The sequence below is a fragment of the Pyrus communis genome, chromosome 17 (assembly GCF_041283825.1).
Source record: "Pyrus communis isolate YQ-2024b chromosome 17, ASM4128382v1, whole genome shotgun sequence".
Lineage (NCBI taxonomy): Eukaryota > Viridiplantae > Streptophyta > Magnoliopsida > Rosales > Rosaceae > Pyrus > Pyrus communis.
Genome location: NC_142581.1, coordinates 27,470,669 through 27,541,368, shown reverse-complemented (window position 1 = coordinate 27,541,368; position 70,700 = coordinate 27,470,669). Strand labels below are relative to the sequence as shown.

General features: G+C 36.6%; 7 protein-coding genes and 2 long non-coding RNA genes across 16 annotated transcripts; 4 read left to right on the top strand and 5 right to left on the bottom strand.

Annotated features, from left to right (window-relative positions):
• The first annotated feature begins 16,324 nt into the window (after nt 1–16,324).
• LOC137749297 (glutamine synthetase cytosolic isozyme) lies at nt 16,325–20,341 on the top strand. Its single transcript, XM_068489395.2, has 9 exons — nt 16,325–17,288; nt 17,973–18,012; nt 18,335–18,438; nt 18,548–18,596; nt 18,726–18,920; nt 19,124–19,252; nt 19,356–19,430; nt 19,515–19,606; nt 19,716–20,341. The coding sequence occupies exons 1-9, from the start codon at nt 17,215–17,217 to the stop codon at nt 20,026–20,028; spliced, it is 1,071 nt and encodes a 356-aa protein (XP_068345496.2). The 5' UTR covers nt 16,325–17,214; the 3' UTR covers nt 20,029–20,341.
• A 1,108-nt stretch (nt 20,342–21,449) lies between these two features.
• Nucleotides 21,450–22,347, bottom strand: LOC137749299 (uncharacterized). The gene has a single exon (XM_068489397.2). The coding sequence runs from the start codon at nt 22,345–22,347 to the stop codon at nt 21,655–21,657; it is 693 nt and encodes a 230-aa protein (XP_068345498.2). The 3' UTR covers nt 21,450–21,654.
• Nucleotides 22,205–32,303, bottom strand: LOC137749300 (Tetratricopeptide repeat (TPR)-like superfamily protein). 8 transcript variants are annotated; one of them, XM_088689055.1, is made up of 19 exons: nt 32,082–32,303; nt 31,888–31,986; nt 30,926–31,110; nt 30,715–30,819; nt 30,391–30,491; nt 29,057–29,135; nt 28,722–28,733; nt 28,570–28,635; nt 28,050–28,118; nt 27,912–27,968; nt 27,363–27,440; nt 27,064–27,161; nt 26,938–26,983; nt 25,996–26,123; nt 25,170–25,263; nt 24,903–24,965; nt 24,729–24,797; nt 23,699–23,942; nt 22,205–22,341 (listed from the first exon to the last, which is right to left on the bottom strand). In XM_088689055.1, the coding sequence occupies exons 1-18, from the start codon at nt 32,188–32,190 to the stop codon at nt 23,742–23,744; spliced, it is 1,659 nt and encodes a 552-aa protein (XP_088545181.1). In that variant the 5' UTR covers nt 32,191–32,303; the 3' UTR covers nt 22,205–22,341; nt 23,699–23,741. The 8 variants fall into 8 exon arrangements, with proteins under 8 accessions (XP_088545181.1, XP_068345499.2, XP_088545184.1 ...); XM_068489398.2 differs by lacking the exon at nt 22,205–22,341 and adding an exon at nt 22,908–23,258; XM_088689058.1 differs by lacking the exon at nt 22,205–22,341 and adding an exon at nt 22,908–23,474 and having other exon boundaries at nt 24,729–24,794.
• A 65-nt stretch (nt 32,304–32,368) lies between these two features.
• Nucleotides 32,369–34,360, top strand: LOC148689751 (Pentatricopeptide repeat (PPR) superfamily protein). Its single transcript, XM_088689053.1, has one exon. The coding sequence runs from the start codon at nt 32,420–32,422 to the stop codon at nt 34,247–34,249; it is 1,830 nt and encodes a 609-aa protein (XP_088545179.1). The 5' UTR covers nt 32,369–32,419; the 3' UTR covers nt 34,250–34,360.
• Nucleotides 34,361–36,117: 1,757 nt separating this feature from the next.
• On the top strand, nt 36,118–37,297 carry LOC137749298 (increased DNA methylation 3). Its single transcript, XM_068489396.2, has 3 exons — nt 36,118–36,255; nt 36,502–36,678; nt 36,830–37,297. The coding sequence occupies exons 2-3, from the start codon at nt 36,510–36,512 to the stop codon at nt 37,078–37,080; spliced, it is 420 nt and encodes a 139-aa protein (XP_068345497.2). The 5' UTR covers nt 36,118–36,255; nt 36,502–36,509; the 3' UTR covers nt 37,081–37,297.
• Nucleotides 37,298–41,642: 4,345 nt separating this feature from the next.
• LOC137749301 (uncharacterized) lies at nt 41,643–42,721 on the top strand. The gene is made up of 2 exons (XR_011070198.2): nt 41,643–41,976; nt 42,330–42,721. It is a non-coding gene; the product is annotated as an uncharacterized LOC137749301 (long non-coding RNA).
• Nucleotides 42,722–46,239: 3,518 nt separating this feature from the next.
• Nucleotides 46,240–55,805, bottom strand: LOC137709454 (uncharacterized). The gene is made up of 4 exons (XM_068448542.2): nt 55,557–55,805; nt 54,294–54,398; nt 54,103–54,186; nt 46,240–46,574 (listed from the first exon to the last, which is right to left on the bottom strand). Exons 1-4 carry the CDS (start codon nt 55,599–55,601, stop codon nt 46,545–46,547), a joined length of 264 nt encoding a protein of 87 aa, XP_068304643.2. The 5' UTR covers nt 55,602–55,805; the 3' UTR covers nt 46,240–46,544.
• A 312-nt stretch (nt 55,806–56,117) lies between these two features.
• LOC148689750 (uncharacterized) lies at nt 56,118–59,149 on the bottom strand. The gene is made up of 3 exons (XR_015958161.1): nt 58,942–59,149; nt 58,189–58,789; nt 56,118–56,832 (listed from the first exon to the last, which is right to left on the bottom strand). It is a non-coding gene; the product is annotated as an uncharacterized LOC148689750 (long non-coding RNA).
• Nucleotides 59,150–65,859: 6,710 nt separating this feature from the next.
• Nucleotides 65,860–67,839, bottom strand: LOC137708047 (aspartic proteinase PCS1). The gene has a single exon (XM_068447023.2). It carries the CDS (start codon nt 67,621–67,623, stop codon nt 66,196–66,198), a length of 1,428 nt encoding a protein of 475 aa, XP_068303124.2. The 5' UTR covers nt 67,624–67,839; the 3' UTR covers nt 65,860–66,195.
• Nucleotides 67,840–70,700: the final 2,861 nt, after the last annotated feature.

Genomic DNA, 70,700 nt, shown 5'->3' with positions numbered 1-70,700 from the left:
GGTGACATCATTCAAAGCATACAGTTTCCCTTAACGTAAATTCGATCTTCTGAATACCAGTTCACAATACTCTTCTGTCTAACCAATGTTACCTGCAAAATCTTTCATACTATGTCTCAAATAGTGCCATACCTAAACCAAAAATACAAAACTGTCGTCGTAAACAATTCATATAGAGATCAGTGTAGATTCTAATCATGCTAAAATCACAAAACAAATGAACACAACATGTCCTCCAAGGTCTAGATAACTCGTTCAAACTGTCCAACAGTCTAAGAATGAAATGTAGTACCGGACAACAACTTAGTACCCAAGGGTTTCAAGAAAAACTTCAGTAGACTTAGAAGCGAAACGCACATCATGATGAGGTACAAAAATGACGGCATACCCTAAAACCAAACAATGTGATTCACAAAGCCTATGTGAGTTAATTCGTTGAGAAAATTTCTCTCGGATTCAGCAAAAGGCTAAGCCGAGAAGGCTAAAAGAACACTCAAGACTTTAAAGGTCAAAACAAGTCCATCAACTCTAAAGTACGAGATAACTGGAGTGAAGCTTAACTTTGATGCGAGAACACGTGCGAGTACAAAACTTAATTCGGTGGTAAGTCGAGATGGTTGAGTGCGGGCTCGACTCGATTGGTAATCAAAAGTAATCTGATAGGCGGAAACTCAAATTTTTCCCATTCTAATAATCACAACAACTTGTTACAACGATAACCTCAGAGGTATTCAATCTCCAGTGGTAATGATTCGCTCGATAGGGTGATAATGGGTGATTGAATGATTGATGGTCTCAACTAAAACTTTCAAACCGGAGTGGTCTTCCTGAACAGTCTATCTGCTTTAGAAACGATACGAAGTGTTGAAGGGTAAACACGAACCCAAAGTTGACTAGAATGCATTCCAGTGCCATGAGGTGAATCTAGGATTACGGTCGAAAACTGATGTTAATTGAGACACCAATCTAACGAAGTCTAGAATGAAGAATTCTGCCAAGCGGTCAAAAGTATAGTCCTCACAGACTGGTAGATAATATGTTGAGTGAGTTAATAAACAAATATCGAAACATCATCATAGTCTCCACGTGTACAAGGTGATTTTTACAGGAAATCTATGGTGACATTCATTCATTTCCATTCACGGCAAACTTTAATACCAAAAATCCGGGATGGGTCGTTACAGAAATGATGGGGGGCATCACGACAAACTTTAATACCAAAAATCTGATTATCCCATTCCTTTTTTTGCAATTAGAGCGGAAATTGTATAATGTTGATGTTTAAACAGTTGTAAGGTTTTGAGTAAACCATAAACTCAATTTAATATTATACAAGGTTTGAGACAAAATTTGAGTTTTATGTGATTGTAATCTAAAATGCATGACATTGTCATTCGAATGAACGAATTACCAGACAAGCGATGGAGCTAGCGACTGTTACTAGTACTCCTACTTAAGTAATAAATTCATCTTGTGATCAAAGAATACAGAGAAAAACGAGCTATCATCACTAAGGTATTGGCCCCACTTTGTTGGGTAAAACATACAATGGCACGAGGTGGGAACCCAGTTGCCCAAACATACATATCTTGAAGATTAGGATCATCCCAGTAAGTTGTACCTTTGTTTCTAAGATGTTTATCTTCGGAAAGGAAAATTTTGGTATATAGATTAAATGGATAGTAGTAGCACGTACATGACATTATTTGAGTTAGAATATGTTCCCATGCATGCATAGAATATTATTGCAGATTGATTGATTGATCGACAACTTGATGAGCCTTCTTGTAACTATCAACAACCCACCAATATTAGGAAGTATTATATAAGATACATAGAAAGCATATATATATACAAAATAAAGCCTGCCAAATTTCGCACCAGATGCCAATTCCCGGGGGCCGATAAAGAGAAACAAAACAACTAGGGAGGACAGCAGATGATGCTATGTATGTAAAATAGTGCAGTCTCCAAGTGACATTGTCCCTCAGCAATTTGGCCATCTGCCAAAAACTTTGTGTGGCTACCTGCCATTGCCACTGCTAGTGTACAACGAGGCCTACACCTAGGGCACAATGTGATTCCTCTATATTTTGGTGAGCTTTGTCACCCATCAACCACGCCAAAACGCACGATAAAATCCTTTTCAACTTAGGGCACAATGTGATTCCTTTATATTTTGGTGAAATATAAAAAGATTTGCATGAAAGCGAAACCTGAAATGGCATATATATGTAGATTTCGCAGTTACGGTGCCGTATTTAAAGAAAATAGAGACATGCAGCTGAAATATCATATTATTGAAAAAATTTATGCGTGTGTATCTAAGAAATTAAACTGTCATCCCTTAACGGATTGTTAATATCTACTGTGTTAATAGTATGCAACAAGAAATGATTGAGACAACTTATAATATCAAATCATATGGACTGATTTTTCCTCCCATATATTTGAGGCATTAAGGGGGTCGTACTTGTAACCTTAGCCAAAATTTGATACGTTATAGTTCACTATATGGTTGCCTTACAAATTTAAAGGGTGACAAGGGTAAGATTAACCTCTAATAAAACGAGTGGCAGAGAGTGGTCTTCTATCTGCGTTTGCAACGATAAAACCCTAATATGTAATTAACCCTAGCCCGCAAGTACTATTTTATTTTGGATAAGGCTAGCAAGATTAAATTTGCAAACCAAATAATGTGTCATGATTAAGAAATAAACACATTAATCGATACTTAATTAATAATCTAATCATTTACAACCACATCATTTAGTTTAAAAAATATATATATATATATATATATATATGTGGAACATTGAAATTAAACTGCCAAAATGCGATATCGTCACTATTACAAAGTTATAGTTGTTGCTTGAACGAATCCGGCGAAGAATTGCTTGCTTTGTAGGAGTGTTCATGTCTGATAACTAACGGAACGCTAGCTATATGCTTAACATAGTTTTCGTACCTACAACTGCAGTTAAGTGGAACAATGAAGAGATATGTCACTTCAATATCTGAACCGGATACACTGACCCTTAAATAAAGGGTTACACCTCTTTAAAGGGTTACAATCATTCAACAAGAGTTACAAGGTTCACCTATTGAATGGCACCCTTTGGTTGTCTATAAATAGTCAAACCTATTTCATATTCATTCCAATTCCAATTCATTTGCTCGAGAAAGTCTAAGAGAGAACCTATCTTCCTGTGTGATTCCCAGTTTAACCATAGCCATCAGTAGAGATCTGATTTCTTTCAGCAGAGAGGGGTCTTCAATATATGTTTGCAAGTTGCAACCATAAAACTCAACATATGTAATTAACTCCAGTCGGCAAGTCCTATTTCATATTTCATGGTCCCCTAGGAGATTTTTTATGGTACTCTAGAGTATCAAATGCTTCATATCTTTTACTTGTTGGATCTTTGATTAAAATTACAAAAAATAATTTAAACGGTTCAAAAAATCGAAATATCTTATACTTTGAAGTATCATAGAATATTTGGTCGACTTTCCATTGAATTTGAGTCTGGTCTACAGATTTGTCTAAAACGAGAGGTACGTAGCATTTAGTGAAGGATAAATTCGAAATATAAGTAGATTAACAATAATGGAGAGTCTTAATCAATAGGGTTACTCCAAGTAAAGAGACAGAAAAAGAGTGACAATAAGTTAAAATTAGTATAAGCTCAAAGGTCGATTTCCTCCAATGTGACAAACGAACCGAGAGAAGTCCTACGAACACCATTTATGAAATCATCAAGTGTGAGCAGCTAGGGGACACACGTATTATGTGATGCAACTAAGGGGACAATCAAACGTAATTTTGACCCTTAAAAATTGAGTAGGAACATGTCAATTATCTGCCCTTTCATGATAACTTAAGAACATCTCTTCACCTTTTATTGATCTCCATTACTATATATGCTTAAGATATGTATTAGATTAAAGAAAAGAGACTCTAAAATTGGGACTTTTTGTAGACTCTCCGTCACCTTACTGTCTAATATTAATTTTTGTGTCAATATTATAAAACATTGTACAAAAAACTTGAGGTGACAGAAAGTTCATAAAGAGTCTCACTTTGAGAAAGTCTCCTTAACAATTTTCTAAAGAAAAACCTTAAAAATATTGTCTCTAGTTTTGAACAAAATAATTATCATAATTATCACCAAAATAATAGTTTAGAACATGAGAAATGTCTCATACTCTCATCAAATACTAACCAATCGACTTGTATTTTATAGAGATTGTCAACGAACGCCTATTAAATTAGCAATAAACTAAACCAAATAATTTGAGTTAAACACATAAATTTTTGTAGTTTATGTGTATTAGATGCTGACTAACTAAATACAGATAATGGGATGCCACGATTAGACATTGCACACCTAGATTCTGTCAATCATTATTCGTGAAAGTTCATTTCTATATGTACTAGAAAAATATATAAATGTTTTTTTGGGTCATGATCACATCCTCATAGATTTGAATATATTTGATATCAAAAGTTGAGAATAAATGAATGTGATTTTAGTATTTGAATCTCAATTGTTGATATCAAATTCAAAGTTAGTAATTACACATCCTTAATCACCTGATGACTAAGAGAACGAGATTCATGAAAATGGAATTAACTTGGTTCCCATTGATTGAGGAGCAGTTCCTTTTGAATTCACTACGTGGTTAGTTTACAGAATTTCATATTCATGATCAAAACCGTTCATATATAAATCACTTTTTAAAGCTCACCTCGGTAAAAATCAATAAAATATGTGATCGTTAAGTCCTCGAATAGTATAAAAACAAATAGACATATTCGGTAAAAACATTAAAAACCGTCTATTTATTTATTTTTATTTTTTTAACAAACGATATCATCTGCATTAATAGACATATTCGGTAAAAGCATCAACTATTTATTTATTTTTATTTTTTTAACAAACGATATCATCTACATTAAGGGGGAGGGGGTGGGGGTGGGGGTGGGCTTAACTGCACAATGGGTTAGCAATAATGTGGTTCCAACTCGCCTTTGGTGAGAATCGAATCTAAGACCTCTCACTTACAAGTGAAGAGAAATACCATTAAACCGTAGTACTAAGTGGCAAAAAATAAAAATTAAAAAAAAAACCCAACTATTTATTTGTTACAATTGATTAACTAAACTAACCTTAGTTTTAATTATTTTTTACAAAAGTGTTTTTTTTTACAGAGTAATTTATAATATGAACGATTCTAATTATAAAAATGAAGTTCCATTAATCGATCACAAAGTATCTTAAAGTGAAGGTCCTCCTCAATCTTAAGGAGCCAAGCCTTTCTCTATGAAATAATCTGTTTGTGAATGAAATTCCACAAGGAATTTGACAGGACTAGTCATTTTAATAAGATTTATTAAAACTCTTACTGAGTTGAAAATTTAATACAGAACATATAGTATAACCAACTTCACCTTCTGAATTATTAATTATTTATATTAAGAAAAAAAAAAAAGCTGTCTAACAAACATTACATCTCACATCATAGATGAATCACCAATCTTAAAATTGAGGCATATCAAATCATATGGACTGATTTTTCCTCACATAAATTTGAGGCAGTAAGGGGGTCGTGCTTGTAATCTTAGCCAAAATTTGATAAGTTATAGTTGACTATATGGTTGCCTTACAAATTTAAAGGGTAAGGTTAACCTCTAATAGAACGAGTGGCAGAGAGGGGTTTTCGATATATGTTTGCAACCATAAACCCTAATATGTAATTAACTCTAGCCGGCAAGTAAAATTGTATTTTTCATGGTAGGTTTGTTTAAAAAGAGAGTATTTGGTGAAGGATAAATTCGAAATATAAAGATTAACAAAAAGGAGAACGGAGTCTTAAGATATTAGGGTAAGTTCAAGTGGAGAGCCGGAGAAAGAGCATAACAATATTGAGTTAAGATTAGTATAAGTTTAAAGTTCGATTTCCTTCAATGTGATAGACAAAAAGAGAAAGAAGTCTTAATCATATGGACTGATTTTTCCTCACATAAATTTGAGACAGTAAGGGGGTCGTGCTTGTAATAGTTGACTATATGGTTGCCTTACAAATTTGAAGGGTGACAAGGGTAAGGTTAACCTCTAATAAAACGAGTGGCAGAGAGGGGTTTTCGATATATGTTTGCAACTATAAACCCTAATACGTAATCAACTCTAGCCGGCAAGTAAAATTGTATTTTTCATGGTAGGTTTGTTTAAAAAGAGAGTATTTGGTGAAGGATAAATTCGAATTATAAAGATTAACAAAAAGGAGAACGGAAGTCTTAAGAAATTAGGGTAAGTTCAAGTGGAGAGCCGGAGAAAGAGCATAACAATATTGAGTAAAAATTAGTATAAGTTTAAAGTTCGATTTCCTTCAATGTGATAGACAAAAAGAGAAAGACGTCTTAAGTTCTGCATGCGCACCATTTATGAAATTATCAAGTGTAATGAAGCTAGGAGACTCTCAAGTACGTTGATTTTTTACCCTGAAAAAATGAGTAGGAACATTGAAAAAATGTATGTGTGTGGATATATATAAGTGGAAAATTGAAATTAAATTGCCAAAATACAATATCGCCGCTATTACAAAGTCATAGTAGTTGTTTGAACGAATCCAACGAAGAATTTCTTGCTTGATAGAGATGATCTTATTTGATAACAAACGGAACACTAACTATATGCTTAACGTCGTTATTGTACCTGCAACTGCAGTTAAGTGAAACATTGAAAACATGTATGCATAGATGTAAGTGGAACATTGATATGTCATATGGTTGTAATCTTATGATATATTATAGTTGACCATATGTATGTTGCCTTACAAATTTAAAGGGCGCAAGGGAAAGGTTAACCTCTCATAATTCGAAACATAAGTAGATTAACAATAATGGAGAATGAAAGTCTTAAGCAATAGGGTTAGTCCAAGTAAAGAGACAAAAGAAGAGTGTGACAATGTGTCAAAATTAGTATGCGTGAAAGTTCAATTTCTTTCCGAACGAAACGAGAGTGGAAGTCTTACGACACCATTTATGAAATCATCAAGTGTGATGCAGGTAGGGGACACTAAAACGTAATTTTGAACCTCAAAAACTGAGTAGGAACTTGTAAATTATCTGCCCTTTCATGTTAACTTAAGAACACCTCTTCGACCTTTTATTGATCTTTATTACTATATATGATTAAGACATTTATTAGATTAAAGAAAACCCTTAAAAATCTTGTCGCTAGTTTCTGAACAAAATAATCATCATAATTATCACCTAATTAATAGTTTAGAACATGAGAACTCTCTCATCAGATACTAACCAATTAACATGTATTTAAAAGAGATTGTCAACGAACGCCTATGAACTAACCCAAATAATGTGAGGTAAACTCATAAATTTTTATAGTTTATGTGTATCAGATGTTGACTAACCAAATACAGAGAAAGGGATGCTACAATTAGACATTGCACGCTTAAATTCTGTCAATTATTATTCATGAAAGGCCATTTCTTATAGAAATGTTTTCTTAGTCGAGAGGAATGTGTGGTCACTTACTCATGGATTTGAATAATTCGATATAAAAAATCGAGAATAAATGAATGTGATTTTAGTATTTGAATCTCAATCGCTGATATCAAATTTAATGGTGAGGTAACCACGCATTCTTTAATCATATGGTAACTAAGAGAATGAGGCTTCATGAAACTGGAATAACCTGGCTCCTCACTTGATGTGGAGGAGTTCCTCCTCAATTCATTTCATGGCCAATTTACGGAATTTCATGATTCATGATAACCGTTCATTTTGTAAAGATTATCTTGGTAAAAAATAAATAAAATATGAGATAGTTTAGTCATCGAACTGTATAAAAATAAATAGATGAATGTGGTAAAAACATTAAGAACCGTCTATTTATTGGCCACAATTGATTGACTAACAGTTTGTATGTGAATGAAGTTCCATAAGGAATCTGACAGCACTAGTGAGTTTATTAAGATTTGTTAAAACTCTAACTGAGTTGAAAATTTAATACAGAACATATAGTATAACCAACTTCACCTTCTGATTTATTAATTATTTTAAGAAAAAAAGCTTCTAACTAACTTTACATCTCATATCATACATAAATCACCAATCTTTAAAAAAAAAAAAAAAAAGTTTATCAAATTGAAAAAAATCAAATAAAATCAAAAATAAAAAATTAACAAAAACGTATAAAAAGTTAAAAAGAAAAAGCGTGCGAAAATACTTTTCGTAAAAATAAGAGTGGTCATGAAAACTACCACGAACAGCATGACATAATGAATCCGTAATAAAATGTTTTTCAAAGTTTTTATAGTAAGAACTAGCATTTGCTTACACATTTTGTGTATATGAACATATTTTTTTAGAAAATGAGAAGGAGAGAGAGAGAGAGAGAACATTGGGGGAGTGGGAGGCTTTTGGTTTTGGTTTGTTTTATTTTATTTTATTTATTTTTATTTAATATTGGAGGTATTTTAACATTACCTGTAGTCTGTAGGTGAGGTTTCAATAAAAAACAGTAAAATTTGGACCTATGAAATTACATTATTGTCCATCATTTTTTTTGTGTGATAGAAGATTAATTTGTCTTTTCATCATCTTTTGATTGACAAAAAAAGTTTTATTAATTAGCAGAGATTAGTCATGAAACAGCCCAACATTGTATGCTTACTTTATTTTCTTACATAAATTTATATTTATATAACAAGATTCATCATGGCTTGCGCAATATTAGGTAAACGATTACGTTGACAATCCTTGAGTTTTAATGCATGTCATCCTTGACACGAAATATAACGGTTTTATATATCTGTATAATCTTGTGATTCTTGATGAGAGTTTGATCTCTACTCATTGCTATGTGATCAATAATACTTTATTGTAATGTTTTTAAATCTATTTTGCAGGAACTCTTTGAGGGTCGAGTTATCCATAACATGTATTTATAATGTCCCTTTTTCAATGATTGAAATACTGCTTTAAAAATAAAAAAAATGTCATCTGTTAAGCTAGTATATAAACTTTATATATCTTGTTTGAGGTGTAATTGTAAAGCTAAAACAAGCCTTTGGCAAGTGGTAATGAGTAATTTTTCTTTTCAAAGCTAACGTTATTAAGTAATTTTCAGTATGGCGTACTCGAAACAATGCCGCATAATAGTATAATTATTACACTCACATAATAATATGTGTGTTATTTTTTTCATTATTTGGTATTGTTTTATAAGTTTGACATATCAACTTGGTTGTTCCCATTTTTTTTTTTTTTTTTTTTTTTTTGTCGAACATATCGACTTGGTTGTTCAACCATAGTATTATACATAAAATGAAAACACTACATTTCGCGTTTTTTCAATGCTTAGCAACATCACTCAAAGATTGTTAGTAAAGTTATTTAATAAAATAACATATTTACTCAGTAATATAGTTACACTAAGTAATAATTATTACTGAGTAAATTATTATCAAACTCGTTATTTATAAAATTTAAACATAAAAACTCTCATTTATCCATTGTAACGTGATACAATTGACAAACAATAAAAAAAATTATAATCATTTGGTATTATTATTTGTTGAAACTTCAAGCACAAACAAAACAACCAATTTGGTCCGCGTTATCACCTTCACGACTACAAGTTAGATAGGGACACGTGACCAACAACCAGACCAACGTAGATGACAAGTTCATAAACTGATGAGAGATGTGCTGGTAATACGGTCTAGTACACTAAGTTCAAAAATATAATTAGTTTAATTTTTTTTTTTAAATGTCTAATCATTTGTATATTATTCTTGTTGTATCGAACTGTGTTCTCAACATATTCAAAAATATGTCAATTGATGTATGGGGACGATCTACTTTGACAAATATGCCATTTTATTCTATTCAATTTTAACTTTAACTGAGAATTCCAATTTCCACCAGTGACCGCTGACCAAACGAAAGTAATGGGATAGCAAATTTCTGCAATTTTTCAGTCTTGAACTTGAGCCTCTTCTTCTGAAGCCAAAAATGTCAATTAAATCATACAACAAAGACAAACCACAAAGACCTAGACTTTTACAGGTTGGATGTTCAAGAGGATTTGGCAAACCTACTCCCTCAACCCATATCATGAAAAAGCATTTTTACCTATTTAGCAGGATTTATTTTTCCTTCCAATGAATGCAACATCACTAGAAGAAAGAAGAAAATGCAATATTTGAAATGTATTTTTCAACATAAACGGCAAAATTAAAAACAAAGACTTTCATTTCAAGAAAATTTCTCATGGTGTACTTTAATTTTTTTTAAATGAAGTATTTAAATTGTGTTAGAGAAATATGTTGGCTACGAATTTGTCATTCACGATATTTAAATTCAAGAGCTCTTACTTACAAGAAAGAAACATATAACTATATCGTTGTATTAAGTGACATACCAAACTTAAAATGTAGTGATTTTATTTCGTGCATTGATTTTGTATTGATTTATTCGGTCGTAAAGATGAAAGAAAACAAAAATAAGATGAAAAGAACGCAAAAATCAGTTTCAAAAATTAATTCCTTTGACAAAGTAAAATAAAAAAACAAAATCCTTGCAATCAATTCAAATTCATTAATGGGTCGATGGACAATGATGGGGGCGGCATGGGTGAAATTATTTTTTGGAAGGGTTGACCCGTCTTTTTCTTAGTATTTACAATGAGAGATTTGATTTTAGGACCTCTCGTAGTATTAAAAAACAGAATGACTTACACGGTACATGCATGTTGTTAGGATTATGTTTTATGTCAATAAAATAAAGATATGTGTAAATTTTTATTGAAATCTATATGTTTTATTGGCATGAGACGCTATGCGATCTTGTGCTCGTGCTATGCAAGTTTTTCTCTTTAAAAATAGAAGCATATCAATATCAAATTAGGTTGCTCATTTTATAATTCAGCTGAACTCCCTTCTTACTTTAGTGTAAAAACAAATCATTGTACTAAGGGAAAAAAAAAAAAAAAAAAAAAAAGGACAGAAGCATTACAATGTGAATCCATCATGTGGTTGGATTTGTAGAGCCAGTCAACAAGAAAGTGTCACATTTGTACCAATTGCATTGGATTAACCATAAAGTAAGGCAGTGTTTGTGTGATTTGAGAAAGTGTGGGGCACGGGGGAAAGAATATTTAAAGGGATGTTTTAACGAAAAGTCTGCGGTACTGTTCATTTTAACGAAAAATCATATTTTTACACTAAAAAGTTAATCCTGGTACTATTCACTTTACTCTTTATTTTGTCTTTATTATTAAAACTCAAAATTTTCAAACCATTTTCATTAGTTTTCCTATATTTAAACCCGTGACTTTGTTAGTCGAAAATTAAAATCGTAATCTACTAGATGAGGCTCTTTTAGATTAACTTCTTGCTCATTTCTCTGTCTCATTGTATCTACCACTTCACAATCTAGGTAAAAAACTGTGAAACAATAATAGCTTATGTTTAGTTAGTATCAAAATTCTAAAAAACGCTAGATGTTAATTGGGTTGTGGGTTAGGACTTAGCGTCTGAGCGGTTAGGCAGGTCCTAGGCGGACTAGGTGGGCGCCTAGGTGGATTAGGCAGATTTAATAAAATCTATTATATTTTGTGTAAATAAGTATCTGTTTATACTTAAAATATATATAATTTCATCATAAACTACAAAATAAGATGACATATATATTATGAAGTATTGGAACATAATGAAAACATGGGGAACAAACATATCATTTGTGTTCATTTAAGTGTTCAACAAGTCTCTTACAATTTATTAAAAAATAAAATTCAAAATGAAAGTTATCTATTTTTTGTCTAAGTGAGTTGCAACCTAGGTATGTGTCTAGGCGGGTTAGGCGGATGCCTAGGCGGTCTAGGCGAGCCGCCTAGTCATCCGCGCCTCAGAAGGCTTAGGCGTCATTTCTTAATTTTCAAACGTTTAGGCATTAATCAGGACAGTGACCAACTGCCTAGCGCCTAGGCAGGGCCTAGGCAACTCTAGCAGGGATTTTTAGAATAGTGGCTAGTATGCAAATTTCTCTCTCCCTGCTAAATCTAGCGAGCAAATGTTTACTATGTTATGTACTGAGCCATATAGCTAGCTTTATAGAATTGAAATTAAGTGAATTTCCCGTTAATATGGCCACATAACCTCCTTTAACAAGGTTGTTGGAGATGCTTTAATCCGATTGACGAAACTATTATCCAACAGTGCGCACGTATGTGTTAGGTTTGTAGAATACAGTGAATACTACTTACTACCTTAGCATAGAATCAATTAACAAATTAGACATTGACAATAATGATACATTATTATATGTATTTTTTTAACAAGTTTATTATATGTATTTTGGACTGTATTTTTTTAACAAGTTTATTATATGTATTTTGGACTTTCTCATCCAGAGAAAGTCAGATACAAAAACACATAGTATAAATAAAATACATAAATAAAATTTAGATGCACATGGTTTATAAATTATTTCTTTTTTGTGTTTTTTATTTTATTTTATTTTCAATTTTTTTATTTTGTGGAAGTTTGATTTTATACCAATGTCCCTTTCTTTTAACAATTGATTATCTAATCTACTAACACTATCGGCTACTCAAGTCTAGCAAATTTCTTGCATGAACCGTTAGCCCGTCACGAAATATTAAAAAAAAAAACAAGTTCCAGGTCAATTCATTAACGAGTGAGATTGTTATTGAGTTGCGCCGTTAAGAACCTGATAAGACATGAAATGACAAAGCCCATTAATGAATCATGTCGTTATCGGATCATTTGCTAAGAGCCCATTAAGATAATGAATTTGACACGACACGACCCGTTATGATAATGAGTATGACACAAAAATAACACGAACACGACAAACACGATCCGTATACCAATTCTACGATAACTCACAACTTTCCTTCACCCTTTCTATAAGATGTTTTAATCAAAGAAAATAAACTTGTTTTTTCTATCTTTAATTAAGAATTTAAAGAAAGTGCGGTGGGGCAAGGAAGGGGAGTTTAAACCTATGACCTTATGTGTTGAAATGTGATTTTGAACCTTATGAGTTGAAACATAAAGCCCTAATTAGCCAAGACTCTTTTAGATTCACTTTTCCGTTTCTCTGTTTTATCATATCTACCACCCTACAATCTAGGCAGAGAACTGCGTCACGATTATAGTTATATTTAGCTAGCCTACAAATTTCTCTCTCCTCCTCGCCAAATCTAGCGAGCGAATGTTCACAATGTTGAAGTAGCGAGTCATATACCTAGCTTGCTAGAATTGAAATTTTGTAAATTTTCCATTAACATGGACACATAACCTCCTTTAACGAGGTTGTTAGAAATGCTCTAATCACCAAGACTATCTATCCATCGCCTTGGAAAATACCTTTAGCTGTGTAGTTTTCTTATAGTTGAGGAGTGCGCACTTATGTGTTAGGTGTGTCGAATGCTACCTACTACCTTAGTATATAATCAATTAACAAATTAGACATTGACAATAATGATGCCTTATTATATGTATTTTGGGCTCCCTCAGGAAGATGAAGTCAGGTTACAAAAACATATGGTATAATAAATAAATAACATATGATATGTGCATCCAAATTTTATTTTATTTTATATTTTTTGTTTACAATTGTTTTCACCTTGGTGCACGTTTAATTTATATCGATTTTCTTTTCTCTTACCAGTTGATTATCTAACTTACTATGCTATTGGCTACTCAGGTCTGTCAAATTTTTTACAGGACATGTTAGCATGTCAAGAAATAACACAAAAATAACAAGTTTTGGGTAATCGATTAACGAATCGGGTCGTTATCATGTCATCCGTTAAGAACCTGATAATAACGGGTATTACACAAAAACGACACAGATAAAACTTGTTTGTCAGGTCTAAACATTAAGTATGACAATTTATTGCATGATCCGTTAACTCGACACGAACTAACAGGGTCTGTTAACGAATCAAATCACTTACACGACACGACCCGTTGCGATAATAACTATGACACAACACACAAACACATCAAATACAACCCATTTGCTAGTTCTACGACCACTCAAAACCTTCCTTCACCCCTTCTAATAGATATTGAATCAAAGAAAAGAAACTCGTTTATCTATATTTAATGGGTAATGCTAGGGAAATAAAATTTATAGGCTAATTTTTTTAACTAAGCCACTTAATACTATGATCTAGTGGTATTCATCTTTATTTGTAAGTGCGAGATCTTAAGTTCGATTTTGCCGCAGGTGAATGAACCATATTATTGTTAGCCCATTGTGCGGCTAAGTTCACTCTTTTTCTCTTAGTATAAATAATATCGTTTGTTAAAAAAATTAAAAATGAAAGTTAAAGGACATGTAAGTCGACGATTGATTTATTACTTAATGTTAATAAATATACTCATTTCTATTGATGACACATCATTTAGTTTGTAAATTTTATTTACAAATTTAATATCTTTAATATTATCCATATTTAATTAAGAATTTAAAGAAAAAAAAAGGAAGGAAAGAAAGTAGTAAAAGCCAAGCAGGCGCGTGAATTAATTAAGAAAATCTTATCATGAATCACAAAGTCACAAAGCACACGGATCTGATAGGGAGCTCCAGTGTGGACGTGGGCCCCAGCCCCCAGGCCCTGACAGTGAACCCAATTTGCGTCGTGGGCCACTTACAACATCAACGACACGTGTCGGTGACATTGCTGCTCTCTCTCGTCCTTTGCCGTACAAAAATCAATTTACATAAAGGCTCTTTATGCAATTTGGTAGGAAGGGAAGGAATTGGTTGGAAGGAGTAGATTATTATGCTTACGTCTTGTTTTAATAATACAATCTCGTGGAAAATAAATTTAATACAGAATATCACGTGATTGGATCAGAATGATACGGTAATGGTGTACTTTGCCATTTAAGTTACTCTATGGCAAGAGAATCTCTTCAAATAGCGCAAGAGAATCTCTTCAAAAGCGAAAGAGAAAAAATTTACATGGAATATTTTATCTCACTTTGGTTTAATAATGCATTATCATTTGTAAAATTCTTTTTATGTTTCAGTGCGTTATTGTATCAAAAAGCCATGATAACGGTAAACTTGATGCTTGTAGATTGCTCTCGTCAAACTTAAGAAAATCATATAGTTATCTTCAAAGTTGTTGATAATTTTTTATTTATTCTTCACATGTCATATTTTACTAAGGAATAAAATAATCTAATACGCAATTATCTCACTTTTAGAGTTTTAGACACAACCCCTACTTCTTAGGCTTTTCTATCGGCTAATCAACCGAGAAAGAGGTGCCATTTCTTTTATAGTTCAATATGAGTGGCCACCACCACAAATTTTGCTTTCTTGCCTAATTATTGGCTTTATCTTCCATTGTTTTTCTTCTTTTGCACTTGAGAGACTACCATTCTTTGAAACTTTATTTACTTGTTTTTAGTGTTAAAATTGATTTGCTCCACCATCATCGCCGCCACTACCATCGCCATTACTTCTTTAACAGCACATTTCCATGCACATCATCCCAACTCCACAATTGTAGATATTGTCATGAACCGGCCATCACCATTGTCGTTGTCATTACCATGATCTTCGTTTGACCATGACAACAACAATTTGCTGTTATTATTCCTCTTCCACCATCACCTCCACGTCCACCACCGCGTCACTACTATCAACTCTACTACTACCACATTCCAATGGCCATTGCAACCACTCTCATTGACATACGGCTGCCACCACACACTATCACCACTGTGGAGTCTAAAATAATCCCAAAAGGTGACACATGGACTTTTACTCAGATACTCCTACGCGCAGCTCACATCCTTGAAGGTCCTAGTAGGTGAATATGACTGCCCACTGCCCACTGCTCACCTGCCCTTGGTAAGGACTTAAAGATAAGGATTAATTACCCAAATCCTATATTTAATACATTCCCATTTGAAGATTAACTTCAATCAAGTAAGTAATCCTAATTTAAATAAATAAGGGATAATTATACCATCATCTCAAGATATTGTTTCCTATTTAATATCTTGGGAATATTTAGAGAATACCTCTCCATTAAACACTATGGTCGGCCCTATCCCTATAAATACCCCATATTCTACCAAATTTCCAGAGCTTTTGCAACCCTAAAAAGGCCCTAAACACTTTACTCTCTTAGAGAAACTAACTTAGGCATCGAACATCTGTTGACCTAACCCCCCCCCCCCCCCCCACACAACTGCATGAGGCTTTAGTCTTTAATCAAATGTGTTAATTGTTTTGCAGGTGCATTTTCATCAAGACTGAAGACGGCGAAAATTTGCATCAACAACCACTACTAGCACATTTGCTAATTCAATATCTCATTATATATATTAATAACTCTAGATAAACATACACATTTTTTTATTATATATTATTCGAGATACACATTGAATTATGTATTTAGATTTGATTGTACTTTAAATTAGCCAAAAAAAAAAAAAAAAAATTCACAAATTATAAAAAAACATATTTCATCATTTTAGAATTTCTTATTAACCTTAAATTTTTTCATCTACGTCCACTGTTAGAGTTCATTTTTCGGTTATGACAGCCTCAAATTTTTTTATTCAACTTTTTCTCAATTATTATGATACAACGGTCCATTGCACAACGAGTGAAAGGAATCAATTGGTTTTTTGTAATACGTTTTTTCTAAAACAAAATTTTTTCTCTCCTTTATATTCTCACGAGGCTAAAAAGAAAAGAAAAAATAGGTATTATATTACAAATACAAACAAATTAGGTTTTCCAAAAGGATCAGGCAAATCATTTTCACCTCCAATAAGACCGAAAGAAGAGTTACCAGGTGAACATTTGTCCATATATCTCGAGCAACGTGGGCCCCTCTGATTTGATTCTCCTCACTCACCAACTTTATCAGAATCATAATTTCCTCTGAAACGGCAAAATAGCAAAATAATTATTATTTTCCCGTTTTTATGATATTTAATTTTATTTTTAATAATTTAAGATTTTTTATAAGTTCACAGCCCCGGGAGACTGTACTATAAAAAAAGCACACCCACCCCCTCCCGTTTACGTCTCTGTATACCATCATTCACCGAGAGGATAGAGAGAGAGGGGGGAGAGAGAAAGTCTTCGTTTCCAAGTCTCTGTGTTTCTCTGGAACTATGTCGCTGCTCACAGATCTCATCAACCTTGATCTCTCAGACTCTACTAAGAAGATCATCGCAGAGTACATATGGTCAGCCCCTCATCCTCTTACTCTTCTAATCCTCTGGTTTTCCAGACCTGGAACATGGTATACGTATCTGTGCGTATTTGTACGTATTTTGATGCGTACGCAAATGGGTTTTCTTGTTTTGGTGAATAGGTTAATGGGTTGGCTTTGCTTTTGTGTTTTGATCTTGTGATCGACCGCTTGGGGCTAGTCAAATGCTTATAAAAGTATTTGTCTTTCCTTTTTTTCTGCGTTCTTTAATTTTGTGCTGTTGTCCATTTCCATTAATGGATTCTTTGGAATCCGATGGGGTTCGTTTACTTTGCTTTTTGTTTTAAATTTCTTGCTTTCTACTTGGGATAAATTGACCGACTGTTAATTCATATATATGTATATGTATGTGTATATATACATGTACAATCCCTTAAGGTAATTCCAAAAAAATGGGGATTAGTTGTGTTTTAACGAGCCGAACCGTTATTTTGTTGTCTTAAGATTCATGGATCAGGTATATCTTTTCTGTCGGTGTCACTGTCCTTCTATTTTGGTGATGGATCTTTGCTTGATGATTGGTATTTTCGTTTCTGTTAATCACAACTTAATCATGTTACTAGTTGGGATTTATCTACTTTGATTACTTTGTTTAATAATTTTTAATGATATTTTTAAATCTAATTCCAATGTTATAACTCCGATCTACTGGAACAGGATTGGTGGATCTGGAATGGATATCAGAAGCAAAGCAAGGGTAATTAATTTTCTCCTTCTGTTTGATCTTGTTATCTTGGTACTCGTTTGGGAAGTACTTTTGAAATGACCGAAAGCATAGTGAAAGTATCTTTGTAACCAATCTTTAGTAAAAACGCAATTGAGCACCAGGCACTTCAAGTACTTTTGGAACACAAACTGTTTTCTCTAAAGCGCTTTGAGTTATTTTGCTCTTTCGGTTATTTTAAAAGCAGTCTCAAACTGAGTCTTTGATTGGTTAATTGTTATCTTGATTTGTTAATAATTAATTTGTTGAAATAATAATAATAATAATAATAATATTTGTTTTTGTGTGAATGAAGACTCTGCCAGGACCAGTGAGTGATCCTTCAAAGCTTCCCAAGTGGAATTATGATGGTTCCAGCACAGGTCAAGCTCCTGGAGAAGATAGTGAAGTTATCCTATAGTAAGCTCTTTTGATAATTCTCTTACCATTTTCCTCTTTACAGTTTTATGTTTTATTGTTTCATCGCGGTTATTGGTTTTAATGTCTTCTTTTTAATGAAATGAAACAGCCCTCAAGCCATTTTCAAGGACCCATTCAGGAGAGGCAACAACATTTTGGTGAGTTGTCGATGATCTCGTATCTTAGTTTTCCCCCCTTCATTTCTGTTGAGATATGGCATGCTGTGAGCTATTAATTATTGCGTTGCCTTCAAAATTAACAGTGTTTCTCAATGATGTTCGACTTAGGTGATATGCGATACCTACACGCCCGGTGGAGAACCAATTCCAACCAACAAGAGGGCTGCTGCTGCAAAGATTTTCAGCCATCCTGATGTTGTTGCTGAAGTACCCTGGTATGGAATTGAACAGGAGTACACCTTGTTGCAGAAAGATGTCAAATGGCCCCTTGGGTGGCCCGTTGGTGGCTATCCAGGCCCTCAGGTTATTGAACGAGCTATATTTTCTAAGGATTTAGATTCATTCTGTCATATTTTATGCTCATATGAATTTACATAATGCTTACATGTTGCTCGACTTTGTCATCGTTAACTTCTAAGGATTCTCCGGACGTATATACTTATGTGATGGTAGTTCTACTTTGTTTACACAAACATAACTTGACTATGTTGTTTATTGCTTAACAGGGCCCATACTATTGTGCTGCTGGCGCAGACAAGGCCTTCGGGCGAGACATTGTTGACTCGCACTACAAGGCCTGTCTCTATGCAGGCATTAACATTAGTGGAATAAACGGTGAAGTGATGCCTGGCCAGGTAAAAGAATCAAACATATATTTTCTTGACCTTTCTTCTATGTCCTTTTTCTTCTTCTGCCCAAATGTTAAAAAGTATTTCGGAATATAATCATATAATGCAGTGGGAGTTTCAAGTTGGCCCTTCTGTCGGCATATCAGCTGGAGATGAACTGTGGGCAGCTCGTTATATTCTGGAGGTAACTTAGCATGCTTGTTGTATAATAAATTGCTGGTATTATTCTACGGTGTTGGTCAATGAAGTTTTGTTTCAATGCTAACAGAGGATCACTGAGATTGCTGGGGTGGTTCTGTCTTTTGATCCCAAGCCAATCCAGGGTGATTGGAACGGGGCTGGTGCTCACACAAACTACAGGTATAATGCCACTTATTAGTTGTTAAGGATTTGTGTCTGTTGATCAAACTATGTCATGGTTAGCATTGTTTTCCTATTTGATGACGTTTGTAATGTGCTATGGTTTCAGCACCAAGTCCATGAGAGAAGATGGAGGCTATGAAATTATCAAGAAGGCAATTGACAAGTTGGGACTCAGGCACAAGGAGCACATTGCTGCCTATGGAGAAGGCAATGAACGCCGTTTGACAGGAAAGCATGAAACTGCCGATATCAACACATTTAAATGGGGTGTTGCCAACCGCGGTGCTTCTATTCGTGTTGGTAGAGACACAGAACAAGCTGGCAAGGGCTATTTCGAGGACAGGAGGCCTGCGTCGAACATGGATCCATATATTGTCACTTCTATGATTGCAGAAACCACCATTCTGTTGAAGCCATGAACACACACCGCTACACCTACACCCGTGCAGTTCCAAGTCTTGTGACAACAACACCGTCTTTCATTGAGGCTGGAAATGTGTTTTACCAGGTCCATTTAAAAGATCCTTGTGTGTCCTTAGCTACAAACTAGAATTAGCATTGTCCTTTAAATTGTATTGCGTTGCTATTTTCCCTATTAAAAGTGCCAAGATGTGGTTAATTGCTCCAATGCCTCATCATTCTACCCCTTGTGTTGAATAAGTGTCATTTATGAACAATATTTTTCAAAGGGTTGGTTGGTTTTAATGACATTTACTTGTAATTCTTGACAAATGCAAGCCTCATCTTTTATTCTGTTCTTGTATTATTAAGTATTCGACTATGCAACTTGGCAGAAAGGTGTTGAGCCCTTGCATAAAGACGTGAGTTCAAGTTCCGTCGATAATTAATTTAACATCTAATTTAGTAAAATCTATTGTTTTAACCAAAAAAAAAAAAAAAAAAAAAAAAAAAAAAAAAAAACAACTATGTGACTAGGTGCCCTATTAGCAATAGATGACCTTGGAAAAACAAGTGAGGGTATTTTCGAAAAGGGAAATGATAACTGCACTTTCCTCTTTAATCTTGTCCTTTTTTCCTCCTACACGATTCTGTTTAATCTTGTATACTATTTCCATCGCAAAATTAATCTATCGAGTAATGTTTCAAGAATGTTTAGTTAGCATCATTTGACATGCCTCACTAGAATTTTGGATTAGCTATTTGACACAAACACAAAGAGAAAGTCACAAACGTTATTCACTTTCACAAATTGCCACCCCTAAATGTCAATCTTGTACGTTCTTGTACGTTAAATGGAAACTTCATACGCATACTTTTCCCAAACTTCTTACAAAATAAAGCGGTGATGGAACTTTACACCTCCGTTCATTTATTTTCTCAAAACTTAAAAGAACGTAATTTCTTTTTCGTCCTGGAAGTATATAGATCTGAACAGTTTATCTCTAGGTCAAGAATCACCACAACAAATTAGAAATCATTTAACCACTTAATTACTATTTATCATAGTCATTTCATTTTTATTGGTCATTCTATCTACAGAGTTTCGATGATAAAAAAAGTTTCGATTTAGGGGGCCAGATATTCATACCCACACGTTTGACTTTACTCGAGGTATATAACCCAAAATCTTTCGTAGATTGTTTCACACGTGCTCAAAAACTTGTGACAACAGTTTATAGCTTAACTATCTTAGTCTCTCCTAGCTGCGAGAGTCTACGATTGACGAGCTTTCAGCTCGGATTCGGTCTCCAACTGCAGCTAGTTAATCATTTATTTTTTGGACCAAATCCGAGCAAAAAGGTCATCAATCAGAACTCATTTTAAAGACATCAAAACCGATTAACAAAAATTTGAAAAGATGATAGACACTTTCGAATCGTCATCTTCTTAATCTCTTTCTTTTAATGACAAATCCTTACAATTTTCGGAAACCCGTTGTCTCTGTATTTTATTGACAACAGAGTAAAATAAAATGATCATATACACAATAATAACGTGCATTGAAGGAACGCAGTTGTGGTATAGCTGTAGATAGTGACACAGCCAACGACCAGACCCATCAAAACTTAATATATTCCAACCGATCACAAGGCCTCCGTGGCCGAAGGTTCGCCGCGCGCCTTAACCACCGGTCCACCGGTACGTACATATACACCCTTTTCCGGCCGCTGACGACGAACCACGAAAGCTTGTGTGTTTACAACATCTTCACTTCTGGCACATATCGCCGCATGCCTATGCCAAAACCCTCCTCTAACGTTCTTGTTCTTTTTCTTCCTCCCGTTCGTGTTACCATCCACGAGCGGCACACGTTCTTGTTGACGAACGTCTTCGGGGACGCGTAGCTTCAGTGGTAAAGAGCATTTATCTCTGTATTCGAGGTGAGAGTCCGAACCTCTCCCGCCCTCTTTCATGTTCTTTATACCAAGAACGTCTCCAACTAGAAAACCCTTACGAAGTTTGCCTCTGTCACCACTAAATTCAATAAGTTGATCCAATTTCCGGGATATACTTTCAATTTCATATGTATCAAGAAGCGGGTTACTAGATGCAGCAACACTTTCTTTACTGCTAATATTGGCTATATCTTTCATAGCTTCTAGCTTGTACCTGGACGGTTTATAAGGAGCGTGACAAGTCCTTGTTAAATCGAATTCCGGCATGATCGACTTGCCGTCGGAACCCGAACCGTGCTCGAACCATGCCCATGCAGCTGCCTTTACTACTGCCGATTTATCAATGTCGTTGAAGCCTCCCCTCGGCTTTCTTCTCTGCATGATGAATTTATAATACTGAGTTCTTAAAACTTTATGGAGTTGATTACAATAGTTGGGGAAAATAAGGATGTTCAAATAAATTAATAGCAAAGAAAATTAATGGGGGTTTTGGAATTTGTGGGAAAATGAAGTTCCACGTTGCGAAGAAAGAAAATTTGGTTTTTGTTGTTAACTTTTTATATACTTGTCTCCATCATTTATCCCCCTAAAATAAATGTTATCCGATTTCTCGTGGAAGGACAACTTATATGGGACAGTACACTGCCACGTGATGTCTTGTCTAATACAACATGAACATGACGATAAAAAATATAAACGTGTTTTTATTTCATTGGTACAGGACGTCACTATCATATATTATCCTCTCATGGGAGTGTTTGCATCTTTGATTGCAATTTGGTCTTGCAGCATTGTCAGAATTGAATAAGAACATTCAATGGAAATGAGCATTTGGGTCCCCTGGAAAGTTTAACAATGGAACATAGTGAAATTAAAATAGACTTAAGCAACACAGCTTATGCAATCCGAAACTATTGCAAGTCTAAAGGCCCTAATTGTTCAATCCGAAACTATTTGTCAATTTAATTGTCACAATGCAATTTCAATGCTTCATAGAACAAAGTGTTCATTAATTTCTTTGAAGTTAGTTAAATGCCTCAAACATTTTTTAGTTGGCTAATATTTTGCGAAAATGATCTATGAACTGCAACTTAAAAAATAGACGGTTCAACCATCTTCCGATCTTGACACGTACAAAGTCGAGGACTTTAGTACTCTCGAATCGCCCCTATTGCCATGAAAACTGACGACAATACTGAGAATCCACCATGATTTGGGAAGCAATGCTTTTTCTCGCACCCCACCATTTCTGAGAATCCACCGTGATTTAGTGCTGCTAATTACAAGGGTGCCTGGACAATTACACCTGAAGTTGAGTTTCCAACTTCGAAAACATTATCGTTTTGGGTTACACATAGGAGATTAACTTAAGTGTCTTCCCATTCAAAGCTGGCACAATTTCGCCGCTGTAAGTTATGTGAACAGTATAAATCTGCTTGGGGGGGGGGGGGGTTCGGGGGGTGACGACAAGTTTGAGAGTAGAGGTAATTCTAGCCAAAGATTTGTGTCTACGATCGAAAAGAATGACATAAATCAAGGATGTCCAAAATGTCTGTTATACTGTTGTAATCAAAAGTTACAATCTGTTGATGTAATTATCATAACAAATGTTGGCGGGTCAATTTGGGGAAGTGACCCGCCAACGTTTGCTATGAGCGTTTTTTTAAGCAATGTCCTAAATCAGATTCATTGGTAGATAGAAGCAATGACAAGAATAAATATTTATTTTTACCTGTAACTGCTTCTGCAACAACAATCGACGATTGACAGCTGCCTTAGATTTTACGTTTCCTAGACAGGGAGAGTTCAAGTTCAAGACGCTTGATTTCATCTCCCAGATCTTGCAAATTGACTCTTGTAGATAGCTGTGACGTTTGGGTACTGCTACCACCATTTAAGCTTATAAGATGCTTCAAACATTTAAGATACTCTGCCTTTACTTCAGGTAACTCAGCAATTGACTTCTCAGCTACAAACTACAAATGGATAAGGAGAAACAAATCAAAATGCAAACACAACTATAAGAAGGCACAACGAACATCCAAAAATTGAAGGCTCAGATGTTAATCGTGAAACAATATCACACTGGTCTTCTATTGAACATGTGAACAGATTGAGCACAATTTTCAAAAGGTGAACCGCATAAAGTTTACCACGGACTTCCCCAAGTATATTCGATAAGTAGGTCCCCTATTATTTGAGTCTTAGATTTTCTTGTTTTACCAAGGGCCTGTTTGGGAGTGTGGAAATCACTTTTAATGATTTTATGGAGAAGCACATGGGAGGTGTGTCTCCCAAAAGTGATTCTGGCCCTCTCAAAATCGCCCTAAATATACCAAGCTAAGAATAAAATGAAGTATGAACACTGTCCCTTAAAGGTAACTCCTGAAAAGTTAAATAATTGGACTGATTTATATAGTAGAACTAAGCTCAGAGACAATGTCAGCCTGTAGGTAGTGAACCGGAACAAGAATATCAAATACTTTAGCAATATTTTCACGTAATGTAAGCTATGGACATTTCTTCAGGCCCTACGACAACTTAAGCAACACAGCTTATACAGTATACAAGTTTGCAGATGTAAAGTCTGATGAAAAATCAATTAGCTTCATTGCTCTCCAATATTTAATCAAAATAAAAAACATACAAAAAGAATTACTCCTAAGAGCATTCGCAACCATTTATTTAAAATAACCACCTAGAAGGGGGAGAAAACCATAAAAATGAGCGAGAGCAATTAAGTTGTGAATACAAAAAGGTACCTGTTTGTAAGCAGAGATGCATCTAAATAGTGCATCCTCAGCTTTGATGTTAGGTGAACACTCATCCTGCTACATTTTACAAGAATAGTAATAGGTCAGCCAGTTTGAATTGACAGTACATGAGAAATCACACTTTTCTTTATAGTAGTAGGTCAACCAGAAAAATTACTAAACCTTTGATTCCTGTAATTCTTGCTTAGCGATCGCCACAAGGCTAAGAGCGTCAAATGCTTGCAACTGTAAGTACATACATCCATCAAACCCAAAGTGGAAAATGTGTATATAAGCAATGCATGTGCCTTAACTTTAAAGTACAGAACTAGATATTTGCAGTCACAAATCCCCGCATAAAACTAAAAAGACCCGGATGTGAGAAGAGAGAGACAGGAAGAGAATTATACAGCAGAGAGGTAAATATTTGTTGCAAAGAAGAAAACTGACCATTAAGACCAACGGCACACGACAACTCCTTCCAATATCACTTTTCATCTTTCTATTCTTCTTGATTGATTTATCCAAAGAACACCGTGCTATCCTATTACAGAAAAATGAAAGTTGTAAAAATTTACACAGATGAAGTCTAATCCCAATCCTAACCATTCATGATACATTCTTAGTTTTTTTTTTTTTTTTGGGTAAAGAAAGCTGATTTCTCATAAATAATAACTAGTTTATGATACATTCTTAGTTTTTGGTTACAATAAAGGGAATTAGACCTTGGACCAATCCTAATCCTAGCCCATTACGGCACCCTCCCTCACCACTTGGGCTAACCCCAGGGGCTTTCTATCATATGTTATTAACTGAATCAAAAAGTGAAACACACAACATACGAAGTATAGAAGTTATAAGTACCAATCAATGTCTCCATACATCTCACAAGGAAACATTCTCTCTCCTTGGCCGAAGCCATAACCATAGACATACCTAATATGAGTTCTTCTTTCTTTCACATTGAGAAAGTCTCATTTATTCTATATTTTCTTTCACGATGATCCCATTTATTGACTTGGTTGATTGCCTAGGGTGTAGAACCACAATTTAAAGCTTATGTTTTAGGTTTTCACTCTTTGATTAGTCATTCACTTAGATCTTGGGCTATTGAAAACCTAAAATTGTAGCTCTAAAGGGGCCATTTTGTACCCTAAATAATCAACCATGTCAATCAATGGGAACAAAATTTAATAAAATTTCTCCGAACACCCATACTTTCATTTGTATAGTTACAAATTCTTTTGCGTAAAATTTATGACAAAATGAAACAAACCTTATGGATTCATTTAAATTATCTCTGGCCTTGTCAAGCTCAGCAATTGCTTTAGAAGTGTCCATCTTCTTTAGTTGGTTGGAATTGAGCATTGCCACTCTAGCAATGTGAAGCATATTTGCACCAATCTGGCCATTGACATAAAAAAAAAAAATAATAATAATAATTAAAAAAAAAAAAAATTCAGGCCTAATCCAAAGTGCATGCTAACTTTTCCTTTAAGTGAATTATTGCAGCCATACTATTCTTTTTCACTTGGAATTCAAATTCCATACAACTTCCTACTCAAATACTGTTAATTTGTTTCCACGAGCATAAGTAATTCTTATTTCTTCTTCATTTAGGCAGCGTCTTTTGGTATTGCACAAGATTAGTGATGCCAAGAAATGCTACTTTCATTTACATCAAATCCAATATCGAATAGGTATTAGTTGATGAAGAGGACGAAACACTGTATATTATGTTGATCAGTTGGTAAGCTTTCAGCTGATAAAATGTCAGGGTTTTGTGGGGAAAGAAGATGAACGATTGGGAAGATGAATTTGTGTTGAGAAAATATTAGGGTTTGTGGGGTGTAGATAGAAATATTATTTTAAGTTTCCATAATATATCCTCCTTTGTCTTTTCACACAATTAATTATTTAAAGTTAATTGTTGCACATGTCTATGTTGTACATTATTGATTTTTGCCAATATATTTCTTGTTATAATGAAATAAGACGAAGTATAGGTGAATGCTCTCAAGAATCAGAACCAATCAAAACAGCATTTCCATGTATTCATAATGAAATGAGACGAAGTGCAGTGAATGCATAACTTATTGCCATGTATTCATAATGAAATATGACGATGTGGAGTGAATGCTATCCAAAATCATAAGCAATCAGAATATATGTCACATTCTTGGGGATATTTATATGAGCTGAATGTGCAAAAGAAAACCTGGATATGATCTTCAGGAAGTAAGGTTTTCCGAGCATCAAGACATCTGCAAGGAAAGTAGTGAAACAAAATTCTCGTAAGTGATGGAATATCACATCATCTGATCTTCAATTACAATGCCATTACCTTTCAAGAAGCTCTTCAGCATCCTTTAAGCTCCCGGCGGATTGTAGGATCAGTGCGAGCCCCTCAGCTGTTATAACTGTTTCCATTGAATTCCATCCCTGCATCACCGGACAGTAACAAATGTTTGTAAATAGAATTTCTCTTCTCCACATAACCAAACATGAAGGTCTACCGAAAACAAGTCAGGAGAAAGCAATTCATTTATGCACGCACCAAACTTCTATAAGAAACTTTATGAACTAAACTAACTTTAGCATATAGTATGAAAAGATACAGATAAAAACAGTTAAATGTCAAACCTTTGTTAATTCCATTATATGTAGAATCTTTCTTTGTACGTTCTCAGCCTCTGCAAAACGATTGGATTTCGTATACATCTAGAGAGAGAAGCAAGAAATTAATTAGACTTAAGGGAAAGATGAAGACATCCAATAACCAAAATGTATCCGAGTGGTACATAGGAGCAGCTGTAAGTTTTTTTAGGCTATCCAACAGTTCCAGAATATAATATATAAAGAAGGGTCTGGTTCTTATATCCAAGAATTTCCAATAAAGTATGTGGATGGACGAACTGGTTATAAAACAAATTTAGAGTCAAGGCCCAAAGCAGCAAGCTTTGATGAGGGGTGCAATTTGAGGTTTATCTTGAGCATTAGTTGAAGAGGAGGGTTCTGTAACATAAAGGATGTAAATGTTAAGCCCTTACACATAAACTTCATCAACTTTCTAAGAGAGATAAGACTTCCTCTCACAATTCAAATTGTCATTTGGTATGTATACCCAATCATCATATATAATTATGTATTGTGAAACAAGAGTCACAGTGGAAACCTGGAAGAAGAGACAACCTGAGCAAGAGATCGCATTCTCTTGACACACACCATTGACTCCCCTAGGCCACCATCCTATATAGTCAAATAACAAATGAGTGTTACAATAGTAAATGTCAATGTCAAACAGTGAAAAAAAATGTACAAGCTGTTGACCTCAAGTATTCTGATTGAATCCTGAATAAGGGCCTCAGAATCCTTTTCTTTTCCTTGGAGGTGTAGCACCTGCAGTAAAACAGAAATCTAGTTAAATAATTTACCGCGAGGGAATATTTGGAAACATTTTTCTGTACATCTCCAATGAAAAAATGCCCATTCACAAATTGGAAACATTTATGCGGCTTCACTATGTAATTCATAACGGAGTTCTTACTTCTAACATATGACGCAAATTAGAAAAAACGGGGTTTCATACTTCTAAAATATAAAATGAGAATACAGATTTTATGTTTACCCTAATTTGGCTTTCAATTTATCCTGTCTCTGAGTCTCTCTACTCTCTTTCTTCTATCATTTTCCGTCTCTTTCTACCTGTTCTTTGCTTCACTCAATTCTCTTTAATCTGTTTATACAAGAGGACATCTTAATTTGAGTTTATTTTTTATTCTAGACACAAAAAAGAACCAAGAATGTAGAACAAATCAATATATTATCATACAGGGATTTAAAAATCAACCGTTCCAAGATGATACATAGTATCTGCATAATCTGAATGGTTAAGACCCAAAACGCGGCCCTTAATCTGAACAAGGTGATCATAATGTTGGAGTTAGCAGCATAAATAGTTACATTACTACATGCACAAGTAAAAGCAGCCTGGTGTAATACCTTCAAAGCACGCTGTCCAAATGTATTGTCAATCAGGGAGCAAGGTGAAAAATAAAAAAACAAAGGTCAGCAAATGTTAAAGGACAAGTTCACTAAATTAATGCAAACATTATCCATGCCTTGCTTAAAAAAGGATGCTGATGGTATACTGGAAGGAGATGCAGGGGATTTAATAGAGAAACATTTACTTAATGACCTTTATAAAAATGAAAATAGAGACTCAAAATACCATAAAAAACAAACTTAAAATAAAAGGATAGCAAAGACCACATAGGCACTGTTGTTGAACCTATAGTCATAACAACAAAACATGGACTAAAAATAAAACTTCCCACCTCATAGCAAGTGCGAGCTTCTTCAAGCTTCCGTTGGGCAATATAGAACTGGCCAAGGTTGTGAAAGGCAACCCCAACTCTGTGGACAGGAATCTTGCATGAGCAATTAGTGACTCAACACAGAGATCATGATTGTACATTCATTTTTGTTTTGGTTTTGTATTTTCATTTGAGGACATAAAAGGAAAAATGAAAGCATAGTGAGAAAAGGGATGATATAATCATATAAGTGATAGCGGGTGAAGAAAATATATATGGGATGTAATATTTCTCTTTCTTCCTCTCATTTCTTTCCCTCATTTCTTTCCGTATACTTATTTAAAAATGAGAGGGTAAGAGTTGAAAACCAGAAACAAAAATGTAACTAAATACTAAATAGGCTACTAGTTATTTGGCTAATAAAACAAGAAACCTGTGTTTTTCAAAGTTTACTTAATGTTGACAAATTTGCATAATTAAGAAGCAATTAAAAAGAAAGAGAAAACAAACTATATGCTACACACTCAAGCATGAAAGATGCTTATGTCAGTTCCAAATTCCACAAAACTATGTAATATAGCACCCTACAATACACATACGTTACTCTTTTTCTCCTTTCTGAAAAGCAATAAGTTTATTAAATGGTGCATTGCATTAAGGCTTCTCCAATATGCAGAAAATATACATGAGAAACCAGAAAATCTAATAAACAGAAAAACAGACCCTTAAAAAAAATGAAGAGAAAAATTCATCGAGACCACCCAATGATAAAGAACAAAGCAGCCAATTCGGACATCAGCTTCCAACCTGAGCTTTCGTTATCATTTTTTGGTGGGAAGTTTTTCTATCTTTGAAAATCCTTGTTTTTCCAAATACAACAGAGGCATAAGGGAAATGGTCTTCCAATTTCCCAATTTCAGTGTTTGCTAGAACAACCACTTGTGACAAAGTAAATCTAAGACTGCCTTAGGCAAAAATTAATTGTCCCAAGTGATTGAAAGGTGTGCCATAGATCCTTGCAACTAAACAGTGGAGGAATAGATGTTCCACTGATTTCTCACTGCATTTACACACACAACACCAATGTGCAATCAAAGTCCCTCATTCCCACTCAAAGCACCAAAAAGCCCATTAAAGAAGACATAATCACAAATGAAAATAATTAAACACAACCATCATATGCTACTAAGCTATAGAAATGTAACTTATTATTCCTTATTCCATTCAAATTAAGTTATACATGCTAATGAAGAGAGAAAGCCCGCCGGAGAAAAAAGTCTTTCCCTTCCCGTCCCGGTCATATTCCAAATGTGTAAGCATTTGCTACTATAGTCTGCATAATAACCATAATGTACCTTATATCTTCAGGACCAAATGATTCCTCCAGTATGCTGATAGCTTCCAAGTACAAAGGCTCTGCTTTATTATATGCCTTATTAACCCTATAGAGCTCTGCCTGAAACAATAACAATAGAAAACTGCAATTACTCATCAAAGAATCCCAAAGAGAAAACCATAACACTATGCAATACGTCCATGAAAGATGCAACCATCTTACTCCACAGTTTCTTTGATGGTAGAAGTGACAACCAAAATTTAAATTACTCTACGAATTAACAATTCAGCTTTTGGGTGACCTTAAAAAAAAAAAAAAGACTATTGAAGGGTAGTGCACATACTAGATTGTTGCATGCAGATGCAACATGTGGCTCCCTTTCCCCAAAGCCTTCTTTCGCTTCTTGTAAAGCTGAGAGGAAAAGCTTTTCAGCTTCCTCCAACTTTCCCTAGCAAATGGAAACAGTAAAATAAAATAAAATTGGTAAGACCAAAGAACCATCGAATAAATAAAACATAGAAAACAAACGAAGGCACATAGCATATAATCCTTGCCTGAAGGAAAAAATCCCTCCCTTTATCAGTAAAAATTCTCCACTTAGAAGTATGTATATTTGATATCACAGAACCGTCCTCAATCTTGCGCAATCCCACGGCTTCAGTGCCTTCTGTGCCATTATCAGGATCAACTGATTCATCTTTTGCTAAGACAGTGTTGGAATGTATCCCAAGAAAAATAGCTGCAAAGATATAAGATTAGTTATAGATAACATATGTTACATGGTATGTCTTTCTAAATAAACCCTTAATTATACCGAGATACTTCACCACATGACCTTAGATTTCTTGCAAATATTATCTGACTGACTGACAGTATATCAAGTAGCTAAGGGTATAATCGCAGATGTCCTGAAACAAAAAGGACCCTTACTTTAAGCCCTTGGAAATCAAATTTCCCGACATGATCCAACATATATCAGATTTGTATAAAACAGCTAGTACCCCAGGATTATGTGACTGACAATGTACAAACAAACCAACTCAATAACACATCAATGCCTATTGGTTGTGGCCATCTACACGATATTACGTTTACCAGAAACCAAATCCAGAGAAAATTTGGATTATAGATCAGATAAATAATTATTTCGTTAATCAGATTACAAGCAGGCTAAAGCCAGATAAAGCATTAAAAATGGACGTGATAATCTTGGATAAAAGAAGTCCTCCGGAAAAGAAAACTAGAAACCATTTTCCATGAAAAATCCTCTCTTTTTAACTTGGTTGATAAAAGAGGATTTCTTCTATCGGATTTTGCAAAATAACCATGCATATAGACTCATCCCAACTCCAAAATCGCTCACCTCAGCGAGTTCGAATCTCCCTCCGCATAGTTTAGTTTAGATTAAATTAGAATATCACTCGAATAAACAACCCACTCGAAGATCATAACATATCTCATTCATCATTCATCCATTAAAATCCAGATTAAATGGGATGCAAGAGATATCATATACCTGCATTGCCGGATACAAAAAGCCACAGACGAGGGTCCCTGTGGCTATAATTCATCCTCCAACCACAATCCTTAGAACCGTGATCAAATCTGGTACGCCCTGCAAAAACAGCAACAACAAAAATTCACTTTCTTTAATCACAAATGAATCCATTTCTATAGCGATTAACATCACAAGATGGAAAATTTGCTTACTGGCGAGTGGAATAACAGTGGCTGCTCCGCCGAAAGTTGAAGAGGAAGTTTGAGAGGCCAAACGGAAACGCCACTTGATCATGTTAGCTGCTGCTTGTCGCAGAGACATCTTCTTCTTCCTCAATGGGGCTCTTCTGTGGGTTTTACAGTAAAACTTTTACTTGTGCAGCTTTGCAGCTCTTAAACCTTGTTTTTCTATTTGTTTGCAAACTCCTGTCCTTCATTTTCTGACTAATTATATTTTACACCTCTGATTTTGGATGATTTTCAAAATTAACCACAAAGTTTTAATTTCCTCATATTACATTGGAGACGGGTTTTGAGCGTTTTCCAGCTGAATGGCTCTCTTCAAAATCCCAAGAAGCTATCAGCTTCTCTCTTCTCCACACACCTACAACTGCCGCTACTGCTTACGCTTCTCCTCCGCCACCACCACCGCAACCGCAGCCGCAGCCAATTGGTATTCGCTCCCGCCAACTCCTCAAAATGAAGACCCAAAACTCTCGGCTATCTCCCACGCCATCAAAAACCACTCTCAGTCCCTCGACTACTCCTCCTCTCTCAGAAAGCTCCTCCCTTCCCTCACAGCCCGCGACGTTATCAACCTCATCAATCTCAACCCCCACTATCTCTCCCCTCCCTCTCTCCTCTCCTTCTTCGACTGGCTCTCTTCTCACCCCACGTTTCGCCACACCGTCCAATCCTACTGCACCATGACCCACTTCCTTTGCGCTCACCAAATGTACCCCCAAGCCCTCTCCCTCCTACGACTCGTCGTTTCTCGCAGGGGAAAGGACTCTGCATCTTCCGTCTTCGCTTCGATTCTCGAAACTAGAGGTACCCATCAGTCCAATTACGTGTTTGATGTTTTGATGAATGCGTATTTGGATTCCGGGTTTGTTTCCGATGCATTTCAGTGCTTTAGATTGCTTAGGAAGCATAATTTCCGAATCCCATTTCATGTTTCTGGCTGTTTGCTTGATAAAATGTTGAAGTTGAACTCGCCTGTGGTGGCCTGGGAGTATTTTTTGGAGATTTTGGACGCTGGGTTTCCACCGAAAGTGTACGCTTTCAATGTTTTGATGCACAAAATGTGTAAGGAAGGAAAAATTGAACAGGTCCAGATGGTGTTTGATGAAATTGGGAAGCGGGGTTTGCGCCCGAGTGTGGTTAGTTTCAATACTCTGATTAATGGGTATTGCAAATCCGGGAATCTGGAGGAGGGTTTTAGGTTGAAGAGAGATATGGAGGAGAGCAGAACATGGCCTGATGTATATACTTACAGTGTTTTGATCAATGGGTTGTGTAAGGAGTGTAGGCTGGATGATGCAAACTTGTTGTTTGATGAAATGTGTGAGAGGGGGTTGGTTCCGAATTTTGTCACATTTACAACTTTGATTGACGGGCAGTGTAAGAATGGCAGGATTGATTTGGCAATGGAAATTTATCAGAAAATGTTGGGGAGAGGTATCAAACCAGATGTGATTACGTATAATACACTCATAAATGGCCTTTGCAAGGTTGGTGATTTGAAGGAAGCTAGGAAGCTTGTTGAGGAGATGAATATGACTGGGGTGAAGCCTGACACGATCACTTATACTACACTTATTGATGGATGCTGCAAAGAAGGAGATTTACATTCAGCGTTAGAGATAAGGCATGGAATGGTTATACAAGGGATTAAGCTTGACAATGTAGCTTTCACAGCCCTTATTTCAGGATTGTGTAAGGAGGGAAGAACCCTTGACGCTGAAAAAATGTTGAGGGAGATGTTAGATTCTGGCATGAAACCTGATGATGCCACGTATACAATGGTCATTGATGGGTTTTGCAAGAAGGGCAATGTTAAAATGGGTTTTAAGTTGCTCAAGGAGATGCAGAGTGATGACTATGTGCCAAGTGTTGTAACCTATAACGCTCTTATGAATGGACTATGCAAGCTAGGACAGATGAAAAATGCTAATATGCTCTTACATGCTATGATTAATTTGGGGGTGGCTCCAGATGACATTACATACAACATTCTATTGGAAGGGCATTGCAAGCATGGAAACGCAGGGGACTTTGAAAAGCTACGGAGTGAGAAAGGGCTTGCTCTTGATTATGCTTCATATACTTCGCTAGTTACCGAATTCAATAAGTTTTCAAAGGATCGTCGAAAGAGATGATTGGAGCAAGTTGCTGGAAATTGGTGCTCTCAGTTTATCAAGAGCAAGGTACAGTTGACAATTTCAAGTGACTCATATCAACAGTAAGGTACAGTTGACTCGAGAAAATTCCCTATACACATTACAATGGCAATGATTTTTCTGACAGAAGTAAACTGCAGGAAAAAGTCCAGGCCCATTGGATATACTAGCATTTGGAGAAATCCTTTTCTATTCAAATGTCTAGAAAACCAAAGGATGTTCGGAGAGAAAAGGAAATCCATAAAACGCTAAAGCATGGAAGGAGATGTTTTGGCATTTTACGGACAGACCAAATCTGCCAAAGAATGAAAAGATTATCAGTATTTCATCCATACAAGGAATCAAATCTCTTCTTGACCTACTTTTATCCCATGTTACTATAGCATAGCTAAGGTCCTCATGGCCTTCATATTGCATATGCCTGTTTTGGTTTTCTTTTTGATGGAAAAATAGCAATACGTCTGGTACACTGTACTCCACAAAGACTCTTGAGATTCAGCTTCATTCGGTGATAAATGCCTTGATGCTGACTCTCCTATACATGTGAGTTCGCTTTCTTTCTTTATAATGTTTGTGCTGCCCTCAATGAACACGCTCAATTATATTTGGAATTCTTTTCGAGGCTGATATCATTGGTGGCAGCGGTTAACGCATTCTCTCATGTGGATGGTCTAGACGGCTTCAGTAGGTGTGCTATCAGACGGTCAGTGCATGAATAATACAATGTTCTGTCAGTTTCCTCGTATTGAAGCTTGGTATGGTATGAGGGCTTTTTGTTTGTGAATATTTCTCTTAGATTTAGTTATAAGACCATTCCAGTACTTGTGATCATCTGGCTTCTCTGTACTTTTTGTTATAAATCCCTTGTTACTAGTTAGCTGACATACGATTGACGGTATGGATATTTACTTGACATGGCTTTGCTGTCGCATAAGGATGTGAGGATTTTGAACATATGATTTGGAAAAGGAAATGAAGTTTTGGAAAAGTTGGTTTTGTTATTTTGTATACAGGAAATAATTTTGTGTCTACATATGAAGGGAAAAGGAAAAAGAAATAGGAAAACCAGATTGTCCCTTTGAATCTTTTACCAGAATTGAAGGTTTCAGGGCCAGGAAGACTCACAGAGGCATTTCAATTTCACCCTGGCCACAAGTTTGGGTTCCACACCAGCAGCGGGTTTCGAACCTGAGACCTCCAGTTTTTAGTTTTAAGGAAGCATCGTAATTTTCTATTTATCACTGAATTTAGGAGAAAGCACACTAAAAAAAAAAAAACCTTGAAAAAAATTGAAATATAGAAAATATAATGTTTGTATGACACTTAAATTAAAAACTTGAAATAAAATTTCTTCTAGCTATAAATAAAATGTGTCAATACAAATAATTTTTCTCATCAACTAAGATCAACAAAAAAAATCCTAAAAATTCCTCTTTATTAACCTTTAAAAACAAAATTTGTGCGCAGGTGGCGTTTTACCACATATGCATGAAACAATCATGCTTATGCACTATCGTGCTGGTTCGATCTCATTTCCTCTTTGAGTTCTTCCTAACAACTAACTATTTAGTTCACTAAAAACGCTATTGGTCTACTAAGAAAATATCAAATATTAAAAATAAATATTTTTTAACTTCAAAGAAACAAATTAATTCAATTTAGTAGCATGCATGCCATGCACCCACACCCCATAGAACTGTGTCTTAGCCCATTTTAACCAAATCAAGACCCGGCCTGTATTCAAACTCGTATCATTTTACAAAGTCTCGGTCCAAAACCCTAGGATCCGGATTCATTTGGCGCGCCACGACGAACCCGACTGTATCTCCCATTTCTAACCACCAATCGACACAGCGTTTGTTGCGTTGGATTCCTCTCTTCCTCTTGTTGATTTCTGCGGTGTTACATTGTCCAGAAACCCATCCATTTCAGCGAATCGAATCCCCAAAGTCCGTCATTTTCCGGCGATTTCAGCGACGGCGCAGGTAAGAAATTCGCTTTCATCATCTATCGTTGTTTTTTTATGAATCGGGTTTGCACACCCAACTTTTCCCTCGCGGATTTTGAACAACCAATTTTGATATGCGTTCATGTCAGTTTACACTTGGTACAATTTTTACTGTTTGGTTTTGTGTTCAACTGTGCATTAAACCCTAAACCCTAAATATCGGATTATTTCATGTGAACCTAAATTCAATATTTGAATGAAATCTGGTGTGAGTGTGTGTCAGTAACTAAGATGGGAGCAGAAAATGTGGGGAATCGTCGTCCACATTCGGAGGATTCGGGTGTCGTTTTGACTGGAACGGCAAATGCAAAGGAAGGTAATGGCGGTCTTGTTGACATTGGCGAGAGCAAAGATGCCTACCTTGCTCGAGTTGCACTTGCTGGTCTTCAAACAAATCGAGGTAATGTGCTTTCATTTTCAATTCTCAATTCGCAATTCGCTTTGTTGTTGATTTGTATGCTTAACTTGATGTAGTCCAAGACTGCGAATTTCATTGACCAAGTAGGAAGTAGGAGGTAACTGATAGGAAATTTGGTTTATCTTTGGCGCAGGTAACGTAAAATGTGTTATCCAACGTGACGGAAAGGTTCATATACAAGGAGTCATGAACGGTGTTGAGCTTTTGAAAAACTCATCAACTGTGTACCATATGAGAGCCCAGCAACTATCCTCGCCTGGACCATTTACCCTTTCTTTCAGGCTCCCTGGACCTGTTGACCCCCGTCTGTTTTCTCCTCATTTCCAGCATGATGGAATCCTTGAGATTGTTGTTCTCAAATCCAGCAAATTAAGCAAAAAGTGAAAAATCAAGGCACATCCAAAGCCGGGCTGATTGAGTTGGGTGATGATGATGGAGACAGGAGTGATGCACACTAGGTCCGATGGTGATTTAGTCTTTCGTTTCCTATGTAAGTAACTCAATAGTTAAGGGAAGTTGATGGATTAACGTTTTGAGAATGTTTTCCGGCAAAAATATTATCTTAATGTGAAGCCCCTGGAGTGATTCCAGATTATTGTTATTCTCGTTTTAATTTTAATTTTCTTTGCTTTCGCTTGCGCTAACCTGCCTATACCCTTCTCGTCCTTATGTCCTTAACCAAATGTTGAAGTTCAGTGCCTTCATTTGAAGATGACCAAGGTTCTGCATTGTGGCATTTGTAAGACTCCAGGGGCAATTCAGTCGTGTCACCAAGAGGGCTCATACAGTATGAGCCCTCTTGGTGATACGAGGGAATTGCCCCTTCAGATGTCATTGCTAAACCGGTGGAACGACTCTAGTGGCTGCAGTGGATTGAAATTCAAGCAAAGACGAGGCAGTCTTTCATGCTGATGCCATTTGCCAAAGCTTTTCGGTACGTATATTAAACTTCTAGTTATAGTTTAGCATCCACATCTCAAAAGGAGGAAAATGAAATCTACAGAAGCTGCTCTTTGAAATTATTTCGGAACATCCTCGTTGACAATAATTTTCCTCAAACTTGTAAATTAGTTTGGAACATCCTTTTACATCTGTTTCTCGCGCACAAAAGTTTTACAAAAGCCTGGCTCTTTACATTACGAGAAGTCCATAACTCTCCAACATCAGACATCAACATAAATGAGCAGTGACACAACCAATTTACTTGTAAAATAGTACTAGTAAGCAAATTTACATGAGTAAAAATTCCTCAGCTCCCAAATACATAACATTTCTTAGCTTCTGTGTGATCATATACTTAACAAATTCAGCAGCTACATGCATTTAGGTAAACAAAGTGAAAAAAAAAAAAAAAAAAAAAAACCCAATTTTGTAAGGGATATAGAGAGAAAAAAAAAAGTGAAATTGGATGATGGGGAAACTTACAAATTAGCAAAGGAGCAGTGTTCAATTTTCAATTTTTTTTTAACTGAAAAATAGCTACCAGGCAAAATATCAATTTTCAAAAAAGTAAAACAAAAAAAAAAAAAAAAAAAAAAAGAAAAAAAACTGAAAATAATATGATTATCAAATGACCCATTTTGAGTTAATATTTGGATTTTTAGTACTTGTGAACGGCTTTTTTTTGACAATCAACGATAGATTGGTATTTCATTCATCATCTCAAACAGTACATAAGTGCCAATTAGGTACAATACTCCAGTGATCAAACAATAATCTAGAGCTGAATTTGCTCAAGCAAGGCAACAATAATAAAACCTCTAAACGGCTACCACATGTGCGAAAACTTTAAAGCTCAAATTCAATATAATTGTGATAGTATCACTGCTCCTTTGTTTTTGTCCTTGCAATCAAAGCTCAAATATGAATACTCAAGGTTCACAAACGAGAGACTTAAGAACAAAACTTTCTAAAATATATCTTCAGAATTCAGATTGGAGACAAGTATGTCATATTCATTCACATAATTATGAAAATTATTCATATTTATAATCGTAAAATTAACCATCGGTCGTACCCTCATAATTATGTATACATTGAGTATGGGCAACGATTTCATCAGTAAGTCATAAGTAATGAAAAAAAAAACTATCAAATCATGAATAAAACCATAAAACCATAAAACATTCACATCCAAAACTATGACTAGCGAAAACATACAATAAGAAAATATAGAGTGAGCCGGATTTGGAGACAATTATGGTACTTCTTGCTCACATAACCATATCAAAAAATTTGGGTTTCCTCAAATTCGTCCCCATATATACCCAAGTTCGGGGACAAACAAAGTTGCTTGTTAAAGTCCAAAATGATAATTATATAATGTTTTAGCTCTTTAGCCCTTAATCATACTTATCTTCTGATTAGGACAAAGTTAATAAAAAATCTTACCGTCCCCCACTTCCCACTCTCTTATAAAGGTCTATAAATAGGGAGAGCCAAACCACACGTTATGTTAAGATTTGTATTTTGTGCACGTCGTCTTTGATGTAATATAAAAAACGAATAGATATGATTTGCGTATCTATTAGTATTATAGTGGAAGATTTGAATAAAAAGCGACAAATCAACAACGTTTATTGACAAATGAGATAAGGCAAGATATTCAACATGACAGTGGGAACAGCCCTTTCTTCGTATACACGCCTTTGCGGCTACATCTTCTGCCATATTTACGTATCCTACCTGCCACCACCATTGCCCGCCCAATAGTTTGATTCGTTTATTTCTAAAAGCCTTTCTACCTCACTAAGATAATTACTATCCAGGCAATTTGGTAAAGGTAATTATTACTTTAGTGAATAGTAATTGTCCATGCGTATCTTCATCTCTAGATGAACTGTTCATGCAATTGGTATTAAAAAAAATTTAATTTTTAGGGTTAAAAGAAGTAATTGTCCATGTGAAAATGAGTTGTTCGAAATGGAAGAGTAAGAAGATGAAGAACGAAGAAGGGAAAGAGATGCACATACATGTCGTGTCGTGTAAGCTATGGCGGTAATCTCTAGACCCAATCGTTCCTAAAACCTCAATAGAAGTTCTCAGAAATAAGCTAAATAATGGTACAAATCAAGAATATATCTAGCACTACTCAAATTAGAGGGGGTAAGCTATAAGTTTTACCAAATCAAGTATATATCTAGCACTACTCAAATTGGAGGGGGTAAGCTATAAGTTTTTTTATTGTGAGTGGGCCCTAAAAGACACATAATCCAGTCTTCATACTTCAGAATTTCTCAGAAATAGGCTAAATAATGGTACAAATCAAGAATATATCTAGCACTACTCAAATTAGAAGGGGTAAGCTATAAGTTTTACCAAATCAAGACTATATCTAGCACTACTCAAATTAGAGGGGGTAAGCTATAAGTTTTTTTTATTGTGAGTGGGCCCTAAAAGACACATGATCCGGTCTTCATACTTAAGAATTTCTTAGATATGGAGTAGCCTATTCCATTTTAATAACAAAGAAAATATAGAAAACTAATAAAATATGTCTCACAACTTTTTTTATTCAAAGACACATAATGAACTTTCTTTAATCATAAGATTAAAGGCGATGTTAGTATCGTAATTATATTGTAATTATATAGATTTTGGCTTCATTGACAGTATCATAATTAAGTTGAAATTTGATTAATAAATTACGTGCAACTATTTCTTCACAAATTACCGTCAATGATTTTTTCATAAGAATGTGGCTTCTATGTGGGGCTGTACAAAAAGTAGAATATAATTCTTGTAAGGGTTAGGATCTAGAGACACATGTTTTTTTACACATTTTTATGAGACTCACTCCTTAATATTTTATAAAGTATATGATAGAAATTGTTTAGGTTTGAGAAAATGCTAGTAATTGATGAAGAAACAGTTTGTAATTTATGCTGGTAATTTACGAAGAAACAGTTTCCAATAATTTATGAACCAAACTTCAACTTAATTACGATTGTCATTGTGCCCAAATTCAATATAATTACGATAGTATCACTGCTCCTTTGTTTTTGTCCTTGCAATCAAGGCTCAAATATGAGTACTCTAGGTTCACAAATGAGAGACTTAAGAGCAAATCTTTTAAAAATATATCTTTAGAATTCAAATTGGAGACAAGTGTGTCATATTCATTCACATAATTATGAAAATTATTCATATTTATAATCACAAAATTAACCATCGGTCGTACCCTCATAATTATGTATACATTAAGTATGGTTAACGATTTCATCAATAAGTCATAATTAATTAAAAAAAACATTTTGATCACATAAAAAGGCTATAATCATAAATAAAAAATAAAATAAAAAAACTATCAAATCACGAATAAAACCATAAAACAATCACATCCAAAACTATGACTGGCGAAGACATACATATAATATAAGAAAATATAGAGTGAGCCGGATTTGGAGACAATTACGGTACCTTCGTATCAAAAAATTTCGGTTTCCTCGTATCCGTCCCCATAAATACCCAAGTTCTCATTTTCATCTCTTTCCAAAATCTGTGAGTAATTTCGAAGAGCGGGTTTAACAGATTCGGGGACAAACAAAGTTGCTTGTTAAAGTCCAAAATGATAATTATATAATGTTTTAGCGCTTTAGGACTTAGACCAACTCCAATGGTAGGCTAAAAGTCAAATTACCCTTCAAAATTTCCCCTCAAACCCACTCCAACCCAAGGGGAAATTTTGGACTAAATGCTAAATGTTAAACCAATGCCAAATTCCCCCCAAAATTTAGCCGAGAAATTGGAGTGGACTCCACCCAATATTTATCGGAATTTAATTTTTTTAGATTAAAATGTTCATAAAATTAATTTACGATAGTCTACATATTTATTTAAAAAAAAATTAATTTAACAAAAAAAATAGCATAAGTTCAATATTTAATAATCCCGGGCTAAAATTTTAGACTAGAATGATTGGAGCAGAAAAGTTGTTTTTAGGCTAAAAGCTAAATTTTCCGAGCTAAAAAATTTGGCTTTTAGCCCAACCATTGGAGATGATCTTAATCTTACTTATCTTCTAATTAGGAAAAAGTTAATAAAAAATCTTCTTTCAATCTCTTTCCGGCCAACGCCCCTCACTTCCCACTCTCTTATAAAGGTCTATAAATAGGGAGGGCCAAACCACACATTATACAACACAGCAATCCTCTCTTACGTACAAGCTTCAGAAACCATTACTGTGCTTCCCTTGTATTAATATTATGGCATCCTCAAGGACTTTTCTTCTTCTTGGCCTTGTCTTTGCTGTTCTCCTTCTCTCCTCTGAAATCTCAGCTCGTGAGTTTCTTCTCCATTTTCTAACTAAAACATGTTTAATTAGTAAGTAGAGCGAAGGAGTAAAAACATGATGTCCTCAAGTGTATGCCAAACAAAGTTGTCTTCCAAGCAACTTGAACAATATATATCTTAATTAGTTGGAGAACGAAATATATATTGCTTCTAATAACTTCTGAATCGATGTAAAAACATGCTGTTAATTATTCATTTTGTATGTACGGCTTGTGGCTTTTGTACATGCATGCATATCTTAATTTTAGACCTTCATATAATTGTTAAGTGATGTGTATATATATTTCAACATTTTATTTCTTCTCTATTTGTAAAGTTCTACTCTCTTTTTTTACCCCTAGAGACACAGGACGTCGTAGAAAAGGCCGGCAACCAAGTTCAGGACCATGGGTATGGACATGACCACGGTCACGGAGGGTATGGTCACGGAGGGCACGGAGGGTATGGTCACGGAGGGCACGGAGGGCATGGAGGTCATGGCCACGGCCATGATGGAAAACTGGGAGTTGGTGCTGCAGAGACTCAAACAAAGAATTAGCTAACCTCCTTGCGTCTATGTGTGTTGTAGGAGTCGTACAATCTGCAATAAAGTTGTATTGGTTGAGTAGTTTATAAACTCTCAATCATATATAGACAGGCTTGAAGCTTTATCTTGTATTCTCTTAATCGATCATCTTAGTATGTGTTGGCGATGCGTTTTAATTTTCTCAATAAATATTTGCAAAGTTAAATATGTCTAGCATTTCAAGTCTACTATTAAAGAGTTTCTTTGGATACTCATCATTTTGGTGACAATATTTTTTCGATTATTGGGCTTGTGATTCAAATTTGGAACATCTTCTAACATTAAGAAATGAAGTACTACTTCGATACCATTAATTAGTTGGTCCGATCATTATTTGGTTAAAGAATTATTTTGTGCACTGTTGACAAAGGGTGTCGAAGATCAAGCTATGGTAAGATAAGAAGTTAAGCTGTTGAGCTATACAAACACACGCCATGAATGAGGTGGTGATTGTATTGTTGAAAGGTCCTGTTTGGATTAATATTTGAACATTGGGTTGTAAATATGTGGAAGTCTAGAAATGCCAATTAAAAGAAGAATTATCCGAAGCCCAACATCAAGCCCAGAGACAAATTGGTGCCTCCCAATTAATACATAGGCCATATGCCTATGATTTAAATGTCAATGGAAACTAACTCACAATCAGCCAAAAAACATTTTTCAATGGCAATACAAGTAAAAAGATGATGACTCACTACCCTTCGGATGCTTTCGGGCAAGAGCAAAGTTATAGCAGTTGGGCTAATCGACTTATAAAAGGAAGAAGGGGCCCCAGAGATAAGGACACTCAACCAATCAAACAAACAAACATACAAGTTCTGTTCTCAAGCCAGATTTGCATCCAAAAGCTGAAATCAACCCAGATTCAGTCCTTTTTAGCGACAAGATATCTCTTTCTCTAGTTTAAAGCTCTGTTATCTCCCTCAGTGGTGTAGTATCGATTCCCTTGTGTAAACTTGTTTACCATCCATCCCTTTCTAGCATACAAACCCCTGTAATCACAAAGAGAAGCGACTGCAAGAAGTTCAACATTGCCAGACAAAGTGAAATCTTACCTGAAACTCTTTGTTTGTTTTCTGAATTTGTAGATCTATTACTTAATGCATTCTCCAGTATGTATTCAAGCCATGCCCACCTGTTTTCCTACTTTAAGAGTCTCCTTTGCATCTGGATTTGGTTAGTTTAATAGATATGCTATCATTAAAATCAATCGAGAACCAAACAAACGGCTAAATGGCTTAAAAGGGATTTGGACTCCCTTCATTCGAACATACAAGACTATGAATTGAAAAAGGCACCTTTCAGTTAGTTTTGATTACGAGCCTCAAGGCCTACACCTAAGGCCCCACAAAGGCACCTTTCAGAACTAACTTTGTCCTTTTCTTGCAGCACACCAGCAAGCAAGAGCTCGACTACACAACCAAAGTGCCAACCCCTTGGGGAGCTGTGCTGAGGTGCCAAGAATCCTTCCCCACAGAAATCTTCGCCCGAACATAGTTTTGGCACGCTCGGTGGGACACATTTAGTCTCGTATGCCAAGAAGAAGAAGGAAGGAGAAAACCTTCAGGTTGGAACACAAAGTATGGGCTACCCTAGTGTCTACTAAGATCAAACATGACAGATCGCCCAGAGAATGTTTCCTCTTTACAAGGACCAGCTGTTCTGAGAAGCCCGACCTCATCTAAAAAGTTGGGGGGAATGGTGACCAACGAAGACTTGCAAGCCACCATGGTGCAAGTGTTAAAGAAGTATGGAAAAGATTTCCCTAGAAACCAAGGGAGAATTGTAACATCCCGCATTGCCTAGGGTTGTGGATCCTGTAAGCCTTATATATATATATTCTCATCTCTACCTAGCACGAGGTCTTTTGGGAGCACATTGGCTTCAGATTCCATCGGAACTCCGAAGTTAAGCAAGTAGTGTGCGCGAGAACATTCCCAGGATGGGTGACCCACTAGGAAGTTCTCGTGTGAGTTTCCAAAAACAAAGCCGTGAGGGCGTCGGGGCCCAAAACGGATAATATTGTGCTACGGTGGAGTCGAGCCCAAGATGTGGTGGGGGTCCTGGCTGGGATGTGACAATTTGGTATCAGAGTCAATCCTTGGTCGGATGTGTGCCGACGAGAATGTCGGGCCCCTAAGGGGGGTGGATTGTATGGATCATGTAAGCCTTATATGTATATTCTCATCTCTACCTAGCACGAGGCCTTTTAGGAGCTCATGGGCTTCGGATTCCATCGAAACTCCGAAGTTAAGCGAGTAGCGTGCAAGAACATTCCCAGGATAGGTGACCCACTAGGAAGTTCTCATGTGAGTTCCTAGAAACAAAATCGTGAGGGCGTGGTCGGGGCCCAAAACGGACAATATTGTGCTACAGTGGAGTCGAGCTCGAGATGTGGCGGGGGCCCGGGCCAGGATGTGACAAGAAGTCAGTAGACTCTGCTCTTTAACAGGGAGTTTGCAGAGAAGACTAGATATGAAGTACTCTACTCCAAAGAATGGTTATGCCAGGGGAATAATGAGGGAACAGAGCCTTGAGAAGTAACCAGTTATTCCATTATTTCCTTTTCTCGAGGAAAAGAATGGTAAAAATAAAAACAAAGAAGGATCGGGAACTAATCAGCCAGTGCTGGAGGAGATCCTAAAAGCGGAGTTGCCCGACCCCCTATTATTTTCACTTGATAGTAGGGGCAGAGCGGGCAAGAAAGAACAAAATATGGAATGCCCCAGTTAATCGGGAAATCTAGTGAAAAAGGCAAACAATCCATTATTGAATGGGCTTTGTGAAACCTCCGATTCGGCCATGTTTCCAAGTTTTATGTTTTTATGTCAAATCGTACCAAGTTTTTTTATTCGAACTCATGCTTTCTAATTGTTCAGCTTAAAACTTTTAATGTAATTTTTTTAACTTTATTTTATAGCTAAAACGCCTATAACCTCTTTTCCTACATTCTTCCTTCTTTTATAGTTAAAACGCCTCACCTCACTCACTCTATCTCCTTCTACAATAAGAAAATCGTAAGGCACTTTCATAGAAAAACAGAAACTCTTTTTCACGAAAGGATGACGACTAAATTAGAGCAACACACTAGTAGATGCTAAAACAAAACAGTAAATAGGATATGGATGATCCGCTACTGCTCGAAATTAAATTACACACCATGTTCTAACGAAATTGAAATTTCCATGATGCAATTGGCAACTCAATAGCTAAGGGATATTGATGGATTAACGTTTTGAGAATGTTTTCCGGCAAAAGGATTATCTTAATGTGAAGCCCCGGAGTGATTCCAGATTATTGTTATTCTCGTTTTAATTTTAATTTTCTTTGCTTCCGCTTGCGTTAACCTGCCTATACCCTCCCTCCTCGTCCTTATGTCCTTCACCAAATGTTGAAGTTCGGCACCTTCATTCGAAGACGACCAAGGTTCTGCATTGTGGCATTTGTATGACTCCAGGGCAATTTGGTCGTGTCACCAAGAGGGCTCATACTTGCACAGTATGAGCCCTCTTGGTGATACGAGGGAATTGCCCCTTTAAATGTCGTTGCTAAACCAGTGAAACGACTCTAGTGGCGGTCGTGGATTGAAATTCAAGCAAAGACGAGGCAGTCTTTCATGGTGATGCCATTTACCAAAGTTTTCCGGTACGTTAGCATCCACATTTCAAAAGGAGAAAAATGAAATCTGCAGAAGCCGCTCATTGAAATTATTTCGGAACATCCTCGTTGACAAATAATATTCCTCACACTTGTAAACTAATTTGGAACATCCTTTTACGTATCTGTCTCTCTCAAACAAAGGAGACCGTTCTAACACAAGTTCGACAAAATGAAAGAAAACAAAGGACAGCATCAGCAGCAACACAACATCGAGGTGTATCACATCACGTCACTAATCTGTGGTAGCAACGCACCGCAGTATATCCATCCATACGAAATACTTCAGAGATTAGTCCCTTTTTTATCGCTAAAAGACTGCCTCGGTTTGCCATTAAGCTTGCACAGAACTCTCAGTGCTTATTGTGAACACGAAAGATTCCTTTGAAACAAGAAACCAGAATAACGTGTACAAAATAATATTTTTGTGTTTATGATTTTGGGGTTACGATCTCTCTCAAATTTGGTCCTCTGATTCTATCTTCGTAGGGTGTAGGTTTGTGGATGAGTTGTTGATCCAAAGGGCCATCGGGGCTTGATCTAAGGATGAACAGTTGATGAACGGATGAACACTTTCTTCAAGGGCCGTCGGGGCTTGATCTTGAATAATGGTTGTGTGGATTTCTTCAAGGGCTTTTGGGCTTGATCTTGAAGGTTGATGGATGAGCAGATCTTCAAGGGCTTTTGGGCTTAGTCTTGAAGAACGATTGGATGTGTGGATTTGTTGAGGTTGTTGATCCAAAGGGCCGTTGGGGGCTTATGCTTAGGATGAACGGATGAACACTTTCTTCAAGGGCCGTCGGGGCTTGATCTTGAATAATGGTTTAACGAAGAACGAAGAGTGCTTTCTTGATCCTTCGGGATTTGCTTGAAAGCTTTAGAGTTTCAAAGCTTCAAGGATTTGGGGAGTTCTCTTCCAATTTGGGAGTAGAGAAATGTATTTGTGAATTCCTTGATGCTTGATACATTGATGGAGAAACCTATTTATAGGCTTTGAGAATGAATCACCACCACAAAATATTTTTTTCCTTTCCAAGCACCATTGCCTAATTTTCCCACTTAATGCAATATTGAAATTGAAGTGGTGTAACTTATGGCCTAATTTCCCACTTAATACCATTTTAAACTTGAAGTGGTCTAACTTATGGCCTAATTTCCCACTTAACACCATTTTAAACTTGAAATGTGTATGCTTTGTCATTGTCCAAATGAGAAAAACTTGCTTTGATCCGTAATGGATTGAAGTGTGCTTACCTTGTCATTGCCCAAATTGAGAAGAAAAACCTTGTTTAATCATCCAAGGGTATTTCTTCCTATTTTGTTGAGTCACATGCCATGTGTACAATTTGTACGACACGTGGCGTATGCCATGTATACCTTGACACGTCAAAACTTTAATGCGTTGGGTGAACATTTGTTTTACTGAAATTTCGATGTCTACAAATGCCCCCACTTCAAGGCGCGTCGTAGACATGTGCTTGTCACGTGTAGAAGATGCGTTTTGAAGTCCCTTAATGTAGATGTCAACCCAAGGGCCGTCGAGGCTTGATCTTGAATTGGGCTGTAAATTTCTTCAAGGGCCATTGAGGCTTGATCTTGAGTTTGACTGGAAGATTTTTTGGTTTCCTCCAATCGTTGATTTTCCACAGGCTTAGTCTTGAACTGGGCTGGAAATTTCTTCAAGGGCCATTGAGGCTTGATCTTGAGTTCGACTGGAAGATTTTCTGGTTTCCTCCAATCGTTGATTTTCCTTTGTGCTACTCTTGAACTGGGCAACAGGAAATTTCTTCAAGGGCCATCGAGGCTTGATCTTGAGTTCGACTGGAAGATTTTCTGGTTTCCTCCAATCGTTGATTTTCCTTTGTGCTACTCTTGAACTGGGCAGCAGGAAATTTTGGTCTCCCCCGAAGGTCTGAGCTTTACTCTTTTTTTCTGTTTCTTTGTTCAATCTCTCCAATTCGTATTGAAGAGGGTTAGAGGATAGCTCAGCATATGCAGTTGTTGCTTGTCTCCACATGCTTTAATGTATCATTTTCACTTGCCTTACTTGCTCCCCTTTGCAGAAGTGGTCCCTTCTCTGGAAGTGTATCAACCGTTGAAGATGACTACTCGAGAGCAACGCTAGGTAAGCAACCAGGGAATAGATTCCAGGCAGTCGGTTCCAGATCGGAAGACTGACTCCAAGTGCCGGCTAATTGCTTCTTTCACTTTGCCATGCGAGTAAGAACAAGGACAAAGGAAAAGACAAGGAAAAAGCATGATATGAGATACCTTTGCTTTCGACCTTGATGATATGAGATACCTTTGCTTTTGAAGAAGCGGCAAATGGATCAGCACATGTATTTGTTGTGCTTGTCTCCACATACTTCAATCTACCGTTTCCTCCTGGGTCATCTGTACTCCAGGCATCTGGTATCTTCTTTGGGGAAGAAGAAAAAATTGAGTATTTCGAAAGGCTTTGCTGGGAGTGCGCCCTCAGAGGTGAGGAAGAGTTGGGCATTTTTTTTTTCAGGTCTGCCTTGCCATAAAAGATGAAGGTCGACATATATAGGGATTTCCCAATAGCAAGTGGTGGTTATGTTCTTTTACCCTTGTCGACAAACGTCTCTTCGATTTTTTAACAAGCGTCTCTTCGATTTCTGAGCGAGCGCCTCTTCGAAAAAATAGTCACGGGTGCGGCTCTGTCACCACGCTTGTTGGCAAAGGCGCGTAGTTGGGATGATAAACTTCACGTGTTTTCAACTTTGTCAGAGATCTTTTGACAAAGTTGAACGCGTTATCTGAAAAGCCGCGAAAGCGTCGCCGAACTTCACGCAGGAAAATCCGATTTTTTGAATCGGTGGTCGTGTCGCCTTGGCTTTTTATAGAGGTATCGATTACCTCCAACATGCACACTTTGAAGATCGCCCGTTTGTGAAAATCGTCTTCGGCCCTTTCTGATTTTACTCCATCCACCTTTCTCTTTTAACCTTTTGACAATGGCTAACCCGTCTAACATTTGCTTAGATTTGAGTCTCAGCAGTGATCCGAGTGCGCCGCGTCAGGTAAATGTATGGTGCCCTTCTTTCTTATCTTCTAATGGCCCTTTGACAGGTGAAGATTCTGTGATGAAGGACGCAACAACAGCTACGATAGTAGCTAGGAACTTCCTCACTCCAAAAGATAGTAGGCTGCTTTCAGAACGGTCCGATGAGTTGGCCGTTCAAGAGTCCCTAACTCTCAGTGTTCAGTGCGCAGACTCTGTATCCAACATGGGCCAACGCCTACTTGCTCGATCCCGCCAAGTGGAATCATTGATGGCGGAGGTGGAAACTCTTAAGCAAGAGATCAAACAGCTTAAGCACGAGAATAGAAGTTTGCATGTGCTTGCAAATAACTATTCGACGGGCATGAAGAGGAAGCTTGATGAGCTGCAAGAATCCAGTGGTCGAATTCAAAGTGACCGTCAAAGGCTTGCTGCTTTTTTCCAGAGGCACCTTTTTCCTGGCTCATCTAGCGTTCCACCAAGTATTGAGGCCTCTTCTTTGATGCCTCCCGCTTCTGTAGTTTTCCCAAGTAGTGGGGCTTCACGTGAACAACCTTTATGAAAGCTCCATCTCTTTTTTTTTTTTTTTTTTTTTTTTTTTTGTACGCACTTGTAATTTCTCGGAGATCAATGAACATGCTTTACTTATTTAGTGTATTGTGCTAAATACAGATAAAACATATACATCACCAAGATGTGTTATTTCCTCTTTTTTTTTTTTTTTTTTTTGATGATGTGACTGTACTTGAAGTTTTGAAGTTTCAAGTTGCCTACGTACCCTTGGTTGAGGAGGGATCAAGTCATGACGTAGTTCAAAATGAGTGATGATTTTTTTTTTTTTTTTTTTTTTTTTTTTTTTTTTTGATGATTTTGCCGTACACAGTTTATGCTCTTGCGGGCCAGGAGCGTTTGGTGCCGTTTGCAGTTTCAGCTCGTGCAGGCAATGAGCGTTTTGGTGCCGTTTGCAGTTTCAGCTCGTGCAGGCAAGGAGCGTTTTGGTGCCGTTTGCAGTTTCAGCTCGTGCAGGCAAGGAGCTTGGTGTCACCTTTTAGGCTCGTGCGAACGAGGAGCTTTGGTTGTTGTCTTTTATGCTCATGCGGACCAGGAGCGTTGGTTGTCGCCTTTTAGGCTCGTGCGAACGAGGAGCGTTGGTTGTCGCCTTTTAGGCTCATGCGAACGAGGAGCGTTGGTTGTCGCCTTTTAGGCTCGTGCGAACGAGGAGCGTCGGTTGTCGCCTTTTAGGCTCATGCGGACCAGGAGCGTTGGTTGTCGCCTTTTAGGCTCGTGCGAACGAGGAGCGTTGGTTGTCGCCTTTTAGGCTCGTGCGAACGAGGAGCGTGTTTGAATTTGTCAAACGATCTTAGAGAGGCATTCCTTGCAATCTTCATAGCAAGGAGTCTTGACCGAGTGATTGAAGAAGTCTTTGGGGAAGAAATCGCACATTGTGATGGCAACGGACGATCTTTGTGTCATAACTTCCTCATCCTCAACACTTTCATGTAGCTTTGAAGGTTGACGGTAGCTGCTTTGCCCCCTTTCTGATTGGTGAACTTGTGGAGGAGACCTATGTTTCTTGTGCATTTTCTTTGGAGTGACATAAGTCCATCCTTCAACTTCACTTGACGTGACTGACATGGTTTTGGAGCATGCCCCCAGCGGTTGAGGTGAAGATTTTGAGTTCAAAGAGCCAGAAGTGACGGTGGTATAGTTTGACTTCACCACATCATTAAGATCTAGCTCGATGATCCCTTTCTGAGCTAACTTCATGATGAGATCTTTTAGCACAAAGCACTTTTCCGTCGGATGACCAATGAAGCGGTGGAATTTACAGTACCTTGGACTGTCAGTACGGTTCATCTCTTCCGGCCGTTTGCACTCAGGTAGGTCGATCACCTTTTTGTCAAGCAAGTCTTTCAACATGGCAACCACGTCAGAGTCGGGGAATGGATATGTCTTCTCCTCAAGCTCCTTCAAAGTGCGTCTACGTATCTCTTGATCACGAAAAGCTTCGGTTTGAATCGCCTTGCCTCGTGTATGGGTTTTGACTGGAGTTGTGTTGACCGTCATTGCTTCCTTGGTGGGTTTCCACGCAGCCTTATCCACCTTTGGCCCCAAAACTTTGTCATTCTTGTAGTCGGCGATCTGTTCTTTCTTCCCATGACGGGTGATGCTTAACTCCATATCATGGGCGCGGGTGGCTAACTCCTCAAATGTTCGTGGTTTGATGCCTTGAAGGATGTAGTGTAGTCCCCACTGCATGCCTTGAACGCACATCTCAATGGCAGAGATTTCAGAAAGCCGATCTTTACAATCCAGACTTAAGGAGCGCCATCTATTTATGTAGTTGATGACAGGTTCATCTCTCCACTGTTTCGTACTGGTCAGCTCTAGCATGCTTACAGTACGACGAGTGCTGTAGAAACGGTTGAGGAATTCCCTTTCTAGCTGGTCCCAACTGTTGATAGACTCGGGTTCGAGGTCGGTGTACCAGTCAAAAGCGTTACTTTTCAGCGAACGTACAAACTGTTTGACAAGGTAGTCTCCCTCTGTCCCAGCATTGTTGCAAGTTTCAATGAAATGGGCGACATGTTGCTTCGGGTTGCCTTTTCCATCGAACTGCATGAATTTTGGGGGCTGATAACCCCTTGGCATCTTCAAAGCATCAATCTTCTTGGAGTAAGGCTTTGAGTACAGTACGGAGTCATGCGAGCTTCCTTCGTACTGTGTCTTGACAGTGCTTGCGATCATCTCCTGTAGCTGCTGGATAGAGAGAGATTCCATGAACGCCGTTGCTTGGTCTAGCTTCAGCTTCTCTTCGACTTTCTCCACTAGAGGCTCTTCTTCTTCGTCGACTTCTTTCTTTAATGGACCAACATTTGGGTCGACTTTCATGTCGAGCTGCGCATCTAGTTGGTTGATGAGTGCGGCGATCTGCAAATCCTTCTCTTCCACAGTCTGTGTAAGCTTTGCAATTGCTTCGCTCATTTGAGCCAGTTGTTCTTCAACAGAGGTGACGCCGATGGTCATGACTTGTGCAACCAATAGACACGACTTTCCTTCAGACATCCATAGTGCTGATGAAGAACCCCATTGGCCGTTTTCGGGTGTCATCTTGTGCGCCTCAATAGCATGTTTTGGTGCCGCCAGCATGGTTAGGTTGATGACCGACTCGCGCCTTTGGTGCTGCTCTTGCTTGCTTGGCGGTATCAACTTTGCAGCAGCATGTTGAGGAGTGGTTGTGGCACCAATGGATGCTCCATTTGTGGCGGAAGTGCTTATGCTTCTTCCCTTGGTGGTTGCAAGAACGGCTTGTCCCTTGCTTGATGCCATTGATTTTGGAGGTGTGCTTTGGTTGTTGTCAACTCCGTAACCATGCTCCTTCAACTTCTTTTGAGTTTTGGTGAGGTCACGATCTTTGTCGTTGACGGTGTTTGAAACCTTCTTTCCAAGATTTGAAGAGGAAGCAAAGTCATGCCTAGCCTTTGACATGAGTTCGTAGGCATTTGGGTTAAAGCCTTCTTCGGTCTTCTTAGTTGGAAGAGAGCTTGGTTTCACTTTGACGCCATGTTGCGCCTCCAGACGGTTGATGAGTCCGGCGGTTTGCAAGTTTTTCTCCTCTGCAGTCTTTAGCAGCCTTGCAATTGTTTCCTTCATCTGAACCAACTGTTTTTCAATGGAGGTAGTGCCGATAGTCATGACTTGTTCTTTGTTTGAAGCCATGAACTGTGCTTAAATATCTTGAACGGAGACAGAGATGAGAGGTAGAGATGGTCCCACTGGGCGTGCCAAATTTGTGAACACGAAAGATTCCTTTGAAACAAGAAACCAGAATAACGTGTACAAAATAATATTTTTGTGTTTATGATTTTGGGGTTACGATCTCTCTCAAATTTGGTCCTCTGATTCTATCTTCGTAGGGTGTAGGTTTGTGGATGAGTTGTTGATCCAAAGGGCCATCGGGGCTTGATCTAAGGATGAACAGTTGATGAACGGATGAACACTTTCTTCAAGGGTCGTCGGGGCTTGATCTTGAATAATGGTTGTGTGGATTTCTTCAAGGGCTTTTGGGCTTGATCTTGAAGGTTGATGGATGAGCAGATCTTCAAGGGCTTTTGGGCTTAGTCTTGAAGAACGATTGGATGTGTGGATTTGTTGAGGTTGTTGATCCAAAGGGCCGTTGGGGGCTTATGCTTAGGATGAACACTTTCTTCAAGGGCCGTCGGGGCTTGATCTTGAATAATGGTTTAACGAAGAACGAAGAGTGCTTTCTTGATCCTTCGGGATTTGCTTGAAAGCTTTAGAGTTTCAAAGCTTCAAGGATTTGGGGAGTTCTCTTCCAATTTGGGAGTAGAGAAATGTATTTGTGAATTCCTTGATGCTTGATACCTTGATGGAGAAACCTATTTATAGGCTTTGAGAATGAATCACCACCACAAAATATTTTTTTCCTTTCCAAGCACCATTGCCTAATTTTCCCACTTAATGCAATATTGAAATTGAAGTGGTGTAACTTATGGCCTAATTTCCCACTTAATACCATTTTAAACTTGAAGTGGTCTAACTTATGGCCTAATTTCCCACTTAACACCATTTTAAACTTGAAATGTGTATGCTTTGTCATTGTCCAAATGAGAAAAACTTGCTTTGATCCGTAATGGATTGAAGTGTGCTTACCTTGTCATTGCCCAAATTGAGAAGAAAAACCTTGTTTAATCATCCAAGGGTATTTCTTCCTATTTTGTTGAGTCACATGCCATGTGTACAATTTGTACGACACGTGGCGTATGCCATGTATACCTTGACACGTCAAAACTTTAATGCGTTGGGTGAACATTTGTTTTACTGAAATTTCGATGTCTACACTTATCTCGGCAGTTTCCTTCCTCAAAGTTTGTAGCCTTTCCTGGAGTTTTTTACTCTGTTCAAAGTTTGCCTTCCTCTTCACAGCTTTCTGTTGCAGTAGTTCCAAACTATTACCCCAAAATAATTAACAAGATTCTACAATAATTATGATTATTTTTAACTTTTGAAATAAAGACTTGGATAACTTAGACTTACTTCCTGTCGGAAACAACGGTCGAGCTGTATTTGGAGATCTGTACATTCACCGACGAATTTTACAATAGGATGATCTACATGACACTTCTGAAACTCCTCGATGATCTGCACCCCGAAGATACAGAAATAAAATCATACAGAGATATTTATATATATATATATATATACATATATATACGTATATATGAACTTGCTGCTTAATTTCACAACTGAAACTTCCAACACCAGAAACCATCTAAAAACATCAAAACAACAAAAGAAGGGGTGTGGCTACAATACTCCGGAGTATTGAACACTCCGCCACTTAGAGGCCTTCAATCCAATCTAACGCGATCCAAGTTTCTTTGACCGCCCTTGGACTAGAACTAAGGGCTCTAAGTGGCGGATTATTCAATGCTCTGGACTATTGTAGATTTTTCGCAAAACAAGTCTTAAGAGTATTCTTCATGGCAGAGCAACATGCCAAGATGACAACTTTTATGACTTCTCTTCTGCAGATTTACAAGAGCGGTTGTTTGATCAAAATCATCTTCCTTCAACCTCATATAAGTTAGAACTTCAAACTGTATCCAGCTATTACCGCAAAAATCCTAATACATAACTCGTCTATTTGGTTGCGTATGTCTAGCTCCATATGAGTTTGTATGATGAATGATTTCGGTCACACGACTCGCGTCTATAAGTTCACTTTTCCCTTTCAAAACTACACATTAGATGCGTTAAACAGTTATACTCTGGCAAGCTTCCAATGAGTTCGACTAGCGTTTGAGCCGAACACTATGTTTATCGACTTTCCGGCTTTTTTTTTCCATCGACACTATTGGCACAGACGCAACTAGTACATGGTTCCTTTCCCATCAAGTCCAATATAGGCTCGCTTGGAAATTCTTTTCAAATGACTAAAAGCGTTTTGAATGAAATTGTTTTTGCGTTCTAAACTTGTAGTGCTTCTTGTCCATATGCACTTTTATCAAAAGCGATTTCAGTCATTTAAAAGCACTTCCAAGAGCTCATAATCTATGAGACTTTGAAACAGTACACACAAATAGAGATGATCCAATTCCGAAATCAATATCCTAGCTGAAGATGTCAATGTATCGATTCGCATTCGATTAATTTAATAAATATCAGTTACCATTTGACAAACAAAAAAAGAATTATTCCAAACCCGAAGTTCCATTGAAGTGATGTGCAATTTTTTATCATATATATAAGAAATACAAGAATAAAAGAAGAAGAAAGCAAAGGGGAAGGAGAACTCACTTGAGCACACATGAGGTGCTTGTGTAACGTTAATGGAGGATGCATCTTTGACTCCCGATTGAATAAAATTCCACAGCAGCCGGTGGAAACTAAAATTTTCGGATATCGACACGAAATTTGGGGAATTGAGGAAATGGGTTTTGAATCTGGAAGACGATTGTCATAAGAGAAGGAAAACCCAAAATTGAGAAGCAGAGATAGCCGCTGTTGCTGCTGCGTGTCTCAGGTCCAGCTCCTCCTTCGAAGAGACGAGAGAGAAGAAGAAGGCTGCTTGTTGGTTTGATGGGCCTTGAAAGTTATTTGGGTCCAATTGTGAGTTGGGTTGGGTTGTATTTCGTGGTAGAGTTGCTCGGCCTAGTTTAATATGTGGTTACGATGAGCTGTTCTCTAATGCTTAAATGCGTCACGATTACGTGATTTCTACTATAATGTAAGAGATGTAAATTTGGTATTTTATTTAATATTCCTGTTTAATTAATGCGGCTCACCTCCAAAAGATGTGAAAGGATGTAAATTCATATTTTTATTTGCATTTTCTAGTTAAGATGGGATGCCATCAAGGATAGTCAGCAACGAAAATTACATGTTCATGAGACTAAAAAAACGTCATTTATATTTCCACAATATATAAATTACGTAGAAAATATATTTTAGGTATCAAAACAAACACACTCGTAGGTCGTTAGTTTTATCAAACCTAAGATGCAGAGATGAGATACGGCATCCATTCCAAGTTGTCGAAGTTCTAATTTGATTCTTAGGTTTGTCTTTCCAGATACAAGAACATCTAGATCAAGTACTCTGTTATATTATGAATTCAAAGTATTGTTTTTAGTATATGTAATATTTGCAGTGTTTGTGTGTCCTTGTTTTTTGAGAAAATTAAGAAAGTAGCGAGAAAATTAAGCAACTGCCATGCAATGACGTCCCAGACAATACAACCGTTGCAGCATTCATACATGATACATTCCCAATCCGCACCTTCAGCAGGATGATACCATTAGACATGCATGGTCAACTCCTCTTTCCCTGAGTTCTGTTTCATTAGTGTTTTCAGCTCCGGGCAGTCAACAGTGACGTGGTGATCAAACACTTTACAAATATAACATTTCATGCGAAAGCGCGCTGGATATTATGCTTGCACTAGTTATGCACAGCAGGACAACGCAAATAGGCTATTACCATTTGGGACACGACGGTGGTAGGGGCAGTCGCAGCCCCAATGACCAACCTTGAGGCAAACTCGACAATTCATGTTAAGACTCGTGGCCTCGCCCTAACAAAAGAAATTAATTACGCATAACTATAACTAAAATAAAAGAAAAATATTATTGAAAAGAAAAAGATTGAAAACACCTTGTCTAAAACTCTACAAATCGCAAAAGCTCTGGGGAGTTCTCTCTTGAAGTTGCGTACAAAAAATCCCTAAGGCCGGCTGGGGCTGTTTATTCTAAAACAATAAACTCTTCCTAGAAAAGGTCTTGTAAAAAAACTAGCAAACTAAATAAATTAAGATAACTTAAGAAACAAAACTCCTAATCAAACATGAAAAATCTGCCAGATTAAAGACAGTACACATTTCAAGGCCAATTCAACACCAAATCAGGTCCAAAAAGACTTGTTTTAAAGCTCAGGTCATCCTCTAAAACATTGTAGATGAACCCAACTCCGGAAAATGCCAATTTCATGCTTAATTGTGACTTTTGGGCATGAAGATGATGTATTCTGGATTCGGGCCCTTCTACAAAATTGAAGAGGACGTCCTAATCTTTAAAACAAGGCCTTTTGAACCTGATTTGGAGCTGGAATGGTCTAGAAAGTGAGGAATTAGTGACTGGGCAGATTGCAAGTTAGATTAGGGTTGTGATTTTAAGTTTTTCTTTTGTTATTTAGTTTCCTAGTTTTTAAAAGATCTTATTTAGGTGGTTTAAGAATAAAAGGTTGTAGTTAAGCTTCAACCGAGCATTAGGGTTATATACGCGACATCGAAAAAGAAATTGGCATAGGCTTTTGCGATTTGTTTTTCTTTTCAATTAAAAAATACCAAAATACTTAAGAACACACAAGAAAAGAATTAGAAAAAAAAGTGCAATTTTTTTTCGACTTATTTTACTATAATTTGTCTAATCCATGTTAACATTGTGTAATTTTTTTTTTTTCAGGAACTCTAAATATCCAGCAAGTGCGCACATTGGACTGAATCATACATTCAGGAGCATTCGTTCATTCACCTTATTTATCAGCATACATCACAGCATTGCATTCAACATCAACAGAAAGCGCAGAGGAAATAATGGAGTGCAGAAACGAAAGGGCATAAGTTCAGGGATACGCATAGTGGGGTTGCTGAGACGTCCTCAGCACTGCTTGCCCCTTTCACTCACTCTCACATTTTATTAAGATATTAAATTGCATACAGGTTTGAGGGAAGTCCAAGCAGACAGAGGGGATCACATTCATCTATGATACATGCAAGACAACATACAGGAAGCAAACTCAACCAATGGATGCATGAATACATGATTGCAATATCCAGAAATTATTCACAGATCCATAGAAACATGCACGGAGATACAGGACTCACAGATCAAGTAATTTCAGGATCAAAACACCAAAGGGATGCGAAACTTACCCTTTCCCTTCTCCGATATGATATCTTCGAGAGTTCCACCATACTTTAGTTCGCCGGATCGAGGTTCTTACCACAGAACACAAATATGCAAAAGAGAGTCGGTTTTACCCTGACTCTAAGTCAAAGGCAGACATTGAGAAGAAATTGAGAGGAGGATGGATGCGTTTTACCTGGCATCGCAACGGTAAAGGAGATCTGCGGAGGAGATGCACGGAGATGTGTCATGCAGAACTCGGAGGTGGATAAAGCTGATGTAATCTGTGATTCGAGAGATGAGAGAAGATTGAAGGATTTTGGATGCTCTGTGCATGCAGGACGTTTGATGAAGTTTGGCGAGGATTTGCAGAGAACTCGAGGCAGAAAATGAAGGTTCTGGATTTGGAGAGTTGTTTTCGAAGCCAGAAATGAGGAAATGAAGGCTGAGAGGGTTTGTGTCTCCGGAGCTAGGGTTTCTGAAATGACGTGCTAAGGCTGAACGAAGGTATTTATAGTCACCAACCACAGGCATCACGCGCTGTCTCTGCCCTGTTGATTCCCATGTCCTCCACATTCCGAGTCCGGCCCCAGGTCAGGTGCAATTGTTTCCTTTTCTCTCATTTTTCTGTTCGTTTATTTTTAGTTATTTATTTTTTCGTTAATTTAATAAATATCAGTTACCATTTGATGTGCAATTTTTTATCATATATATAAAAAAATAACACAAAAAAAAAAAAAAAAAAAAGAAGTAGCAAGCAAAGGGGAAGGAGAACTCACTTGAGCACACATGGGTGCTTTGTAACGTTAATGGAGGATGCATCTTTGACACCCAATTGAATCAAAACCCACAGCAACCGTTGGAAACTAAAACTTTTCGATATCGACACAAAATTTGGTGAAATTGAGGAAATGGGTTTTGAATCTGAAGACGATTGGAAAAACCCAAAATTTGAGAAGCAGAGATAGGGATAGATGCTGCTGCTGCTGCTGCATGTCTCAGGTCCTCCTCCGCAGAAACTACAGAGAAAAAGAAAGCAGCTTGGTTGTTGATGGGCCTTAAAAGCTATTTGGGTCCAATTGTGAGTTGGGTTCGGTTGTACTTTCGTGGTAGAGTTGCTCGGCCTAGTTAAGAGGTATTAAAGTACAAACATGCATACCATATGCACATTTTATGCACACCATGTGCAAACCACGGAAAAAAATTGGTCGAATATCTGAATATGACACTTAAACCAAAAATTGGAACATACCCACCATATCCATAAATCATTGATATAGAAACTTGAAAATAAACACCATACCTTAGTACCCTCGAAAACTGAGCAAAAATGTGCCTGCCGAACCTTTAATCGTTGGAAGGGATAGAGTTACCAAAAGAATTTCTTGTGTTTGGTAATGAAAGAACTTCTTGTGCTAACACATAAACAAGAAAGGGAAAAATGACAAGAAAAAGACAAACCTTGGAACAATGTGCTGTGGGCCTAGGGATTATCTTAATCACCTCACTTTTATGTCTCGTCACCTTTATTGTCAACTTGGGTTCCCTCCAAAACGAAAAAAACCATGTACAATGAGAGGGAAACCTGCAAAAGTTCATCAGTAATAATATATTATAAAGGTAAATGAGTTTTAATTGAGGTTTTGTTTGAGTACTTAGTGATATGTAACCTTGTATATAAGGTAAAGGAGGGGAAGACTTGGTCACATGTTGACTTCTACTTTCCTTTAACCAACCACAGCAGTATAAACACACACACAAAAGATAAGTTGGGCCAAAGAAAAGAGAATCAAAACTGATTAATTATACAAATAATCGTGGCCCAACTCGATTTAATATTAAGGTTTGCGTACAGTGGACTGTTTTTTATTTCTCACCGACTTCCACTTTCATTTACCAAACCATATATGATAGGATTACGACCTAATATGGATCTATGCGTTTGAAGCCGTCCGATCGAGAGGTTCGGATCATTCAGTTTCAATCATACAACTTGTATTAGCTCATCCTATTTACTTTATAAAAAGTAAAAAACTTGAACAAACCGGATCTCTTTCTCCCTTTTGTGAAAAATCCAAATCTCTCAATCCGTGAACTCCAAACACAAAAATCTGGAGCGGATGTCATTCCTATATGATATATATCAAGAAGTCCACCGAAGAGCTAAGAGCAAGCTGTCATTATTTGCTTTCGTTTATAATTTAAAACTTTGAAATTGAAACAAACGCGTGGGAAAATGAATAGGAAGAGCCCGAGAGGGGACCATTAAATATAAAACCATGACAAAACATCTTTGTTAGTAGGCGGCCACCATACTGTGTAGTCTACAGTGTTGGCAAGGTTGTTAGTCAGCCATTATTCTCTTTATTATTTATTGTAATTTGAATTGTAAGTTTGAATTTTGGATGTAATCTTTATATTTATGATTAGGACTCTTGATCCCTAGTTGTATATAAACGTTGTAATTATACAATTAATGAGAATAAAATAATTTACAGGGAGCATCTTTGCTCACCATGATAAAATGTGGTATATACTCACCATACACCTAATCATATGTTCGTGTCATTTTACTTAATCTTGATTAATTTTTTTTAGACTGAAAAAATTAACATTTAAGTATATGGTGGGCATACACCTATAGTGCTAAGCAAAAACGCACCCAACTTTACATTGTATTGAGCCTCTGATCTTTTTTTTTTTTTTTTTTTTTCCCATGGCTTCCACAACTTCATCTCCTACCTTTTCAATCCCCCTATATCTCAACTCTAGCTTCTGTTAAGCTTTCTGAAACTAACTATATATATCTTCTTTGGAAAGATCAGGTTAAGCCATTTTGTTTTTTTAATTTTACTATTGTTAGAGGAGGAGTTTGAAACTATTAAATAATTTAGAAAAAAAAGGAATGTTATGAACTCGGGATGCATGATTAAAAACTCAATACCTATCCACTAGGTTAAGCCTTTTAGAATAAGGATGTGGCGTTTTCACGCACAAAGACAAACAGAAACATCACGTTACAAATCAAATGACTTAATTAGTACTTTCGATTTGAGTACTTCTGTAAAATGGTAGGAGAAAAGAAAGGGAGAAATGAAAAAGGATAGCGCTCTTCACACTCCAATTTTAATCATCTGCAGTCTAATTAAATCAAGAGCTTATATATTTTTCTACGCTCACCTGAGTAAGCGAGAGGCTAAAAAAGGGTTGTAAATCTCACTAGCCATGGAAAAAACTAGGGTTCCTCTTACGTTACATCATGCAGAAAGCGAGGGTGGCCATCGTCATATCCAGCTTAGGGTTAGGTCCTCGAGGATCGGCTGAAAGTGAAAGCAATCCATCCTAAAATAGCTAGCATGCATACAACTATACAAGTTGCCTTTTACTCTTTCTGCCAGCTATTTGTTGTCTTCTCCTAAATGATCAAACTAGCTTTGCTTGTTTGCAATGCCATTCAATATAAACTTTGAATCTTTTGGTGATCGAGATGGTACACCTTTTTCCTCGGAAGCCCACTCCGGTCATCCAATGCTGAACATGAGGTTGAAATTATTGAAACTCGCTTTGGCTGTTTCCTATCAAATATTTGAAAAACTGTGCGTTACATTCCCCCACTTGGAGCCACCTTTGCACCTTTCCTATAAACCTTTTTTTTTCTTTTTCTATTCTGTTTGTCTTAAAAGGAGAGGTATGGATCAAAAGTTCACAAAATAACAATATTATATATGTAGGATCAGTATTCATTGAACGAGTGATCAAGTTTAGGCTTTTAGCCAAAATGATCTTCGAAATTAGCATAACTCTTCACTTTGGTCCCTGAAATTTAAAATTGATGGAACTCATTTTGGTATTGCTGTGAAAAATATCCGTTAAATAAGGATCAAAATGACAAAAATACCCTCAATTTTTGTTAAATCATTTTGGTCCATTATTTATTATATTGAGGTACTTTTGTCATTTTTGTCTTTATTTAATAAAGATTTTCCACAAAATGACAAAAATAATTGACTGTGGATAAATTATGATACCACTTCTATTGATTTCAAATCTTAATGATCATAATGAGGTGTTATGCTAATTTCACGAACTATTTTAGCTAAAATGTCTTAAGTTATTCATTGCACACATCCATACGCAAAACAATAGGGATAATCTGTTCATACCTCAAAATTTGCTCACCATACGTACCCTCCTAACCATTTTTATAAATCTTAAAACTGAATTTCATCTTAATTATGAATAAAAAATTGAAAAGAATAAAGAATAAAATACATCTTAATTATGAATAAAAAAATGGAAAAGAATAAAGAATAAAATAGACAAAAAAAAAAAAAAGCCAATGCTCTAGGGGTTGCTGTCTACACTTGGTTGGATGAGCTATCATGTTTGACTGATGGGGTCTAAATTAATTTGACGAGAAAATAGCGAATAAGATGCTATATTAATTAATTTGTGATGAGTTCGATACATAGTTATGATTGTTTTTATCGTTGTGTTTGATTTTGTTGTGAGGGTGCGAAATTACTACTAAAAATCAAAGTAAAAGGATGAAAAAGCAAAAGAAAACGCTAGATTTGTACACGTTTGATTGATTTGTTAAATTGGACATTTTTATAACTCTAAAGTACGATACACGTACATACATATTTTTTAGAGTTAATGCACGTTACTTTGATACACTTTTTAATAAAGCAAATACATTAAAGAAGAAATAAGAATAAATAAATAAAATTTAAAAATATGGCCAAATTTTTCCTTTTTTTTTTTTTTTTAACAAAATTGTCAAATAAGATACATACGTAATTTTTACGTATTATATCCGTTACATATTTTTTTAACTATGATTGGGACAAAAAGATTGGATTGCTTTATGTCGATGTTATCATAACTTAGTTTCCAAATTCACGATCATAACTCACCAAATTCACGAGATAGCATAGGTCATGCCTCTCATGGTCATTTTCTCTAGATTTAGCTAGGGTTTAATTAGGTCTGCTTTTTGGTGAAACGTCACGTTTCTTAATCCAATGCTTCATTATATTCGAGATGATGTATGCATTTTTTAGATCGGATTAAGCATAGGATGACAAGTGGTCAAAACTTTTGAAAGTTAATTAAATGAGTATGTGGACTAATTTTTTAGACAAAATTTGTAAACATATGATGTATCATCAATAAAAAATAAATATTTTAATTATATTTAAATAATAATCTAATCATTAAAGACTACCTCGTATGATTTATAAAATTTAATTTCTAATAGTTGGTATTTTTAGTAGGGAAGTGTTATTGACACTCAAAAGATCTTATTCTACACTCCAAACTTTTTATATTTGGAAAGAAAATATACTGGCACTCCAAAAATCTCATTCTACACTCCAAACTTTCTATATTTAGAAAGAAAATATACACCTATAAAAAGTGTATAATGAGATTTTTGAAATGTCAATAACATTTTCCTTTTAGTATTACCCTAATTAAATTGGTCTCATTCATTCATGGCTATGCATGCAACTTTATCTATGATTTGATATACATACGTAAAGGGGTAGTTTTGGCTGACCTTTCGCCACGTGTACATATATCATCAATTTTTTGTCAATACATGCACAAATCGTGATTTTGAAATGATGGAACATTTTTACAAGTCCCACGTGACAAGGTAAAAAGGGTAAGAAGGAGAAAGACCTTATAAGATATTTTTTTCAATAAAATCTTAAATCAATTATGTTTAAAAATAACATTACACTATAATCAAAGAGCCAAAAGAAAAGAAAAAAAAAGTCGTTAGTTAAGTTAGCAAGGATCCTCTTCGTTAGATTAAAGTCTAAATTCGAATTTCGTTGTCGAAAATTTCACTTGGTGAACAATGAGTAAAAAACTCATACAATGCTAAGACCATCTCTATACATTCTCATGAAAACTTGTGATATGACCTAACCTGAGTTCGAATTCTTTTCTGATCCTCTTTGTGAGGATTATGGGGATCCATGAATCGTGTTCATTTATCGTACATCGTGTGGTCAGAAATTATTTTTAATTTTTTTATTTAAAATTAAATACAAGCAGTAGCTGACAAAAACTGACCGCATGATTTACGATAAACAAATATAATTAATGAATTTTTGAGATCCTGTCAAAGAAGATTGAGAGAGAATCCTGTTGGCCTTGACCTAAGATGAGGTAGCCTCCCTCCTCCTCCTTTAGCTTTTAAACAAACAAACAAAAGAAAAGAAAAGGAAATGTCAATGGTTGTCGGGAATATTTGTGGAAGGAGGAGTATTGAGTCGGCAGAAGAGTCCCAAGTAGGTGTCTCCACTTCACTGCACGCTTCCAACTTCGGTAGAGCCCACATTTTCCTCCTTAAATCTTAGGCACGGTGCTTTGCCGGGTTTAATCCCATGGCTTGTGTTTTTTTTTTTGGATGTTTACACAAACACAAACCGAATGATATAAAGAAAAGATGTTCACAGGCTCACACTGGTAACACCTGATATCTTGTCAACAAGGAATCGATATACACAAAAAGCTTTACACGTAGATAGATTTGTTTTTTTACTTCTTTCTTTTAGACCTATGTGGTAATGCAATGCCATTCACCATTTTTCTAATTAAGGTTCATGATGTATAGTGTTTAAAATATCGACCGTAATAAAAAAATTTCAAACATTGATGATGTTTGAGTGGCATGAATGGAATGGAGCATCTTCTTCTTTTTCCTTCTTTTTAATGATCAAATACAAACAAGGGGTGGATTGGCCAGGTCAATTCTTTTTAACTCACTGTGTAATCTTGAGTTTAACCTCCTTCTTTAGTATAAATTAAAGTAGTAATATCGTTTGTATTACAAAAAATATCAACCAAACATAAAAAAAAAATGAAATGAAGCATAGTGGTTCGGTGGTATATATTTCTCTTTTACATATTTAGAAAGATTTTGAATTTAAATTTCACTTTTATATATTTAAAAAGATTTTGAGTTCAAAATTTTCTTTTATATATTTAAAAAGGTTTTGAGTTCGAATTTCTCTCACCCGAAATGATGAAAAAGAAGGCTATTAGCATGTAGTGAGTGAGATTGGCAGAGTTTAGACACCCAAGGTTCGACCCTTCCTTTGTTGGATTAATTATTAGATTAAAAGGGTGAATGTCCATGTTCAATGTAATTGATTAATTTTAGAAGGAAAAAACCAAACCAGATTCTTCAAAGTTTGAATTCATTTAATTAATCTTCATATCTTATGACAACTCCATTATTGTCGATGGGGATGGGGGACACATTTCCATGTTTTCCTTTCAATATTATAGTACTGTTTCATTAAATTTGGACACAGTATTATTAGAGAGAGACTGAGCCGAGCAACGTTATCATCAAACACTTGCTAGCTTAGGTGGCGAACAAAAGCGGAGTAAAATAATTAGGATTAGGTTAGGTCCAGAGTTTAATCCCAACCGGAAAACAAAGCGAGATGATGATCATTTTACCAAAGTGAGAGAGGTTACCCACTCTTCTTTGATCCGTCTTAGGGCCGAGTGGCAACCTTGACTAGAGTGGAAGTGCGATGCGCCTGGATTATTATTTCACATCCCGTATATACATTGGTCTCACCATATATATATTTGAGTAATTTTAGGTAAATCAATTTGGTAGACCATATTTGTAAATCATGTGATGTGTAACTAATAAGAAATAAGCATGTTAATAAACACTTAATAATAATTCAATAATCAACAACCGCATCATATAATTTACAAAATATAAATATAAATTGATAGTTTCTCTAGCAATATTGTATATCTATATATAGTGCATGCAATAATATACATACAAGAGACTGCGAACCCTCCAGACATTGATACCACTGACTACTGCATGGCAAGTTGCAACTAGTTCATCTCTTCACTCGTTTAGATTCTGGTATTAGGTCATCATCATGTAAATGACCTCTTTGTCCTCTAACGTGTTGAAACACCCGTGCAGTAACTTGTGCAGCAGCCACCATATCATAAATATCGTCACTATATATCCATACTCATGATCTACTACAATCGGCCCTACCGAACCCAACTCTACGATTTGCCAGATCAAACTCAACCCATTGATTCCTCTGATGAAAATTTCCGATTATATTGCTCGCGGCACCAAGCATGTTGGACTGTCCGATTGCCACGCACCGGACTCCGCCCCCTACATCGGCAAGAATTTGTTCTTTCGGCGTCACAATCTCCGCACCTTTACCAAACACAAACGCCATGTCCCCTATCAACCGTCCGATCTCCACACCATCGCCATCAAAACACATGTCGGACACACCTGCGTACATGTAGCCCTTTTTTAACTTTGGTCCCGCCAATCTCACAATCTCTTCCCTCACCTTACTATACGCCTCGTCCACAAAATAAGTGAACTCGGACCCTGAATCAATCATGGTCTGACCCGCCCCGCTCGCATCGGGACGGAACACAGAGGGTTGAATTTTCAACATTTTCCCTCCAACTCTTATCCCCACCATTACAACTGTATAGGCAAGGGGGTCCAAATTCGGCATGCGCTGACTTTGACTAAAGGTCAAAAGGTCAACATATTGGAATCCCGCAGAGTTCGGGTTATGCCCCAAGTAGAAACTCCCGGTCGGCATATTGGACCCGGTTTGAGCCGGTCGGTTGGGTACGCAATAGGAGAACTTGGTAATTTTAGCTTGGGAAGCAAATGATAGCCTTCCAAGGTTCATACCCAAAATACCCTTGGTGTCACTGGTGTCCTTGGCACAACCAAGAGTCAAGGGAAGGGTACTTACGGAACGAGAAAGGGTAAATTTTTCTCGGACGAGATTGCCCTCAGCGAGAGTTCCGTCGGCATAGAAGTAGGAGTAGTGGCAGAGGCTGTTTTGGTCACATGAGGTTGGGAGGGTGAAATCGGGAACCCGGGGTTTGCAAATAGGGTGAGTGCAAGGCAAAACAGAGAAGGTGGAAGAGAGAGAAGGGTCAAACGATGCCGTGGGAGGAGGTCGAGGGCGTGGTTTGGGGGTCGTGTTGTGGCACTGTATCCACGAGAGTTGGCTTCCGGTGTCCAAAACCATCTGTTGGGTCTGCGGAGGAGTTCCGATGGGGAGAGAAACGATGAGAGCCATCGAATACTTGAACGAAAGCTTGTAGTTGTACGACGGTGTTTTTTTTGTAGCACCACCAGCAGTAGCAGCAGTAGTAGTAGGTCTTGATCTAGGGTTTTGCTTGGAGTTTGAAACGACAGAGGCATGGAAAGTTTTGGACGTGTTTGGATTTGCAGAGAGAGATAGTGGAGAAGTAGTGAGAGGGAAAGAGAGAGAAAAAGCACTAGTGTCGTTCTTCAACTTGTTTTGGAGCTTGTACTGATCTTTCGGAATCGAAACCGAAAGAGAAGGAGAGACGAGAAAGAAGAAGACGAGAAGATTTAAGAACATGGTTTTGGGAGAGAGATGCATTATTACAAGCTAGCAAGCTAGGCTACTTAGTGATTGATTTACAAAAGCACACACAAAGAAGAGAGAAATGAGGATGTGTGGGTGGGTTTCTCGGTACAGTGGGGTTGTGGAGGTGGAGTAGTACTTATACCATCGGAATTATGGGGTGGAAAGAGAAAAAAAACGAAAGGAAAAAAGTAAAGGAACAAACAAAGATAGGAGAAGCCAAAAGCGCAGAAGATAACGCGTTTTTGTTAGTAGAGTAGTTAAAGAGTAGGGATCATATTCCACTGTTTGATGTATAAAATTGAAAGGGGCATGGGTGATGGTGAGTGGGGAACGATCGATGGAAGTGTCCAGATGTCCACACATTTACGTACTGCACAGAAATTACAGTACGTAAATATGGGCTTTTGGCCTTGTTTATATATATGTAGATATATTGGATGACAACGTTTGCCGGATGACCAATGCATCCACCAATGCAAATGGCCGGTGCACCACGCGTTGGTGACACTAGAGAAAGAGACACAGGGAGGGTTAGTTTTACTTGATTAAAATCGGTATTCTATAATAATTTATATTATAAGGAGAGTGAAACGTTTGAATCTAGAAAACCGTGAAGAAAACCCTAATTACCGAGAGATTTTTGGTGTGTTGGAAACACGGCCTGGTACACCAAGTGTTAGAATACAAGTGATTGGATTTCAAATATCCAACCACTTGTAGTATGACACTTGATATATCAAATCGTATTTCCTCTACACTGAAAAATTTCTCCTAATTACCAGGGCATTTACCACTTGTGACCGTTTGGTTTTACTGGACATCCTATTATTTGGACGACTAGTTAACGTTTTTTCCAACTACTTTGGGGAGTAATTTGGATGATTACGTACCTATTCGAGGTGACAGTTGTTTTTTTTTTTGTTTTTTCCTCCCTTTATTTGCACCACTCCCATGTATTTGCTAATGTGTGGAGAGATGTGATCAGAGGCAGAAGATATGTGGAGTTTTGGGAATGAAAATAAAGCCATCACCAATCAACTTCCGAGCCGATATTAACCCCATTAGCTAAATATGATCTCTCTAACATTATCGTTTTAGACAACATGATGATGAGCGAAATCTAGCAACACCGTTTTTTATTTAAAAAAAGTGTTTGTCCATGGAAACACATGCTTTGGACCAAGTAAAACTTTCTCATAGGGACGATTATTTAATTTGTGTTTACTAGGGGAACGAGAGAATACCTGGTGCCATGGCGTTATCATATGACTAATCAACCTACTATTGAACCATTAGAAAATAAAATGTTGCATGGTAGGTGTCGGATCTCAACATATCTAACTCCTGGAACAAGATTACTACGTGACTCAAGGGTTATGCGTGTAGGATTAGATTGGTTTAAGAAATTAAGAGACAGAAATATGCTTACCTGAGAGCTAATAATAATGTTGCATCTAGCTACCCTAAAAAAATAGAATAAGATTTCATCTACTGCCTCTAAATATGCAAAATTCTATAATGCATCGGTGTATTGGATGCATCAGTGCATTGGACGGTTAAATTTACATAATTGAATTTTGACAATTATAATCAAACAGCACAAGCACTTGTGCATCCCATATGCTAGTGCATTGAAGCGGATGTACAATGGGACCAAAGTGATTCCATGACCTCCCGGAGGTTGGGAAATCTAGACTTTTAACACTAAGACCCTAAATGTTTGAATTTTGAATCCGCCATTGTTGGTGTATATTATAGAAAAACCTTGCATCTACTTAACCTGTGTCAATTGTCAAGTCAAATCGAATATTAGAGGTTATATTTGTTTAAGCAATGTGCCTTATCTTGTTAAACGCAATAGTGCCATATTAATACCATATGTTAATATATAGTAGTTGCATGATGCAATCAACAATAATGTTGGAAAAAAGAATATGTATACATATGTGGCAACCGGCAAGCCAAAGCACTGATTAAGAATAAACAAATAGATGATAGAACGGCGAATGCAACGCCTTAACTATTTGATTAGTATTGTGCAGGATTAGGCATCATACCAATACCTAATAAACTATTTGCTCTATCATCATTAAAATTGTGCTCTTTGCATCAATTTGATACTTAGAACTGATATAGTATTGTTCACCAATATGATGTAAAACAAATGGTAACAAATGGTTGAATAGATTGAAGAGAAAATGGACCGTAGAAAGATAAAAAGACGCAGTGAGAATTTACATATTTCACGTCGGAGCTCAGATTTAGGCTGTTGATACCTTTTCGAATAGGGAATAACACCACGATTCAAACTTACTACTTTGTTGTGACATAAGATGATTTTTAGCCATATGAGGTCATTTTAGCCTCCAAAATGCAGTTTAATTTATATAGTAATAATTAAATCTTTCAAATTTCGTTGGATTAATTTTCATTAATGTCGTTTTAATCATCATAGTCCTTTGAGTTGTTATAGGGAATTGTAATCTGTTTATTTAAATCATTGGCTGTTTCATTGTAATCATCACTCAAGAATTAATCAAAGGATAATGCTAGGCAAACTAATTTTTAAATCAAATTTGCAAATCATATGATGTGTCACCAATAAGAAATAAGCACATTAATCAACACTTAAGTAATAATTCAATCATCAACAACCACATCATTTGACTTACAAAATTTTGTTTAAAAATTTGATCTCTCTAACATTACCCTTAATCAAATACAACTTTTGGGATATCTTTAAAAATCTGGTGTACTCAAGAACTAGTTATTCAAAGACTTCCGATGGTAACCCTTTATTAGCTTCGTAGTGCGTCACAATAACATCGATCATTTACAAGTTTACAACATACGTACAACGAATGTGTAAACTTATCCGTTACTTTTAAATTTATTCACACAACATTACTACACTCGTCAAACTTACCAATCAAATTTTGTTCCCCCATATCACATCACAATATATGTTCATTTAAATTTGGAAAAGTTTTTCATCATATATTATTTATACTAGATAAGGGCCATACTTCATGTACTAAAGCATCAGTCATGGTGAGAAAATTTGGTGACTATGATATGCGAAGTTAAAC

Coding starts and splice junctions, on each gene's coding strand:
- LOC137749299 (XM_068489397.2), bottom strand. CDS start 22,347: ATGCAGAGAAGAAAGCCGAGGGGAGGCTTCAACGACATTGATAAATCG.
- LOC137749297 (XM_068489395.2), top strand. CDS start 17,215: ATGTCGCTGCTCACAGATCTCATCAACCTTGATCTCTCAGACTCTACT. Junction 18,013..18,334: donor ATATCAGAAGCAAAGCAAGG/GTAATTAATTTT, acceptor GTGTGAATGAAG/ACTCTGCCAGGACCAGTGAG. Junction 19,253..19,355: donor GTGAAGTGATGCCTGGCCAG/GTAAAAGAATCA, acceptor CATATAATGCAG/TGGGAGTTTCAAGTTGGCCC.
- LOC137708047 (XM_068447023.2), bottom strand. CDS start 67,623: ATGCATCTCTCTCCCAAAACCATGTTCTTAAATCTTCTCGTCTTCTTC.
- LOC137749298 (XM_068489396.2), top strand. CDS start 36,510: ATGGGAGCAGAAAATGTGGGGAATCGTCGTCCACATTCGGAGGATTCG. Junction 36,679..36,829: donor TGGTCTTCAAACAAATCGAG/GTAATGTGCTTT, acceptor TCTTTGGCGCAG/GTAACGTAAAATGTGTTATC.
- LOC137709454 (XM_068448542.2), bottom strand. CDS start 55,601: ATGCATCCTCCATTAACGTTACACAAGCACCTCATGTGTGCTCAA. Junction 54,187..54,293: donor ACCGTTGTTTCCGACAGGAA/GTAAGTCTAAGT, acceptor CTACTGCAACAG/AAAGCTGTGAAGAGGAAGGC. Junction 46,575..54,102: donor TGAGGAAGGAAACTGCCGAG/ATAAGTGTAGAC, acceptor TTCGTGTTCACA/ATAAGCACTGAGAGTTCTGT.
- LOC137749300 (XM_088689055.1), bottom strand. CDS start 32,190: ATGTCTCTGCGACAAGCAGCAGCTAACATGATCAAGTGGCGTTTCCGT. Junction 30,492..30,714: donor CATCTGCATGCAACAATCTA/GTATGTGCACTA, acceptor TTATTGTTTCAG/GCAGAGCTCTATAGGGTTAA. Junction 26,984..27,063: donor GCTGAAGAGCTTCTTGAAAG/GTAATGGCATTG, acceptor CTTTCCTTGCAG/ATGTCTTGATGCTCGGAAAA.
- LOC148689751 (XM_088689053.1), top strand. CDS start 32,420: ATGGCTCTCTTCAAAATCCCAAGAAGCTATCAGCTTCTCTCTTCTCCA.